At 39.7% G+C, this 72089-nt stretch overlaps 3 protein-coding genes and 1 pseudogene across 3 annotated transcripts; 1 reads left to right on the top strand and 3 right to left on the bottom strand.

The window, feature by feature from the left end:
* The first annotated feature begins 25299 nt into the window (after nucleotides 1–25299).
* On the top strand, nucleotides 25300–36689 carry LOC138932817 (acyl-CoA Delta12-desaturase-like; annotated as a pseudogene).
* Nucleotides 36690–38556: 1867 nt separating this feature from the next.
* LOC138932816 (uncharacterized) lies at nucleotides 38557–39342 on the bottom strand. Its single transcript, XM_070295001.1, has one exon. The coding sequence runs from the start codon at nucleotides 39340–39342 to the stop codon at nucleotides 38557–38559; it is 786 nt and encodes a 261-aa protein (XP_070151102.1).
* A 466-nt stretch (nucleotides 39343–39808) lies between these two features.
* LOC138932815 (uncharacterized) lies at nucleotides 39809–40369 on the bottom strand. Its single transcript, XM_070295000.1, has one exon. It carries the CDS (start codon nucleotides 40367–40369, stop codon nucleotides 39809–39811), a length of 561 nt encoding a protein of 186 aa, XP_070151101.1.
* Nucleotides 40370–51452: 11083 nt separating this feature from the next.
* On the bottom strand, nucleotides 51453–52343 carry LOC138932810 (uncharacterized). The gene has a single exon (XM_070294994.1). The coding sequence runs from the start codon at nucleotides 52341–52343 to the stop codon at nucleotides 51453–51455; it is 891 nt and encodes a 296-aa protein (XP_070151095.1).
* Nucleotides 52344–72089: the final 19746 nt, after the last annotated feature.

Here is a 72089-nt window from a genome sequence, read left to right as displayed (position 1 = left end):
CGTGATACAATACTTTAGCCCAATACTTTGTTTCCGATGAAGGTAGCATTCCATAGCAGTGGGAAATGATATAAACAAATTACCTGGTTTACAACTGTAACTCTTCCATATTGCACATCTTTATTAAAACCTGTATATATCTTCAAACACAATTACGTCTATACCTTTGAAAATTGTACGAAGATCTTTAAATAATATTATATGTATTTAATCTTTAAATAAAATTATATATATTTAATAAAATTATATTATAAAAAACTGTTTGGTAAAACTAATAACAACATTATCTAATAATTTCGTAAATGTTTTGGTAAAATCTTACTCTCTAATTTTGTAAATAACTTACTCTCTAATTTTGTACTCTTTGGTATAAACATTTTGGTAAAATTTTACTAATTTTTTAGTGATCTTATTCTCTAATTTCATATTTTTGAATAATTTGAAGCACCTCAATGATGCATTGGGTTCTATTTTTGTGGGGGACATGTTTTAATCCTTTTTCTATTGCAAATATATACCCATCCTTTTTTTTCTTTATTTGCTGCACTGGCAATTAATGTTGATACGGTACTCATCGCATCAGATATTGCAATACCTGCCTCTACAAGTTGTTCGTCTAAATGGGTATTTTTCATTTTTTTTGCTTTGCGAAATCGTCCATTTCAGGCACAATTTTTTCGGTGTTGGCTTCATATATGAAATCAATACTCTTGAATTTGTGGGAGTTGACAGAAACGAGCTGGAGCTACTGCAACTGGATAGTGGTTTTGTTACGGACTCAGGACGAGATTGAACATTATTATCTGAAATTTTTTTTTATTGTAATAATGTTGTTTCGTGTTTTACGAGTAACAAATTTTTAAAAGATTGTTTTACCAATGATTTGCGATTTATCGTAAGTGTGATCAATTAGTGAAGAACTACACATCTCCTGCGATACTTCTTCTTCCAGAGTATCTTCATACTCTTTTGATGGGTCAAGCTGGGAATAAGCCTGCTGGAAGCGCACTGGCTGGGAGCTCAAATCTTCTGTCGGTTTTCTTAGGAGCAATTCCTGTGTTCTAACAATAAAGTAAAATAGTTTATAACACAAATATGATACAAATATGATACAAAAAATAATTCATTGGTCAATTGTTTACTTTCTGTGAGCAATATGCGATGACAAGAAGAATAGTGGTCGGTACCATTCTTGGTAGGTGCCATTCTTTACTTTCGCTACTACCTGATCCTGATGGTGGCAGTTTTTTTCTCCTTTCTTCGCGGCCAAACATGTTTCGAAGTGCTAACCACCGTTTCTCAACATTTTCAGCTTATATAAAAAGACACGTGGATTGGTATTATTTTATTATATAGACTAATATATTTGATTGAACAGGTTGATTTTGATAATATATATTTATCTGACATGTCCACATTATAAACATCTTTTAATTGAAAAGCAATCATTCTCCATATATCCTTTTTTTATTATTATTCTAATAATGAACGTCCGTTTTATCATAAAGAAATTTATTATTTCGCACAATATTAATAATAACCTCATCTACAGCAGTGCTGGGATTTACTTGCACATTTCGGTCCGATTCCGACGCCTATTGCCCCTCACTCACCACTCATGCATTAGCAACGAGTCGCCAGATACGCGTAACTAAGGAACGCGACGCTTTGTCTCAGGAGTGTCCGTATATAAGAATGCCTAAATATAATAATAAGACAATACTTTTCTATAATTAAAAGTTTTTCTTCAATATTTTATATCAATGAATTATAAAATATTGAAGAAAAACTTTTAATTCTAAGAATTTTCGCGCTGTATTTAGAAAAGTATTGTCTTATTATTATATTTAGGCATTCTTACATATAAACGCTCCTGAGACGAAGCGTCGCGGTCCTTAGTTACGCATATCTAGCGACTCGTTGCTAACGCACGAGCGGTGAATGGGGGGGCAATAGGCGTAAGCCACGGAATCGGGCCGAAATGTGCAAGTAAATCCCAGCATTGCTGTAATGCATACCTAATCACTGATCAAATTTTGTTCCTTATTTTAGCAATCGTGTATATGTGTAGTAACACTACTATTTTTAAGAATCTTGATTCTTAATTTTTTGAAATAGAAAATGCAATACCTTTTTTTTTAACTCCCAGTATTTTAGTAACATGTTAAATGATCTGTCGCAAGAGTTTGATATTAAGTAAATCTTATAATATGAATGTTAGCATGTTGGTATTTTCCCACTGGAAAGTTCCTTTTAGTTTACAATCTCATGTTGATCTTTAGTTTACATAAGCTTGGTTATGATTGCTAGGCCTCTTAGTCGCTTTGTCTATATGTTTTATTTAAAGCTCATTTGTGAGTCCAGTGGTTTGAATCTCTTTAGTCTTTTTTTGTCAGAGCTTTTTTTGAGTGATCTACTCGCTAGTTTATTAAGATGATTGTCTAATCCCAGCAAACACAGATACATAACTGTAAATTGCCATCATGAAACGGAATGTAACAAGTAATATAACATATTTGTTACATGTAACATTCACGTTAGTTGTAATTTCCCACTCATACAAAATTGCAGTTATATAACAGGAATATAACATGTTACTAAAATATTATATGATTGTTACAGTCATGTAATAGTTCAGTGCTCGGATTTAGTTGCACATTTCGGCCCGATTCCGTGGCTCACGCCTATTGCCCCCCACTCACCGCTCGTGCGTTAGCGACGAGACGCCAGATACGCGTCACTAAGGAGCGCGACGCTTTGTCTCAGGAGCGTTCATATGTAAGAATGCCCAAATATAATAAATAAGACAATATTTTTTTAAATGCACCACGAAAATTATCAAAATTCTAAAAGTTTTCTTCAATATTTTATATTTCATTGATATAAAATATTGAAGAAAAACTTTTAATTATAGAGAAGTATTGTCTTATTATTATATTTGGGCATTCTTATATACGGACGCTCCTGAGACAAAGCGTCGCGGTCCTTAGTTACGCATATCTGGCGACTCGATGCTAACGTACGAGCGGTGAGTGGGGGGCAATAGGCGTGAATCACGGAATCGGGCCGAAATGTGCAACTAAATCCGAGCACTGTAATAGTTCATCCAAGTAGCAAACTGACATCACAATGACAATAAATTTTGGTCACAAAATGACCAATTAAACATCCTAAGTTAGATCTCCTGAGATTCGAAAATTACATCAATATGTCACATCCACATCTTTTGATGTTTGTTTGGCAGCAAGACCAATTACAATAGTAATATAACACATATTAATATGATATATATTATAGGTAAATTTAAATATATAATTTAATTTATAAAATTAGACTTTATTTGTATAGAAGTTAATTTCTGTTTTATATTTTAAGCAAATAACAACAAACAATTTTCACTTATTCGGATAGAAATTGTCGGAATAAATTAAAATCGGATATTATTTGTTCGATTTTCCAAGAATCAGTTCAATATTTGAATACGGAATATCTGATCTACGGAAATCGTATCAGAGATTGAATTGATTAAAATAATTACAATGTTATTAGTTGCATTTTGCAGGCTTTATATACACTCATAACAAAAATTTGAATACGGGTATAGATAGCGAATAGCATGCTGCATAGCGGTAAGCAAATGAACTATAATCCCAATATTAGTTACAACAGGACTTTATTTGGACGATCATAGGATGTCTTCAAAATTACGTCTTTAGCTAATCTAAGAAATGAGGTCTTTTAAACATCAATTATTAGTCGCTGACATTATAGACCAAAAATAAATGTCATTATGTCTTTTAACGTTACTCTGTTACTTGGACTGTTACATTATATATTACTCCCATGTTACATAACAGTTATATTTTGGTGTTATATTGCATAAATAAAAGACAGTTATATAATTTCAATATAAATTAGGTATAACAAATGTTACATTAAATGTTACTCCCATGTTACATAGCAGTTATATATTCTGGTGTTATATTGCATAAATAAGAGACAGTTATATAATCCCAATCTAAATTAGGCATAACAACTGTTACATTACATGTTATTCCCATGTTATATAGCAGTTATATTCTGTGTTTGCTGGGATCTATTGATATATGCTTTACAATAGTTCTTTATTTCCTCTTTAATCGTTGGTATATGCAGATCTCTCCTTATGATTTCATTTGTCACGAACCATGGTGCGTCCACTATTATCCATAGTAATTTTGATTGAAATCTCTCTAAGATTTCGATATTGGAGTTTGCGGTTGAATTCCACAATTCGATACGTCCGTATACGATGTTTTCCATACGTCCATATTGGTTTAATTATGGATTTGTATAGTAGTACTTTATTTTCCAGTGAGAGCTTTGATTCAGAAGCTAGTACATTTTATTGAGTTTGTATCCTATTTGTTTTCTCTCGTTCCAGACATGTGTTTTCCATGTCAGTCTGCTGTCCAGGTGCATTCCCAAGTATTTAGCTGTTTTGGATTGTGGTATCTGTTTATTGTTTATTTTTACTGGAGGATATATTTCTCTTTTAAGTGTGAATGTTACATGTATTGATTCTTGTTCATTGGCTTTAACTCTCCAAGTTTTAAGCCATTGTTCTACTTGGTTTAAGTTATCTTGTAGATTTCTTAAAGCTCTTTTTGGATTGGTGTGTGAGGCCATAATAGTTGTGTCATCTGCAAAGTTACTGTTATCGTCTGTCGCGTTGTTGGAAGATCCATAGTGTATATAAGATATAAAACTAAGCCTAGAACGCTTCCCTGTGGTACTCCAGATCTGATGGGCATTAGTTCTGTAAGTTCTTCTCTATTGCCTGCTCTATTGCCGAATGTTGTTCACGAAAGCCGAATTGGTGATCTGGAATAATCTTATTTTTTCCTAGCTCCGGTTTAATTCTTTTTAATAACAGCTTTTCAAATATTTTTGATATTACAGGCAGTAAGCTTATTGGTCTATATGATGTTACTTCTTCTGTATTTTTCCCTGGTTTTGGCAGTAGGATTATTTGTGTTACCTTCCATTGTGTTGGATAATAATTGTTGGGTCTTAATATCGCATTATAAATGATAATCAAAAGTCTTAGTGCTTTGTCCGGCAATTCTTTTAGTATTTTTCTTGTCATATCATGAAGCTTTCTTTGCGTTTAGATCTTTTTGTATTGTGTTATATATTTCTTTGGTACTAATTTTCTTAATTTGCTTAATTTTCTTAATTTTCATTTGTAATGGTGCTTTCAGATAGTGATGAATTTCGTCTTCTTCGTTTTTTGCAGCTTTTTGTGGAAATGGTGTAAAAACTTTCGCAAGATGTTCTGCAAACAGTTTGGCTTTATCTTTACTGCTCCTTACTCATTTTCCGTCTGGTGACCTTATTAGCGGTATCGATTGCTGTGAATTTTTATTTTTTTTGTGGCTTTCCACAAAGAGTAGTCCGTTGCTCCTGTCGCTGTAAGATTTTTTAGATAATCTTCGATACTTTCATTTTTTTTGTTGTATATTAATTATTTTAATTGTTTTGTTGTCTTGTATAATTTTGCTTTATCATGTGGTGAACGTGTTTTTTGCCATTCTTTTCTAAGTTTTCTTTTTTCTGCTATTTTGTTTTTCACGCTTGTTGAGTATACTGTTTGCGCTTTCGGTGTTTCTGTTTCAGGGATTGTCGCCTATGCTGTTTTTTGTATAATTGTATTAAAATTATCTATTGCTATTTCCAATTCTTTGATTGTTTCGAGTGATATATTGCAGGTTATTTGTTCATTAATTGTTTTTCTAAATAAGTTCTAGTTAATTTTGTTGTTGTAAAGAGATTGGTTTATTTTTTAATAATCTGTGTGCTTATTGTAACTATTAGCGGTAAGTGATCAAAAGTCAAGTCTAAACATGGTTCTATCTTTAAATAGTGTTCTGATATGCCTTTTGTTACGCAAAAGCCAATAACATCTGGTATTTTTCTTCGATTTGAGGGCCAATACGTTGGTTCACCTGATGTTATTATCTCTAAATTGTTTTCTAAAATTGTTTGATATAGCTGTCGTCCTTTTGGAGTAGGTATGTTTGATTCTGAGCCCCACCATGGATTTTTCGCATTATAATCCCTTCCAGCGATAATTCTATGGCCAAGGGTTAAAAAAAAATGTGTATATTGTTCCTGCTTGATCATATGCTTCGGAGGACTATATATAGATGTTATTGTTATTGATCCTGTCCAATCCTCTACTGTAATGCTTGTAGATGTTCTTCCTTGTATTCTTTGTTTACGTGATATCTTATTGTTGCTTTTATGATTATGGCTGTTCCTCCATGTGCGGTGCCGTCTGCGTGTTGTGTATCATAAATGTTATATCTTGATATCTTTAAATAACTCTTTTTTGTAAAGTGCGTTTCTGAGATAATCATTATGTCAATGTCATGTTCTATTAGAAATGTGGCGATGAAGAGTCAATCGCACAAACGCGTAATCGGGTAAGCGGCCGCGCCGATAGTACGGGCGCCGCCACTACGCGGCGCGCGCCGAGCTAGCTTGCCCGTAAGCCGAAAGACGCTCAGGCGGCTATATATACGCCGCGTATGTCTAGTACCGGGCATCTCCGCTAGGCGTCACACGTCAGGTATGCTTTTCCGTGGGCCAAAGTCGACCCACGGGAAAGATAAGCAGGCTCCCCGGGGAGTCAGGACGATCAGTAATTAACGCATTTTCGCTACTCCTAAGGATCGACACGGCGTCTAGTCGCCAGGATTATACAACGAAGATACCTTCAGCCGCCAAGACGAGTAGCACGAAGAAGATTTCTCCTCGGAAAGGAGAAATAGGCGTGCGCAAACATACCCGGCCAACGCCTCTACACCTCCTGGCAAGGAGGAAACCGGGCACATCTTCGCCTTCACCTGGCGCTCAGCGCCACAACACCGGCGCATCCTCGCTTTTGCTTGGCGCTCCGCGCCCCAGTTCCGGTGTATCCTCACCTTTGCCTGGCGCAACATGCACCAGCTCCAGCGCATCGTCGCCTTCGCCGGGCACTCTACGCTCCAACTCTGGCGCCACCTCACCTTCGTCGGGCGCCTCGCGCCACCGCACAGGTGCTGCTTCCGCACGGCGTAGCGCACCATCATCTAAGCCGAAGGTCACAAACATCATTTCCGGCCCTCATCTACCTCGGCTCCCGGAAAAGCGACGCAGCTCCAGCACCGGGCGTACTCACCACAAACATCCACGGATAGCCAAGGGAATGGAAACAACGAGGCCACGGAAAAAGGAGACGCGCAGACAGGAGCCGGTGTATGACATCGGGCCAACCTTAGAGCTGCATCCGATTTCGCCGATAACTCTCTCGTCTCCCGACGAGGGCCAAGGGCGGCCAAGAATGCCTCGCCCCAGGGAGCCCTTGCCTGACCGGAAAGTACCGTGGTGGCTGCCAACCTGTATCAAATTTTCAAAATGAGGGTAAGTTAGCTTTTACGCTCATTTTGAAAATTCGATACTTTCACCCCCGCAGGGGTACAAACGAAACGGAAAGCGGTACAAACGATTCCAAAACAGCACCCGTTTACAGATTTCGAATATCTTTAAAAATGGCAAAGTTACCCCTTCGACGATTTTTTAATATTCCGTATTTCCACCCCCGTAGGGGTACAAACGAAATGAAAAGCGGTACAAACGGTTACAAATAATGCTTAATCAAATGGCATTTGGAAGATTACTGTATCTCAAAGTGGGGTGCTGATGATTTTTTAACCCCTTGTAACTTTTACCCCTTTGAGGTACAAACAAAATAAAAAGTGGTACAAACGGGTACAAACCGAGCGTAATCGAATGCATGTACGAAAAATTTTTTTTATTAAAGTCGGGTGCTAAGTTCATATAGGTCTATTTCTCGTCCTTTTTTTATGCTCTACTTTTTGCTATTTTTGTTCACGTTCTTGTTTTTTTGTATTATGTTGGTTATTTTGACTATATTGTTGCTGTAGCGTTTGTGTCTGCGTGTTTGAAATGTTGTCTATTGTTATTTACATTTTTTGTATGGCTTGAGTACAATTTTGGTGATGGTGTTGTTCTTGATGGTTATAGTCGACTTCTTCGGTATGATTTGTATTTATATTTGAATTTGGCGCGTTGTTCATATTGCTGATGTCTGCGCAAGCACTGCGGCAGCGTTTTATGCGCCTGCGTAATTCTGACAGTTTGCCCGTGTGTCAACTGATTTGATGATGTCTCTTTTTAGGTTATAAGAGAACAAATCTCTGAATGGTTGACAATTAATAATAATTTGGTCCCATTCTATAGGATGAGGCCAGTGGATAGCTAGACCAAAATCTGCAAGAAAAATGCTCCCGTAAGGGGCAGATAACGGCAGAGGACAATACTTTAGAACAGAGTGTCACATACGTGTATAATCAGACTCACCGGAGATGACGTATATGATGAAATGTAATATAAAATAGATTATTCATATATTTTGGTAATATAGTCTTCCATTGGAAAAAACTCGCTGGCACTCAGTGCCCCCTTGTTTTCAAGTTTTTTGTTGGGATTACATAAAACTCCATCAGTTCTAGCTAATTTTGCACTCTTAATGGAACATGTCTTTGAATTCAGTTTTAGCGGGAAAGGAGTAATATTTAACAAAAGAGTGACGTTTAACAAAAGTCTGTGCAGTTCTCTTAAGAGGAATAGACTAAAAAATTGTAGATCGAGTTTTGTCAGTCAAGTTACAGCATTCAACTCGATAACCTCATAATTTTTTAAATTTTCCTTTATATATATTTTTACTTATAATGACAGGTGAAAAATGGATTTCAAAGCTGTTTATTTTAAAATAAATGCATTAGAACCAATATGTTGTAAAGTGGACAAAAATATATATTATCGATTGAAACGTAAGTAAATTATTTTTTCTATAATTAATGAAAACATTTGTTGATTAAACACATTTCATAGATTTAAAACTTATTAAATAAATTCAGCAAGAATATATATTTTATAGATATCAATAACTATGCAGTGGATTTTGTTCTTCAATTAGTAGAAAAACAAATATTAAGATTAGAAAAAAATATAGTTTCACTAGCTCAATCTTTTGATGGCACAACATTATATGGTAAGTATCTGAAGCTCTATTAGTTATGATCAAAAGATATGAAAAATTCAAATTAAAAAATTTACTGGATTTCTATTGTGTCTAATATATACAATGTATTTACATTATCTTTAGGTTTGCATTTTTCACCGAACCATTACAATACAAATGTAGCTTTTATTTATTTATTAATTTAAACTTTAAGTTATTTTTGGAATATTTAACTTTACATTAACATTTTTTGTGTATCAACCTGATGAGAATAATAATATTAATAATAATAATATAAAACAATAGTAAAATATGTCTTTATTATTACATGACGGACATCTAATAAGACTTTAATAAATAATAGACGCTCCAGAAAATAGAAATAGAATGAAAGTGAACGGCTTCAGAGATTATACTATATTAAATTGTTTATTCCTTTATTTTTTACAGCATTTCAGTAGTTCTAAACAATGAATTTGGTTTAGCTTCTTCATCAAATACAGAAATTAATGTTCAGAAGGATATTCTTACTCCAAATGGAAATGATGATCATTCACAAAAATTAGAAGATTGCGATGATGATAGTGGTATATACCCAGATAGCAAAATGCTAGCAGCATGCGCGCAGATTGGCAGCAAATTTAATCAGAATTCCATGCCAAAACCATAGCCATCTGTGACCACATTAAGCTCAGGTTATGTCGACAGAGCCTGCTGACAGGCAATGTGAGCAGATTGGCAGCAGAAATCACGCAGAGCCTGCGCGCAATCTGACGGCAGATTGACAGCAAAAATCGAGTAATTTCTAGAAATTTATATAAAATAGTACATTTAAATGGATTTAAACATTTAAAGGGTCTTGAGTCCGAGTAGAAAAATGACAGTAAATTTTGTTCACAAAATAACCAATTAGAGTTAATCCTAAAGTTAGGTCTCATAAGATTCAAAAATGACGTCAATAGTTGATGTCATTTCCTGTCGTTTGTATTAATAACATAAATTTATAATATTAATAATATGTATTAATGTAATATATATATGAAAATTTGAATAATTAATTTATGAAATTAAATCAAAATTAAAATATTTTATTTATATGGAAGTTAATTTCTATTTATATCTTAAATAGATATAATAACGAACGATTTTCACTTATGTGGATAATTTCTTTCCAAATAAGTGAAAATCGGATATTTATCTGTCTGATTTTCTAAAAATCAGTTCAATATCTGAATTCCCGGTACGGGAGTCGTACCAGAAATTAAATTGATAGAAATAATTACGATGTTATTAGCCGTATTTTGCAGGCATTATATATACGCTCGTAACAAAAACTTGAATACGGATATAGAAAGTGAATAGTGCGCCGCATAGCTGTAAGCGAATAAACTATACTATTTCTATAAATTATATGAATGCTAAAAGCTGCAGATTCTGTTTGACTTCTACTGCCGATTTGCCATCAGATTGCGCGCGCGCAGATCTTGCTCGATTTCTGCCGACAACCTGATGTCAAGTCATGTTAGCAGATCCTGCTCGATTTCTGCTACCAATCTGCCGTCAGATTGCGCGCGCGCAGATCCTGCTCGATTTCTGCTATTCTGCTATCAATTTGACATCAAATTGCGTTGTGCAGATCCTGCTCGGTTTCTGCTGGCTATCTGCTATAATAATTCTATGCAAATCCTGCTCGGTTTCTGCTACTGATCTACTGTCAAATTATGTCAGCAGGTTTGTAACATTTCTGCTGACATTCTGCTATCATTATCTGATATAACAGACTTTGTATACAATCTGGAATCTTTCTGCTGACAAAAATTTGTAGCAGACGTTTGGCAAAATCTGTTCGAACAGACTTGGCTATCTGGGTATGTGTTTACTATTATATTTCTAAAATTAGTAAGTTGCTGCTCGATTTCTGCTATTCTGCTATCAATTTGATATCAAATTGCGTTGTGCAGATCCTGCTCGATTTCTGCTATTCTGCTATCAATTTGACATCAAATTGCGTTGTGCAGATCCTGCTCGGTTTCTGCTGGCTATCTGCTATAATAATTCTATGCAAATCCTGCTCGGTTTCTGCTACTGATCTACTGTCAAATTATGTCAGCAGGTTTGTAACATTTCTGCTGACATTCTGCTATCATTATCTGATATAACACACGAAGATTTAGTTAATAGATATCGTCTTTATTTGCCTCGTCGGCAATGGTCGATTTACAATAGTGAGCGCGCGGCGGATGATGCAACGCGCTAGATGCAATGCGCGTTCGTTATTCGGTGCGCGATGTTCGATATATCGAACCGCTTATAATATTCGTAAAACCGTGTTTATTTTGACGGCACGCTAGACGCGCAAGAAATCGGGCGCGGTCGGTCGGCGCGTGTACGGCAAGGCCGTGTTTATTTTGACGGCGCGCGAGACGTGCAAGAAATTGGGCGCGGTCGGTCGGCGCGTATACGGCAAGGCCGTGTTTATTTTGACGGCGCGCGGAATATAATGAAATATCAGGTGATAGGTATTTCGGCGCGATAATTAATATGGTTACGCTAGTATTAATATGGTTTTGATCGTGGTCGCGGGATTAATCGCGTGTTCCCAGTGGTCGGGGAATGCGATCGGAGATCGAGTACCCTCGACCGGGCGGAGAACTCTCCGTCCCTGCTTCCGTTCGCGGAGTTGCGGATAGCGCGGCGGAGTCGAGAAAACTCGACGGGGCAGCGAACTCGCAAACCCACGTTCCGGCTGGCTGGAGTGGTCGGATGAGTGACCGTAAACTAGGAGAGCGGCGAACACTCCGCTCTCGTCGAGTTAGTCGGATTCGTGTCAGGAGTTCGGAGACTGCACGGAAACCGAGAATGCTCGGCGGAGGCTGCGAACACGTCAACCTCACGTTCCGTCGTTGCTGCGAATTTCAGGATCGGTTCTGGTATCTCGGAGCGTACTGCTCGAGCGGATTCAGGAATCGTTCTGGTGCTGAGCTGCCGAAACGCTGTCTTTTTATACCCGAGCGTCTATCGGTAATTGCGTCGTTCGCCCCCGGGTGGGGATAACGACGCGTTGTTTTCGGCGGGTAAATTACGGTAAACGCGTCGCTTCCCCTGGGCGAAACGACGCGGCGTTTCGGCGGGTGAAGCTCGGGATCTTCCGGCAGCGTTCGGCTATGCTCGGTCTTCGGCGTAACGGCGGCCATATAACGGCCGTATGGTTGTTTATCACAACCGCGGTGATTGAAGTATTAAAAAGGGCGCTGGGCGCCTCTGCCACTGCCCGGCTGGTGTTCGCCGGGCGGTAGACTTCCGGCTGGCTACGTGCCGGGTAACGATGGGGGGTGCATCGTTACAACTTCTTACAATAACGATTCTCCTTATCGTAATTTCGATTGGACATTTGGTGGTTGTTATTTAGTAGCACCTTGCGTGCCCTTCCTCCTCGTCTCTTTGTTTATGTCGCCGCGTCGATGCCGGTTTTATGAGGGCTCGTCTGCGTGGCGATGCTCAATTTTATGGGTGTCCTTCGCAGGGGCGAAATAAGCGGTGGAGGGAACCACGGGATCGAAGGCGTGGTACTCCGTGGTCGTCCAATATCTGACGTGATCGGTCGGTCCCTCTTGATTCCCGAGCCGGAATACTCGGTAATAGATTTCGGCGGGCTAGCACCGAATAGCGCCTGAAGCCGGGTCTTGGTCTTCTTCCGCTTCGGTAGCGGGTCTCCTGGAGCCGGTGGTTCATCCCTGGCAGATGGTGGACTGGCGCCGTGGGTCAGATCTATTATGCCCAAAGTATGCAGCGGCAGAGCGCTTGGTGGATCTGGCGATTGTATGCCGGTTGTTCTCGGCGACCGAGCGCCGGATGCTGGAGGCGACTCTTCTCCGTTTGGCCGAGGTGAAGTGCAACGGCGTTGGGCGAGTCTTGCGCCGGATGGTGATTTCGGCCAATGTGGGCAGCGTGCTGGCGCTCTTTATTCGTAGCGTCTTGAATGGTAGTGCGGCGACTAGCGCCGTATCGTTGACCAACGTTTTTAAAGCAACTTGCGCTTAGAAAGTAGGCGACTGGCGCCAAGAACTTTTTTCGTGCTTTTCACCGCACGGGGTCTGACCTATATTCTGGCTGGGCGGCTTTCCACTTCCAGGTTGGTCCGGGCGCCCTGCGCCGCCTAGCGGTGCCGCCGGTAACTACGCGCGGACGCGCTATATGCGCGCCGGTCTGCTTTCCACTTCTGTTGGCCCGAGCGCCTTGCACCGACCAGCGGCGTTTCTCGCACTACGCGCGGATGGGCGAGCGCTTGCGAGAAACGCTAATATTTCGCGAATATCGCGCTGCCGTAATTTTGTGGTTGCCGTAGGCCGCCACAATACCTAATTCTTATGTATTTTTGCCTCCTGAACACAAATATGAAACTTAAAAATGGCGGTCGAACTCGCAAATCGAAGAAAAACGCAAGAATCCAACAAAACGCGAAAATCCAACCCATGTCCGAGGGATGCATTTTAATTAGTAATAATTCACCTCTGTAATACAGGTTTGGGTTAGGTTATATCTTCCAGAAGTGGAGCCCCCTGTAAAGGAGGGGAGAAGGGAGGACGGAACCACTCACTGTGTTCACGCATACACTTTCCCATCTACACTATAATTATGGGGTGAACTTCGCTTCGCATTGTAAAATATATGCGTGGACACAGTGGGTTCCACCCCCCCGCCCCCCTATAGGGTGGGCTTCACTTCTGGAAGATATAACCTAACCCAAACCTATATTCCAGAGGTGAATTATTACTAATAAAAATGCATCCCTCGGACATAGGTTGAATTTTCGCGTTTGGTTGGATTTTTGCGTTTTTCTTCGATTTGCGAGTCCGACCGCCATTTTTAAGTTTCATATTCATATTCAGGAAGCAAAAATACATAAGAATTGAGTATTCTTACCCATTATTTCATATAGGTGGGTTTTCCGTAGGTTTACCGATATTTATTACAAGAAAACAATTTTAAACATTTTTCAACGATATACTATATTTCTTTAAAACTTCGATCAGCAAATGGATGATAAGATATATATTTTATATGTACATATAAATAATAATACTATTTCGTGATGCTTTACAATTTATAATAGTTTTACATATTATAATTTACTCAAGATATATGATCTAAAATATTTCCTTGAAACACAATAAAAGTGCGTGTTGAAATATACTCTTATGAAATATACTCTTTCATCATTGTATCTACTTTGATCTATTTAAATATTCAAAATGCATATATTCTGTAAATTGTGATACCATGTGTAACATGCTAATTTAAATTGAATGAATAATGTATTTTGTATTACATTCTCTATTTCGAATCGTATTTACTTTGATTTATTTAAATATTTAAAATATGTACATCCGATAAACTTTGATACTGCGTGTAATATGCTGATTTAAATGAATGAATAATCTATTTTATATTGCATTTTCTATTTCAAAAAACCAATAATCAGGATTCTTAAAATTAATAGTTTTACTACACATATACACGATTGCTAAAATAAGGAATAAAATTTGATCAGTGATTAGGTATGCATTATAGTAATGGAAAAAAATGTTATTAAATATAAGTAAATCAATGATTAAATTATAGTCTAAAGTCTAAAAACACAAGCTAAATAATATTGGTTATTATTACAGTTCAAAACCAAATGTTTTAAGGCTTGCTTAAAGCCAAAGTAACATCGGTGCAACTGGATCTAAAATGTCTCTTTTCGGCATGCGCTTGTATTCGCGCGAATTGGCTGTTATTTTATAATTAATATCTCTATAATTATTGCAAAAATCGCAGAATAGTACAGAATTTTCTTAGTCGAAATATCCGAGTTGAAGTATACCCGATATACCATAAGGCGTTGTTAAGGTTTCCTTCGGGTCTACCCCAGGTTTGGCTCGAATAAGGCATGAATGGGACCAAATAAACTTTTTTTAGCTAACGAGGTCATTTTAGTTGGGATTTAATAAGAACCTTTTCCCTTATGGTATGCCTTAATGTGAATATGATAGTTCATTAAGGTATTTCAGATGTTATCTCGCATTCTTTTAAAAAAGATAATGTTTTACCATCAAAAAGAGATATTCAAAACTCTGTAATATTCAATAATGTGAAGGATTGTACGTATTAAAAGGTATTACTTTGTTTATGTTTGTTCCGTTTTATTACATTTATGAAATATGTTATATCAATATGCTAGGTTATATAAATATATATAAACTTTATCAAAATTATTTGTATTACATTCTCTTGCGTTATATATATAATTAATAAACTTATACCTCATAATCACCCGATAAGAATCTCGATTAAATAAATTAGATTCCCGATAAGGTCTTCAGATCAATTCCCGATAGGGGCATTGCATTAAAACGCAAACATTCAGATCCTGATCGGATATATTCATCAGAATCCGATCACTAATTAAGGCTTGCCTGATCAGTTCTTAATCGCGGCAAATTATTATTTCCACTCGGGTAATCCGCTTACGTTGATACGGTTATTACCGCGTGCACACTCTGTATGTATATGTATAAATAGATCTATCTTTAAACGCGTTATAAGCTTTTAAATTTTCACATTATTATGATTTTTAAATATTTTTCCTTAAAAATAATTAAAAAACGAGATATTTAAATATATGATAATTTTGAAAAATGTGCAAAACTATTAAAAGCTTTAAATGCAATAAAATTTGTTGCCAAAAATATTATTTAAAAAGTAATTTAATATTTTCAACGCAAAAAAGATTTATTGCATATTTTTTTTATTTTTTTATAATTGCGCATAATAATTTATAATTGAACAAATAATGCATCTTGCATTTGAATATAATTTTCAAAATACTATTTTAACTCGCACGCTTTGTGATTGCGTAACTGCTGAACTTTAACACAATATGTAAAGTGATTTTAATTGAGTGTATAATTGTACTAATTCCTGCCATCTATTTTTTTCCCCGGAAATAAATCTGTTATATATTGAGTAATTATCACACAGTTCATATTTGATTTTACAAATAGTATGGCATGTTTTGCTCAGTGGTATAGGTTGTCATCGTATTAGCCAGTTTTATAAAGTTCTGTTTTTAAGAGAGTTACTGTTAGTTAATAAAGAAAAAGAAATTATTTGGAAATTGAACGTGATGAGTATAAATTTTTTTTGTTTTTTTTTTCATAAATATATTTTTTTTAATTTTTGAGTAAATTATCTTAAAGATTATTTCTGTATGTAACTAAATCATGTGCATAATATAGTGCGCACAATTTGAGCAAACGTGAAATAAAGTTTATAGTTTTATCGGTCTTCTTTTTGCTTTAAATATTCTAAACATCTGTGCTATGTTTTAATTCTGCTAATTTTTTTATTTAAATCTGCTTTTTTATATCTTGAAATTCAAAATTTGGCAATCTTTTTTGTCTCTTAATAATAATGCTACACTTTAATAATCTTTAAAGAATTATTCTTACATAATAATGATACATTTGTATAGTTATAATTTATTTTAGAGAAAGAACTTTTTCTTTATCGGCAAATTCCTAAATAATGATATTAAATTTATAAATAATTAAACCAATCTTGTTATACTACCATTATTAGGTCATTGATTAGAAAAACTTAAAAAACTTTTAGTTTATATATATTTACTTGGAAAACCATAAAAAATTTAAAATTGTACGACTATTCTCTTTTTCTATACTTTTTATGCTAAATTTTCCGTTGTTCCAAAAATAATTTTTAAAATTTCATTTTTTGTCATTCCAAATACATATGTATATATATAGGGTGTCCCAGATCATTTGGGACAATACTCATGTGCAGATAGAATGGACATGGCCTGGTAGTGTGCGCCGCTGCACACTTCACAGCGCGCGGCTCACCGACGTGCGCCTGGCTAAAGATCGGCGTTGATTAGCCAGACTTTACTCAATAATAACTCTTTTATTAAGTGTTATAGAAAAAAATGATACAGGACTTTTCGACTCAGTTTGATCCGCTCTATCTGTACACGAGTTTGTCTCAAATGATCTGGGACACCCTGTCTATATATCCCTAAAAATAAAAAATAAAAACTAAATACAAAATCAATAATTAATTAGTCAAATACTTAAAAGTAATTCAGTTTGTGAGGATTTGTAATTTGAAATAGTATTTGTCATGAAATCAATTTTGGATTTATAGAAATATTATAGTTTCTCTCGTGGAAATTAAAATGTATTTTATTTTTATTAAAAAATTACGCTATTATGTTTACTTATGTTCCCCTCCCAAATAAATATTTTGTATAATATATAAAATAACACTATTTTATTGCGGATTTTATTACAAATAGTAAATCATATATCTACTTAATCCTTACTACAATAATTTTGATCACATTGAGCACTAATTTCAAATTTAAAAATGCCCGTTGACTAATTGATCGATTTGTTTTGAAAGTAATCATAAGCTTTACCAAATAGGCCCGGAACAAAAAGGATTAAGATTGAAGTGGCATACAAGAACTTGGTGTGCCCGATCTGAAATAAAAATTTGCAAAAGATTATCAGAAATCATTATCAATATATTAATAAAAATATATGACTTATAATGCGACCCGGGAACGCCAAGTTTCTGTATGTCACATTAATCTTAATTCTTTTCGTTCCCGGCCTATCTGGTAAAGCTTATAATTAATTTCATAACAAATCGATCAAGTAGACAAAGGGCATTTTGAAATTTGAAATTAGTGCTCGATGTGATCGAAATTATTGCAGTAAAGGTTAAGTAGATATATGATTTACTATTTGTAATAAAATCCGCAATATAATAGTGTTATTTTATAATTTATACAAAATATTTATTTGGGAGGGGAACATAAGTAAACCTACACGGTCGAACAATTAAGTTTCGAGACTGGCTTCGCATTTCCGAACGTTTGATCCGTTTGTGTTGGCATTTTAGGGGATTATTCATAACTCTATACTCCACATGTGATGCAAGTTTTAAATTATTTGGTTCAATAGTTGATGAGATACAGTCATGCAAAGTACTGTTACAAGATTTTATTTAAAAATCGGTGTAAATCGGTAAAATCGGTGTTATTCAAAAATCGGAAAAGAATTGCCGTTTGATAACACGCCAACATTAAATTCTGCATTAAATTAGAAAAGTCTCCACCAAAAACATTACAAATGATTCAACAAGCCTAAGGAGAGTTAACTACGCACAAGGATAACGTTTCGAAGATACAGATGACATAAAAAAAAAACATGAATCAAATTTTGAAAGGGCTTGCTTCAGAGAATTAGGCTTGATGAATCATTTGTAATGTAACATTTCTGTTAGAGACTTTTCTAATTTAATGCAGAATTTAAAGTTGGCACATTGTCAAACGTTCCTTCATTGCACCGATTTTTAAACAAAATTTTGTAACACAACTTTGCGTAACTGTATCTCATTAACTATTGAACCAAATAATTTAAAACTTTTACCACGTGTTGAGTATTAAGTTGTGAATAATTCCCTAAAATGGCAGCACAAACGGGTCAAACTTTCGGAAATGCGAAGCGAGTCTCGAAACTTAATTGTTCGACCGTGTAATAGTGTAATTTTTCAATAAAAATAAAATACATTTTAGATTAGGTTAAATTAGATTAGGTTTCCTAAAATGCATTGGAAAATGCATTTCAATTTCCTCGAGAGAAACAATAATATTTCTATAAATCCAAGATTAATTTTATGACAAATACTATTTCGAATTACAAGTTCTCACAAACTGAATTACTTTTAAATATTTAGCTATTTATTTATTGATTTCATATTTAGTTTTTATTTTTTATTTTTTAGGAGTTTTTTATTTTTTAGAAGAAAATTATTTTATAAGCTATTTTTAATTTTCTAGGGTTTTTTTAAAGCTGTTTTTTAGAAGTAAATAATTTTTTAAGCTTTTTGTTGCGTACGTAAGTTGGGATATTTTTTATGTACTTGGCATATTTTTTTCACCTTTGTCAGTGGAATATCACTGTGTTTTGTAAAAATTTATATTTTCTCTGAAAAATATAAATTACTACATTATACGGTATATACATGGATGTAATTTTTTTAAAGGTTTATTTAAAAGAATGGAAATTTTTTTTGGAAGGAGTTATAAATATACAATATAAACAATATATGTTTTTACAAAGCTTATATTGAATTTGAACGGACACAAACACAACGTGTCTTAATACTCAATCTTTTATTGTGAATCATTCAACAGGTTTGTTTGAGATTGCGTTGATTTACTATGAGTGACTCCACTGTGAATATACTATACTGGAACGCGCACGGCTCTGCTGATTGGCGGCCAAAAATGTGGGACTGCGAGAGTTGTCACTTCTCATACCTGTTCCCGTCTATCTAGCTACGTCGATCACGTGACTAAATATATTATCCATTCTAAAACCATTATCAGAATCTTCTGGATCCTTCGCGAAGGAGACGGTCATATAAAAGTGAGCTGACAACCGGGCCCGGCGCATTCCGCTTAGAGTTATCGATGCGGATACGCTATTCGTGTGATTAAAATTCGATATAGTTGCTTGAAATAGTTTATTTCACTGCCATTGCGTATGACTATCGGAGTAATTCCGAGACACACGATTTTTCGATTTATCCGCCGCGTGCAAACTACGATTGCATTTATATGCATTCGCATGAATTTTCTGTTAATTACCATGTACATAGAATATTTGTCCTAGAATCATCGGTGTCTAACTGCTTTCGCGTTTGCCGATCCGTCGCGTCGGCCGTCTCATTCCGCGCGCAAAGTCTTTCGTGGCATCCTCGCTCGCACATCCGCGCAATATTGCAAACACGATATAATTTTAGCAAGATATAATTTTATTTTTATAGATATAATTTTAATACAGAAGTTAAACTTTATAGGTATTTTATAAATATAATTTTCATATAAATGTTAAACTGTATACAAATTGTATAATCAACAATAATATAAATTATATAACTAAATAAATATCAAAATATAGAAAGCAATAGAAAGGAATCTTTTTTATTACGAAGCGTCATTTAATATGAGTATAAAAGAAATCCATTTATTGAATAAACGTATCCACATAAAAGGTATATAATTCCTTCTATAATGTATTCTAATAAATGATATAACCAGAAGAGATCAAATATTGTTTTGCATTTATTGATTTATTAAATATGCTTATATGTCGCGAAATAGTGTAATACAAGAAGAAAAGTGATAAAGTGATTAATGGTCATTAAGAGTGTCGTGGAATGGTGCAAGGAAGAGAAGTGATTTTTTTAATAGATGTCAGAGATATCTTTTTTTAATAGATATATTGAGCAAAGTTAGATTATATTAGCGAAATTGAACGAATGTTTACATTTTATCAATTTACATTGAATCAATGCATTATCAATTAACATATTTGTGATAAATACATTGTTGGAAAATGATTATGGAATTATTGAAGGAATATTTGAAGATTTTGTATCATGTTTTCGATAAAGATAAACTGGTAATTATGTGTAAACGCGCATATATGTATAATGTTTAATTTATATATTATATATAAATGTAATTAATGCATAATTAATTTTTTTAGTTTAACTTATAAATGATTAAACAATGAGTTTATGTTAATACAACAAAACAAGTCTTGTGGGAATTCCAAAAATTCCTGTCCAAAAATGTCATAAAATAACATTGAATACACATTTTTGACAATTGACTTTATAAAAAATGATGAAAAGAATAAAATAATATCAAAGCATTTCTATAATGTCCACAAACATTTTGTGTATTTGGAATTACTCGTAATTTTTAGTTCTGTGAGTATTTATTTATATTTTATATATAAATGTAATTAATGCATAAGTAATAATCTTAGGTCACTTACAAATGGCTACGCAATGAGTTGTATGTTTATGTTATTATAACAAAACAAATCTTGTGGGAATTGTATTAAAAATATTATATACAATTGAATTGAAAGCATCAGAATTAGAGCTATGAAATAGAAAACATTAGTCAAAGAAGAGAAATATGATAAGAATTTGGTTTATAAATTATATAATAAAAGTTATTTATTTTCTTCCATAATGGGGTTAAACTTATTTTTTTTAAGCAATGAAAAACGTAAACATGGAAATTGATAGTTTATTTGGATTGAGCTACCTTTTCCAATATAATCTTTTCAAAGAGTATATTAGAATATCTGTCATCGACAAATATAATTCAAGTTTGAATCAAAATAAGGAGGAAGAATTAGTTAATAATGCTAAATTGCAGATTTTATTAGAGGATCGTTGTTCGGCGCTCACCACATTGTAAATAGTTTGTAATGATTAATATTTGATTTCTTAGTATTTAGCAGTATCTTTATTAAAAATTATAGTGGTAGAATTGTTGCTTATAATTGTATTTTCGTGAATTGAGATTCAAGTGCATTATTTCGCTTCCTTGCCGATAAAGTCATACATCTTACGGTGACTCGCACGAAACATCGGTAAATCGCGATCGAATCATGATCTACATTTCGCGACTCACTAATCGGTGCTGCCCCCGACCATCCGTCGATGGCACCTTGATCAAGCGAGGAGCAAGTACTTTTTCGAGGTCCGATTTCCAGATTTGGACTCGGGAAGTGCATGAGCTCTCCCTGCAGGCCACGGCCTATTCTGCAATCAGAGCCAGCTTTCTGGCCCGCTACCCCAGCGTAGCTAAGACTGCCGATGATTTCGAGAGCACGCATTTGCGAGTAATTCAGGAGGCCGTAGATTTTGATAGCGAGGATGTTGTTCGTTCGGAGTTTGATAAAATGCATTACGCCGTGCGGGGGTGCTATTGCGCGCTCACGGGCGCACAGCAAGCAACCGCCTCGTCCTCTCCGGCTTCAAGTATCGGTCAAACGTCGGCAATCAGATTACCCAAGATTTCTCTTCCGCAATTCTCAGGAGATCTCTCTCTTTGGCCTTCATTTATCGCGCTTTTTAATACTTCAATTCACGAAAACCGACAGATCTCTCCGATGGAAAAATATCAATATTTATTGGCCTCGTTAACGGGGAAAGCCCTCAACGTCGCTAAAAACTTGCCCCTCTACGCGGAGTATTATCCGATAGTTTATGACACGTTGATCGCGCGATATCAGAATAAAAGAAAGTTAGCGGATCATCATTTAAATTCCATGCTTGACGCTAAATCATTAAACACGGAGTCGGCGGATGCTCTAAGCAGGTTATTAGATACCTTTGAGGAAAATACGCGAGCGTTAAAAATGATGAATTTTCCGACTGATTCGTGGGATTACTTACTGTTCAAATTCTTATTAGATAAACTCCCTCGTTCATTGCGGGAGAGATTTGAATTCGAGCATCAATCAGAGGAGATACCGCGATATACCAAACTTATAAAATTTTTTTCGGAATATAGCAAGGTCCTTGCGTTCATCGCGAGTCCGTCGGAGAGATCGATCAAATCTAAATCGTTATCGTCGAAGAGTTCCGCGTCAGTTTCGACGTTCGTGACGCACACAATGCATTGTTCTGTTTGCAAAGAGCAGCATTATGTGGTGATATGCTCTCGTTTTCTAAAACTTTCGTCGAAGGAGAGACACTTGAAAGCTCGCGCTCTGCAGTTGTGTCTTAACTGCCTTCGCGCGGGGCACAACCTCAATAACTGTTCCTCCGCGTGGACATGTCGGTCCTGCGGACAGAAACATACGCTCTTGCACTTTGAGCCAAGCTCAAATACATCGATTACGGTCGCCGCTGTAGCAGCGTCTCACGCCGCTCAGGATTCCGCGACCACTTCGGGTTCGGAAAAAGATCCTCTCGTGACGATGACTAGTCTCTCTAACAGTGTCGTGTTGTTGTTTACCATTCGAGCAGAGGTATTAGATATTCGCGGCAACGCGTTTTCTGTTCGCGTTTTATTGGATAGCGCAAGCCAAGTTAACTTCATTACTGAAAACTGTTTTCGTAGGGGCGGTTTTAGTCAGACCAAACACCGCGCGCTGGTCTTTGCGGTGAACGAAAGCAAGGCAGCCACCACAAGGGGTCTTATCATGACCAACCATGAGGGGTCTTATAACATCTCCATTGCCTAACAAGAAGGTCGAAGTCAAATCATGGCAACATTTAAAAGGACTGCCGCTCGCGGATCCGGAGTATTATTTGCCCGGTACAATGGATATATTATTGGGGGCAGAATCCTTTGTCTCCGTGATGCGCGATGGCCGTCGTAAGGGTGGCGAGGGGAAATCGGACGCCTTTAATACCGCGTTCGGATGGGTGCTGATGGGCGCGATTTCCCCGTCGTTGCTATTACAACCTCTTCGCCACTGCTCTCGACTCAATCGATGACGCAGTGGGTCGATTCTGGAAACTCGAGGAAGTTCCGGAACACACCTCATGCTCGGAAGAAGATCGTCGCTGTGAGGAGATTTTTGTTAAGACTATCGCGACCATTCGGGTCGTTTTGTCATCTCGTATCCCTTTGCGGCGGAACCTCCTTCATTCTTTGACTCCCATTCAATAGCAGTTAACCGTCTATGCTTACTTGAGCGCCGTTTTAAATCAGACAAAGAATTTCGACTCGACTATAATGACTTTATGCAAGACTATGGTATATTGACAACGGTCATATGGAATTAGTTCGTGAACCATTTCCCTCGGGCGGGCACATCTATTATTTGCCTCATCATGGCGTATTCAAATTAGATAGTACTACTACCAAATTATGGGTAGTATTTAACGTCTCCTCGAAGTGCCCGAACGGGTTATCGCTGAATAGCACGTTGCTTAGCAGTCCGAAATTACAGCAGAACATAATCGCTATTCTGCTCTGATTTCGCGCCGAACCAGTGGCTCTGACTGCGGACGTTAAACAAATGTTCCGCCACATATGGATTAATCCGGAACAGTGTCATTATCAACGCATCGTCTGGCGTTTTTCGGAATTGGATCTTATCGGTGATTACCTTCTTAAGACGGTTACGTTCGGAATAACTTCTTCTCCGTTTCTGGCCATCTATTGTTTGCTCCAGTTGGCGTGAGAATCGTGAAATTTATCCTTTAGCCTTTGACGCATTATCTAAGGCCCTTTATGTGGATGATGTGGTGGTCAGTACTCGAACAGTAGACCAGGCTCGTGCACTTCGTGAATAATTGCTATTGCTGCTCCAAAACGCCGAATTCTTCACTCACGGATCATATTATCGAACACATCCATCGAATCCATTTACATCCGGGTAGATGTGCGATGCAATATCTTCTCGCTCAACGCTTTTGGATCCTCGGTACATATCGCGCGATCAAGCGAGAACTCTCCGGTTGTTATCGATGTTTCCGAGTAAACCTCCGCGCCGTGCAGCCACCCATGGCGAATCTGTCGGCTGAAAGAATTAATCAAGTGAAGCCCTTCTCTGTTACCGGGGTGGACTTTGCGGGACCTTGCTTCGTGACTAATCGGCGAACTCGTGGAACTTCGTCTTTCAAGGTATACGTATGCCTATTCATCTGTGTTGCTATTAAAGCGATCCATCTCGAGATCGCCTTCTCATTGTCGACTGATTCCTTCCTCTCCGCGTTGCGACGCTTCGTGGCTTGACGAAGCCGCTGCTCATTGTTGTTCGGCGACTGCGGCACCAATTTTCAAGGCGCCTCTCGGGAACTTGCGCAATACATGCACCTCGCGGCTGACGAGGAGAGGATAAAATGGTTGTTTAATCTCCCCTCCGCCCCGTTTTTCGGGGGCTTAGGGGAGGCAGAAGTCAAATCATTCAAAACCTTTCTTCGGCGAGTTGTGGGGGAACAAATCCTTTCCATAGAGGAATTTAGCACTGTTCTGGCACAAATAGAGGCCGTGCTGAATTTTAGACCCCTCTGCCCTCAAAGTACTGATCCTTCTAGTCTTGAGATACTTTCTCCTGGCCATTTCCTCACGATGGAGCCTCTCGTATCCATCCCTACTTCTGATGTAACCCAACTCCCGTTGAACCGCTTGAGTCGATGGCAACTTGTTGAAAGGATCCATCACGATTTTTGGAAGCGTTGGCATCATGAATATCTACATGCTCTGCAACACCGCCCCAAGTGATGGAGCCAAGCTAATTCGATGCGCGAAGATTCTTTGGTCCTCATCAAAGACGAAACTCCCCCTCTTCGATGGAGGCGAGGACGCATAGTGAATCTAAAACCGGGTAGCGATGGCATTCCGCGGATCGCCACAGTGAGAGTAGCAGCGGGTTTATTAGTGCGTCCTTTAATGAAGCTCTGTCCGCTGCCGATGGATGCTTCATAGGCGGATTCATCGTAAAACAAAATACAACGTATTTTGGTGGGCGGTATGTTCAGCGCTCACCACATTGTAAATGGTTTGTAATGATTAATATTTGATTTCTTAGTATTTAACTTTATCTTTATTAAAAATTATAGTGGTAGAATTGTTGCTTGTAATTTTATTTTTGTGAATTGAGATTCGCGTGCATTATTTCGCTTCTTTGCCGATAAAGTCATACATCTTACGGTGACTCGCGCGAAACATCAGTAAATCGCGATCGAATCATGATCTACATTTCGCGACTCACTAATCGGTGCTGCCCCCGACCATCCGTCGATGGCATCTTGATCAAGCGAGGAGCAAGTACTTTTTCGAGGTCCGAATTCCAGATTTGAACTGTCGTTTGGAAGGTCCTACCATAGACACGTCTGCCTTGGCTACTTATAATTTAGAAGCACAGTGGAATTCGATGAGTTCACTAGTGGCTACCAGCCTACCTGCTTGCCAGCTCATTGCTTAAAGCTTGCTGCTTGCCTCTGTTGCATCCTGCATGTGAGATTTCCGTGCCGATTCTATCGCCGGGCGGACCGAACGGTGAGTCGCTTCGCAATTCGCTTTTATTCGCTTTCTATTGCTAACAATTTCGCGAATTAAGGGACATTCACACACCCCCTACTAATCGTACAAAAGTTTATAATAATTTGGCATCTGCGATGATTAAAACAAAAGCAATACAGTTTTAGAAAATGTGAAACATGCTTCGAGGTGTCAACCACAGTCTTAAAACACTATTTAGGAAAGATATTGCAAAAATCCCAATCTTCTTTTTATTTACTATATTTAGTCTTCATTTTAATAAGTTGTATATATTCTTGATTTTTATTTTACATATGAAAAATTCAAATATGTGTATATATATATTGTGCATCTCAGTGGAGGGAGAGACACATAGCATAAGTTTTTGCATATTTCCCTTTGTGTCTCAATATTGTTCCTACGATGCGCACAATATATACACATACATGTACTTGTATTGTTCTTACGATACGCACAATATAGAGGATGTCTCGCAACGTGATGTCCACATTAAAACTGTGTATTCTTTGTATCATTTTAAGTCAAAAAGTCTTAATACACATATGCCCTAAAGCCGCTTGTTTCAAAGTTATAGCGAAAAAATGCAAAAGTAGTTATTTCTCACACTAATTCAAGAAAAACACATCTATGACACCTTACCGCACTACAGGAAAGGTGTCACGGTCGACATGAACGATCTCGAGCGAGATCTTCTCGTAGTCTTTAAAAAAAGTATGATAGGCATAGTCTGTTCTTACGGGAGCAAATTAGATACATATTATTTTGTTCGCTTAATTTTATTGATATCGTCTCTTTTATTCACATCTTTTTTAGGTGGTACCCATATTTGGCGTTTTTATCTTTTATCGTGCTAATCATAGCACCTTGGTGGGGATGGGGTGAAAATTTGTGGTAAGCGAGGCATTATACTCTTATCAAATATTGCATAAACTTAAATGTTACTTATGTTACGTCCAGACTCAATGGAAAGAAGAGTCAGCGGAAGGGCGTAACCTACTTACCTCGAAACACACTCTCTCTCCTTTTCGAGACAAGTGTTTCCGAGTCGAACGAACCATACAGGGCCTTAGACAGCCCCTCCGATGGTGCACCACCTTATCGTGGTGGAGGGGCTCCCCTTCCATTCCTGGAAGGGGTCTAAGAGTGCACCAACTCGATCGTCGTGTGATTATATATTATTTTTCTTTATTTTTGGATGAATGTTTATTGGGTTGCATTGGGATATTGTGGGGGGTTATAGGGGGGTTACCGGGGTTATTTTTCTAGGGGTTTGTGTGGGTTGAGGGGGGGTATGTGGGTGTGTGTGGGTATTGGGGATGGGTGGGGAGGGTATTGGGGTTTTGTGGGAAGGGGGGGAGGGGGTGTGTATGAAAAGGGAAGGAGAGATCGAGCGAGGAGGAGAGGTAGGTAACCTCGGTAAAAAATCCCGGGCAGGTCGGGCTCGTCAGGCGCGGTGAAGCCAACCGACCTAGGTGAAGGAAAACACCGAAATTAAACCATCTTTACTTGATACAACATGGAGGGTACAAATAAAGATATACCGATTACTGCCGCAGTGGGCTTCGGACCCCACAGCGACCGGCGGGGGGGGGGATACAGTCCCGGTTCCCCCCTCGTCGTCATCACACGACGGGCCACCAGGGGTATTGCCGACGAGTGCCCCTGGCGAGTTGGCTATCGTTGAGGGTAGAAGAAGGAAGGGGGTCGCACGGGGGATCGACCGACCGGGCCCGGTTTCGTCGAAATCGGGACTCCGGTCGCGCTCGGTCTCGGCCGCTAGGTCGCACCCCTATAGTAGGGACGAGGCGGGTCGAGGCAAGAGCCTCACCCGCTCGAAAGAGAGGGAGGAGGACTCCTCGCGGGGGGGCAACAGCCGCGCCACCCCCGCCCCCTCATCAAGGGCCTCGCTCGCGAGCGAGGACACGGAGGGGTATATGTCCCCCGAGGGGAAGGAGGAGGAGGTGAGGGAGGAGGACCTCCCCAAGAAGCGGGGTCGCGGGCGGCCGCCCACAACGGGCGAATTTGTGGGCCTTCGCGAGAAGCGCGAGGCAGAGGCCGCTCGCAGGAAGGAGAGGGAGAGGGAACAGAGGGCCCAAAAGGCCCTATCGAAGGATGCTCCCCTCCCACCGCCTAGCAGGGAATTGCGGGCCTACGAGGCGAGGTGCGCGGAGGAGGTGGGGCTAGCCCCCACCCCGGACATCGCGGCGCGTAGTCTGGAGCAGGCGGACGCCGTCGACCGGATAGCCGTCTGCTCCGGCAATTTGCAGGGCGGCCTACAGCGGGAGCTGAGGCGGGCCGCGGCCCTGATTAGGGTAGCGTCCGGCACCCTGGCCGAGAGGGCCCAGCGAGTCGAGGGGGAGGGAGAGCTGGCGGCTCTCCGTAGGGACATTAAGTCCCTAGGAGACCGCAACGCGGACCTCCAAGAAGAGGTCCGCGAGCTCCGGGGGGAGTTGGCGGCGGTTCGGGCCGCCAAACCTTCCCTCCAGTTGGCTCTCCCCGGCTCGCCCGGGGGGTCCCCCCGCAAAAGGCGGGGGGCGCCCCGGGTGAAGTCGATGGAGAGGCTGGACGCCCCGGTGAGGGTGGAGCGCCCAGCGGGGCTGAAGGGACAGGGGTCCCCAACGTTGGGGGGGGGAAGGGACCTACGTCCCCAACGTTTTACGGGGGGGGAAAGGGACGTACGTCCCCAACGTTCTTCGGGGGGGGGTAAGGAACAGGGGTCCCCAACGTCCCCCCCGAGGGGGGGAACGGGACTGCGGTCCCCAACGTCGGCGGGTGGCCGGGGATCGGCGGTGATGAGGCCCCCCTTGGGGGGTTCCTCTGCACCGCTCCCCATGAGCTACCCGCCGGGAATAGTCGGCGAGGGTGAGCGGGCCTGGTACGATTGGTACACAGAGCAGATCGCCACCCTCGTCGACATGCGGGCGGCATTAGGCCGTGGCGGGCCCCCTAGGGGTCCCGCTCCGGTGGCCGGTCGCCCGCCCGGGAGAGATTTCCCGCCTCTCCCCCCTGCCGGCGCCTCGCCGCCGGGGCAGGGGAGGAAGAGGAGGAAGCGGAAGAAGTCGCGCGGCGCGGCGGGGGGCGGGGGCACGAGATCCCCGCCGCCCGCGCCTCGCAGCGCACCGGCTACCCCGGGGGGGCGGAGCAGAGCCCCGCCCCCCCTAGCGATCCCAGGCCGGTGGCTAGGGATCGGGGGTTCCCTCCCCTCCCCCCCGCAGTCCCTCGCCAGGACGAATCCTGGTCGAGGGTTGTGGGGCGGAGGGAGAGGACGGCTCGGGGGAGGGCCGCGCAGGCGGCCCAACCCCCGGCCGGAAGAAGAGCCGCAGGAGCGGCACCGTCCACCCAGCGTGCTGGGGGACGGAAGCGGCCGAAGAGGCGCCAGCAAGGCAAAGCCTCGAGGCGCAGAGTGCCCCGATCGGCGGCGGTGACCATCACCTGCGCCGACGGGACGTATCAGACAGCCATGGCCAGGGCCCGGAGGGAGATCGATCTCCCGAAATTGGGAATAGACTCCCTCCGGGTCCGAGAGGCCGCTACGGGGGCCATGGTTGTGGAGCTCGCCGGGTCGGGCGGGGGGGGGCGGACCAACGGCGTCGCAGAGGGCCGACGCCCTCTACGCCGACCTCCGCCGGGTCTTCGCCGGTGACGAGGGGGTCCGTCTCGCCCGCCCGGTAAGGAAGGCAGAGCTCAGGCTCCGGGGCCTCGATCGGTCCATCGTGGCCGCCGACATCGCGGCGGCCATCGCTGGGCTGGGGGCCTGCGAGGCGACAGAGGTGCGGGTTGGGGACATAAAGTTCCCAACCCGCGGCCTGGGCACCGTGTGGGTGCAGTGCCCACTAAAAGCCGCCAATAAGGCGGCAGCAGCCCGGACCATCCAGGTGGGATGGTCCCGGGCTCAAGCGGAGCTGCTGGACAAGCGCCCTCTTCAATGTTACAAATGTTTGGAGAGGGGGCACGTCCAGCAGCATTGCAGCAGCCCCATCGATCGTAGGGGCTGCTGCTACAGATGCGGAGAGACCGGGCACCTGGCGCGTGACTGCGCCGGAAAGGTCAGGTGTCCGGTCTGCGCGGGGCTGGGGCGCCCGGCCGATCACAGGGTGGGGAGCGCACGATGCACCCCCCCCAAGAAGCGGCCGGGCAGGCAGCGGGAGTCCCTCCCGCCGGCGGGCGCCGCGGGGCCGTCTCGGTCGGTCAACTTGGCCGAGATCACCGCGGCGCCCGACACCCGCAAGCGCGGGGCGGAAGACACGGGGACCCCGACAGAGGCCCCCAAGGAGAAGAGGCCCCCTAGGGCCAGGACGACAACCGCCGTCACGCCCCCCGCCTCAATGACGGAGGTGGTGATGGCGGAGCCCAGGGGCACATAAATAAATGTCCCTGGGCATTTTACAGGCCAACCTGAACCACGCCCGCCGGGCGCAGGACCTCTTCCTGCATAGCCTGGCGGAGCGGGGGTTCGGGTTGGGGATCGCGGCGGAGCCCTATCGGGTTCCGGAAGCCAGTCCATGTTGGATTGGCGACCGGACGGGCTCCGTCGCGATCACTTGGAGGCACGACCCCACACTCCCGCCTTGCACACCGGTCGAGGCCGGGGCGGGAGTGGTGGCGGTCAGGTGGGGGCCCATCTCTGTACTGGGAGTGTACATCTCCCCCAACGTGGGCCTCGCCCAGTTCGAGGCGTTTTTGGACGGGGTGTCGGCCTGTTTTCGCCGACAGATGCCCCGTCCAACTATCGTGGCCGGGGACTTCAACGCGAAATCGACGCGTTGGGGTTCCCGGGTCACGGACGCCAGGGGCGAGGCCCTGCAGGATTGGGCGGCGGCACTCGGCCTGTGTTTGCTTAACACGGGGTCGAGGAGCACCCTAGTGCGGCGGCGGGGGGAATCGGTCCCGGACTTGACCTGGGCCACCCCCTCCGCCGCACGCAAGATCGTTAGTTGGCGGGTAGCGGAGTGCGAAACACTCTCGGACCACCTCTATATAGAGGTGGTCCTGCACGCTGCCCGCCACGGGGTGCTCGGCCGCTCCCAAGGCCGGGGAGATGCCCGGCCACGGAGATGGGCCCTCACCAAGATGAGCCCGGACAGGCTGATGGCAGCCGTCCTCGCGGCGGACTGGCCGTGTCCCGGGGGGAAGGGGCGGGGGATCACCGAAGAGGTGAACTGGTTCCGGGGTGCGTTGCGAGACGCGTGTGATTTCGCGATGCCCCGGACCAGCCCCCGCCCGCGACGAGCGGCGTACTGGTGGAGCGCGGGGATCGCCGAACTTCGGCGATGCTCCGTCGCGGCCAGACGTCGCTTCTCCCGGGCTCGGCGTCGGAATGACGCCGAGAGGACGGCTGAGGCGTATGAGGGGTTCCGAGCCGCAAGGAACGCCCTCAGCGCCGAGATCAGAAGGTCCAAGGCCCGAGCGTGGGACGAACTCCTACGCTCGCTGGACGCAGACCCATGGGGGCGCCCATACAAGCTTGTGATGAACAAGCTTAGATCTTGGGCGCCCCCAGTGACGGAGTCCCTGGAGCCCCAGGTCCTCGAGGACGTCTTGGGGGCCCTCTTTCCATCCGAGGGCCCCCCCTTCGACGCGGGTGGCCGCCAGGAGGCGGCCATCCCGTGGTCGGAGGACCTGGAGGTGACAGAGGACGAAATGGCCGGAGTGATCCGTCGATTGAGGCTCAGGGGCAATAAGGCCCCGGGCCCCGACGGGATCCCCGGCCGGGTCTGGGTCCTAGCCTTGGACCACCTGTCCGGGCGCCTGAGGCAGTTGTTCAACAACTGCCTCAGGCAGGGTGTATTCCCCCCAGCGTGGGTGAGGGCCAGGTTGGTCCTCATCCCAAAGGGGAGCAAGCCTGGCAGCGTCCCTTCTGCCTACAGGCCGATATGCCTGTTGGACGAGGCGGGAAAGCTCTTGGAGAGAGTTTTGGCGAACCGCCTCGTCCAACACCTGTCTCGGGATGGCGTGGGCCTCCACCAGGACCAGTATGGGTTCCGCGGGTGGCGATCGACCGTGGACGCGATCTTGCGTGTGCGGTCCCTCGCGGAATCCATGATGAAGGGGGGCGGGGTGGTCGTTGCGGTGTCCTTGGACATCCGCAACGCGTTCAACACCCTGCCCTGGAGTAGGGTAGGGGAGGCCGCCGACAACTTTGGCCTCCCCCCCTACATGGTGGAGGTCCTTAGGAGTTACTTCCGGGACAGGTGGCTGGAGTACCCGGACAACAGGGTACTCCAGTGCAGAAGGGACGTGTACTGCGGGGTTCCACAGGGGTCAGTGTTGGGCCCCACTCTGTGGAACCTCGCGTACAATAGAGTGCTGGGCATTGCTCTCCCCCCCGGCTGCAGGGTCGTCTGCTACGCGGACGACACTCTGCTGTTGGCCGGGGGAAAGAGCTGGGGGGATGCGGTATACACCGCCAATGTAGGGGTAGCGTGCGCTGTCCGCGCTATCCGTGACATGGGCCTGCAGGTGGCGCCTCAAAAGACGGAGGCGCTATTCATGCACGTGGGGGGACGTAGGACACGACCCCCCCCCCCCGAGGCCTATGTCACGGTGGACGACATCTCCGTCCGGGTGGGAGACCATCTGAAGTACCTGGGTCTCTACCTGGACGCGGCCTGGAGCTTTGGCGAGCACTTTCGGCGCCTGGCCCCCAGGGCGGAGTCGGTGGCAATTAGCCTTAGCCGACTCCTGCCCAATCTCGGGGGCCCGGACGGCCGGGTGCGTCGCCTATAGGCGAACACCGTCCGAGCGGTGGCCCTTTACGGGTCGCCAGTGTGGGCGGACGCCCTGATGGCCAATAGGCGCAGCAGGATGCTGCTGCGCCGCGTGTTTAGGAGGGTGGCCATCAGGGTTGTCCGCGGATATAGGACGGTGTCGCACACGGCGGCCACAGTATTGGCCGGGACGCCGCCCGTCGAGCTCTACGCCGAAATGTACGCATTCGTGTACAGGCGTACGCGGGAGCTCGGCGGGCTAGGCGTGACCTTGACCCCCAAGGTCAAGGCCGCCGTGAGGCTTCAGGCTAGGCGACGCGCTCTGGAGAGGTGGGACGAGCACCTCTCCGACCCCCGTGATAACACGGGGAGGCGCGTCGTCGAGGCCATCCGCCCCCACTTGGTCAAGTGGGTCACGAGGGCGGGTGGCGAGATGTCGTACCGTGCGACACAGGTATTTACGGGCCATGGTTGCTTTGGCGCGTACCTGTGTCGCATCGGGAAGGAGGACAGCGCGCGCTGCCATCACTGCGGGGGGGACGAGGACACGGCGCAGCACACGCTGGAGGTGTGCCCAGCGTGGGCGGAAGAGCGCCGTGTCCTCGTCGATTTAATAGGCGTTAATGACTTCTCGCTCTCGAGCATCGTGGGCGTTATGCTCGAGAGCGAGGAGTCCTGGGGGGCGGTCTCCTCCTTCTGCGAGGCAGTAATGCTGCAGAAGGAGGAGGCCGAGAGAGAGCGGGAGCGACTCCCCGGCGGACGCCGGGGAGCTCGCGACCGAGGAGTGGTGGCCGGGGGATCTGGGGGGGGACGCGGGGAGGGCCCACAACGGGCAGGATCCGCGGACCCCCCGCACCCCCTGGTCAGGGGGGCGCGGCACGACATCGCCGCGCCCCACGGACCTCCCGGGGTGGGGCGACGGGGGCCGGGGCCATATCGGCCCCCGGTACCCCCGGAGACCCGCCCCAGACAGGGGGGGGCGCGCGCGGGGGCAGGGGGCCGGGCCACGATCGGGTCCGGCCCCATCGAAGGCCCCCAGCGCTAGCGCAGGGCCCCGACGAAACCGGGGGGCGTCCGCTGACTCGTCGCGGACGTCACCCCCGAGGTCGGGCCCGGTGGTCGGAGCCCAGATGGGGTACCTGGGCCCGGCCACGCCCCCCCCGGGACTCATAACGGGAGGGAGGCGGGAGGGGCGGTGGTCCCCCTCTCGCCTAGATAGGGAAGCCGATGCCCACGTCATTAATGTGGGCACTGGGGGAGGAATAACTGCTCCCCCAGCGGGCTAGGCTTGTGGGCGGGGGGCCTCCCTGAGGTAGTGCACATGCCAATTTCCAGGGAGGCTCCCAGAAACGCCCGAGAAGACCACCCGGAGGGGTTTTAGTGGGTATTCCCCGGCCGTTTGTTTAGGTCGGGGCGAGCCCCACATAACCCCGCCTCGAACCCCATCGAGGCGGGGTATGCGTAAAAGCATTTCCCCTCCGTCACAAAAAAAAAAAAAAGGGCCTTAGACAGGTCAACGACCGGAAAGGTCGCTCTACTCTATCAAAAGGCCGTTCGATCGGTGGTCCCTTTTTTGGTAAAGGAACTGAATCCTTATTACCCAGGATGGCACTCTGTGCGATTTCGGGTAACAGGAAGGAGGTCGGGTTAATAAGTTTTTCGAATTTTAAAATTTAACGTTACATTTATTAAAAAAAAATATAAATTAATGATTTTTTAAAGGATTTAAAAATTAATAAAGAACATTTAGTTCAGTTTATAAAAACTTATATGTAAAATACATTTTCCTAAATTCTAATGTGTAATTGTCAGTATTCGTGTGCGTGAGTGTAGGTAAAGGAAATTATGTTCTCGCGGGTGTTACAATAAATACGGAGGACATCAACCAGAATTAAACGGGGAGAGTAATATTTAAATTCCGGTTGTGGAGATTTACAATATAAAGTCAAATAGTTATAAATTATAGAAATCGAAGGAATATTTATCTAAGTTAAATTTCTTATAGTCTATAGTATAATTAGGGTCCGCGCCCGCCCGAGCTAATTCCTTTCTCAATTGTCGATTCCAACGGTTTCGTGACCATTGATGGTCGCGCACGAAGATTGGTTTAATCTTTCCACTAAGGAAAGGGGGCCGTGATGAGTAATAATAATAAATAAAAAAAATCGAATGTAAAGAAATTCTTAATTCGGGAAACAATTCTTGGAAACTAAATTAACTGAATAATTCTAGATTTCAGATCCGGGTAAAGGTATATTTTTCTTTTTATATCTTTGTATGAAAATTTCCGGACGAACTGGGAGCAGAAAAGATGACAAATGTAATTGAAAGTCGGGTTGTAAAATACGGGTAACTCGGGGTGACTGATAGGAAGTCGAGAGCCGCACTATAAAATACAGGTAATTCGTGGTGACTAAGAAGAAGTCGAGAGTCACACTATAAAATACAGGTAACTTGTGGTGACTAAGGAAAAGTCGAGAGGGAGATTCGAGGTAATGTTTCGAGGGAAGAAGAATGAGGATTAAGAAAGAGACAGTTACACAAGAGACAATCAAGATCTAAGAACGAAGTATCGAAACGAGATATTGATTAATCCAAGAATTATTTCAGAATACGAGACGTAAAATAGTAATAATAATAAAGGGGAGGATAGAAATTGAAATTGTTGAACCCACTTACTACTTGAAGATGCGTTGGTAATTGTAGTAGCTAATTAGCTGCAACTGTTGCTGCAGATCGGAATGGACTCGGGAGTGATGGCTCAGAAACTCGGCCCTGTCGTGTTGCTGGATGACCACGGTTGTTGGCACTTAGCACTAAGTCCTTCACTTTTATTTAAACTTGGTCTCTGTACAGTTCTGAATCGCGAATATCTGGTCTCGGAGCTGATTACTAGTTATGTAGTGAGTCGTTTGAATAGTGAAGACGGAATGAATTTTTGAGAGGAGCTTTCGCATATCTTCGCCTCTTAGCGTCTCCCCACGTACCCTCTCCATTAGGCAGTCAGAATTTCTTTTTTAACAAATCAAATCCTTACTATCTACCCCTCTCATGAGTAGGAGGTGTTACCCTTTCAGAAGAAGGTCCAGAGGTTGCGCCCATTGGTGTAGGCTTTTGTTTTTAGAAATTAACTCCAGCCTCTTGGAGAGTCCGTTAGGATCAGCTAAGTTGACATTTATTATTCCTGTTGGAATTTATTTCAAACAGATATCATAAGAGGGTGGTCTGGCAGGCGAGCACGCGGTGTCAAGTATCGCGAGTTTTGCTTACGGATTCGGGTTTCATCAGTAAACCGTCGTCCGTGTTCCTCTCCTTATTCTTTTGTTCTAAACTCTCTTAAGCCCATCACGCGGCTTTAGAATTGAATGTTTCATCATCTGTCCGCGCGCACATGATCTGAGTGTCCAGCGTTCGAGGGTTTCTTATCTTTGTTTAAAATTCTCAAATTTTGACATGGGCTTTATTTATTGATCCGTCTCATTGAAAAAAGAATCTTATAGTTCTGAAAGATTAGTCTCGCCTGCTAGACATTCCTTTGGTTTATTGTTTATGTCAAGTGCAAAGAGTTCCAGACCGTAAACGTTTAATATTACATGAAAGAAAAGAATCGTGGAGTCCACTAAACGTAACACTTAGTTAGTGAATTCTGTGGCTCACATGTGGGGTGTAAAACTATTTGATAAGTACGTATTTGTACTGTATGCAACTTATTATATGCGAACGTGTGCTTTGTGTCCTTGCTTAGAAATGTTTATTTTATCCTATAGATCAATCACACCCACCGACCGACAATGCTAGTGTCTCTTTCATATCGTTAAACGAAGACTGGCACAACTATCATCAAATCTTCGCTTGGGATTATAAAACAGCAAATTTTGGAAATTATAAGCTCAATGTTATCACAGGTTTTATCGACCTCTGCGCTTATTTAGATTTAGCTTACGATTTAAAAACTGCATTTGCCGATATAATGAAAAAACGTGTTTTTCGAAACAGCGAAATGAGTCACTAACTAACCTAATGTATACAAATCGTATAATCAATAATAGATTTGTAGATATTCACTAGATATCTATTCGATATCTATGTGAGTTATTAGAATATATTTTAGAAAGAATTATATGTATACTATTTAAGTGTATGCTTTTATTCAATAGAATGGACTTATTTCATATTCATATATTAAATATACCATATTAATATGAAATAAATTTATCCACTTCGTAATAAAAAGAATTTTTTTTCTATATTTTAATATTTATTTACTTACGCAATTTATATTATTATTATTAATTATACGTCTTGTATACACACAGTTTAACTTCTGTATTAAAATTGAATCTATAAATATCTATACAGTTTAACTTCTCTCTGTATTAAAATTATATCTATAAAAATAAAATTATATCTTATTAAAATTATTTTGTGTTTTAAAACCTGTTAAGTGATTGATACTAAGAGCACTAAGACACGTTGTGATTGTGTTTGTTGAAATTAAATATAGTATAAGCCTTATAATTCCTATATAATTCCTTCTAAAAAAGAATTTTGTTTCTATTGAATAAATCTTTTAAAAAAACCACATCCGTGTATATAGTGTATAATACAGTAATTTGTATTTCGCAGAAAAAATTTAAATTTTAAATTTTTATAAAAAGCAGTAATATCCTATTTAAAAAAATCTCAAAAAGGTAAAAAAGTACGCCAAGTACATAAAAAATATCCCTTGCACGCGACAAAAAATTTAAAAATATATTTATCTTTAGAAAATAACTTATAAAAAAATGTTTCCCTAAAAAAATGAAAAATTCTTGAAAAATAAAAAATAAAAACTAAATATAAAATCGATAGTTAACTAGCTGTTCAAAATTGAAACATTAAAGTTCGTGTCTAAATTTCAACGGCGAACGATACCGTTATATTCAAACGATTACCTCGAAAAACAAAACACGAGCGAGAACATATAGCGTCGCGATCACCCACTCGGTACATGATAGCGTTATTCTTATAGTGAAAAACACCTAGTTCTAAAACATTCGATGCCGAAAAACACTTGTTATTTCTATCGGCTGAGCACGAGCTTCCGCAATCGATCGATTTAGTCTGCCTGTAACGAAGATTGGAGCCGGTCGACGATCATCGATCTCGATCAATTCTCTTTCTCTATTCTCGCCCGTGTTGGAGTTACAGTGGCTTACTCGCAGGGCCGGCGTGACTTTTTGCGGGGCCGGTTCAAAAATTTTGCTGGGCCTGAATACACATTCAAATCCTACACTTAAATTTTACAACGAGGAATTATTTATTTACAAATGCTGTTACATATTATATATTTTTTATAAGATGAATATTAAATAATAATACACACACACACACAATCCAATAATAATATTAAATAATTTTTCTCGCTTTTTCTCGCTTTTTTTCGACGCCAAATCTTTGATAACATCATCAAAATCGATTGAATTTGCTACTTCACTTTCTATTGACAGAATAGCCAGAAATGAAAATCTCTCTTGGCTTATCGATGATCGCAGATAATTTTTTATTAGTTTCAACCGCGAGAAATTACGTTCTGCTGAAGCCACGGTTACTAGCGTCGTTAACATAATTTGTAATGCGATTAATAAATTAGGATATGCTTCCGAGAGATTGTTCTTTACAAGGTAATTCATCAAATCTAAAGTCGAATAATTGGTTTGAGTTATTGACCGGAATATCTTAATTTCTTCAAACATTTCAGTTCCGTCGAAATCTCCTTCCAAATGTAAGTGAAGATCTTGACAACACTTTAATATATATATATATATATATATATATATATAAATATATTCATCATCTAAATTTCCAATCTCATTCATGTATAGAAAACCAAAAATATTTTAGTGATTCGCATATAATTCGAATCTACTTTTAAAGGATACTAACGCAGTATCTATTATTTTTAAAAAGTAATGTACACGGAAGTATTCTTTGTCGCTGATCGTCGATGATTCATCCTGTCCTTCATAATCGAATAATTTCCGTTTTTTGCCCCTGTATGATGATTTGAAATCTGGTGTTATGTCCATTTCCTTTGCAACTTCATTTGCTGCGATCATAGCTTTGCTAAATGCTTCATTTCTGTATTCCGCAAAGAATACGTTAAAACTTTTCAGATGCTTCGTGGCCAAATCGATTTGCATCTTTTGATTTTGCAATACTTTGCTGACGATGTTAATTTTTGATAATATTTCGTACCAAATGATAAGACTGGCAATAAATTCAAATTCATTTATCTTGCGCACTATAGACAAAATCTCAATTTTCAATTTATTGTCAGATGCGTTGTTGTCAATTTCGATCAAGGCATTTCGAAATTGGCAAACTTGAAATTGAATAGCCTTTACACTATCAAAACGTCCGCGATAGTCGGATATTTTTATTCCCAACTGATCCAGAATGAGCATGATAGTTTCAGATAGTCCTTTTCCTGTTGTATCGTGAACTATTTCAAATTTGATAAAATGTTCCTTGATTTCAACCTCCTCGTCTGTTATGTTGACATAACGAAGAACAACCGATAATTGCTCTTGATGGTTCACATCTGGTGTACAATCCAATAAAATGGAATAATATTTTGCTCTCCTTATTGCATCGATAATTACTTTTTGTACTTTATTCGCCATTGTACTTATTAATTCGTTTTGAATTGAATGCGATAAATAATGATGCCCTTTTATGGCTGTTCTGTTTAAATGATCATTTAGAACAGAATCAAATTTTGCAATTAATTGTATTAAACCTAAAAAATTACCATTGTGCGGTGTGTACAAAGTATCGGAACTTCCTCGGAAAGCTAAATTATGTTGCGCCAAATATAAAATAACAGCAATTATTCTTTGGAAAACTTGTTCGTATCGTGCCGTTTCAAGTCTTAAAAAATGTTCGCACTCTTTATCAAGTAGATTGCCAGTACGAAAATTTCGTTCAGTTTGAAGCCACTTGCTTATAGCTCGTAAATGTACCGCAGATCGTTCGTGCATTTTGATTCGCTGTGTTAAATGAGACCAATCGCAAAATCCGTCTGCCCCCAATGAAATATCAGTAGTGGAAAATAATTTACAAGCGAAACAGTAAACCTTATCTTTAGATTTAGAATAAATTAGCCATCTTCGTGTTGTCCTTTGTCCATTCGTCAGTATTCTTGTAAAATATGTTGCAGAAAAACTCCTTATTTTCGTTCTTAGGGAAGTTAAATTGAGTAACTTGTACAGGACCATGCTGAACTATTAAATTTACTGTTTGTTGTGTTCTGTCAATTGGCCACGTGCTAGGATCTTCAATGTCGAAATTTCTGTTTTCTTCTTTTTGTGCTTCAATTTCTATATTTTCAATATCTTTTTCTTGATGAGTTTCACAATCGCTCGTTTTTCTATTGTTTCCATTTTCGTCCAATTCAGTTTCGTTGGTGTCTTCTTCATTTTCCTTCACAGGTGTATTCAACTCTTGATTTTCCTTTTCCAAAGGGATCTGATTCATTGCCGTATGTTCTTCACCTTCGTTTGGCTGTCTTGAATGACTAGTAGTTTCAATTACATACTTCAAAATGTTGTTTCTTTGCTGTTTAATATAATCGTCTTGCTGCTTCTTCCGTTTCAGTTTTTCAGCCCCACTTAAGTATTTCCGTCTACGATCTCTATCCCTGCTAGCCATAGCGGTTCTTAAAAAAACATATTTCTGTGTATAAAATTTTGTCTGTTACAAAAATGAATAAAATCGCGTGCCAAAAAACATTTACTGCAAGATAGGATAAATTACATATTTCATTAGTTTGTATATAGTTGAAACATTTCTCTGTTCTTGCTCACTTTATCGAAATTTTAACATTTGGGGCGAAATTAATTTAATAATAACGAATTCAAATTCTCGACTAGTTATATGTATTGGATTTCATTTGTATGACTGCCATACGTTTTTTCTGCGACGCGATTTCAGTTAGGGTTGATTTTAACTTAAAAGAGGGGAAATAATTGAAAAAAAATACTTACCAGAAATCAAACGTTTTGAAAATATATGTCACGGTTTATACCACAATATAACTTTGAAAAATATTCGTCGTCTTAAATTTACCGAAACGTAACGATCACAGTCCTTGCCACGCGTCGAGAGATTGACTAACGCTCAGCATCGAAGACCGTAGCAATGCAATAGCCTGATGCATTTTTGTTTAAAACATATGAACCGCAAGACGGCAACTGACACACAACCACTAATAAGTGTCAGGCGTTGCTATGCCCAGTTCCTATGCAAGTTCGTAGGAGCTGCGACTCGTTCACAGACTTCCAAAAATTGGGGAGTCTTATCTCTATTTTTTTAAGCAGTTTTTTAAACAAATCCAAGTAATATTTTTTCGCATCCATAATTCGCTTTCAAGGGGCAAAAAATTCAAAGAAAGTACAAAATCTGTAATCATGTATGACTTTTGCAAAAAACTATTGATGTAGTTTAATTTCTCTAAAAAGTACATTTCTCTGAAAGCGCCTGGATTTTTTTATCTAAAGCAGTTTCCAGGATATGAGGACTTTATGGAGTTACACTGAACTTTGATGATTTTTGTCACTCCTTTAAACTGAATCATCGCTACTAAAAAAATGTCTTGCATCTGTTAATGGTATCATCATTCTGTAAAAAGTTAATCAAAATCGGTGTTTTTTAATTGGGTAATTTTCGTAGACCGCGGGGCCTCTCAAAACGCGGGGCCGGATTCCGGCGAACGCGCTGAACCTGCCTTGCGCCGGCCCTGCTTACTCGTCTCAACATGCTACCGAATTGTCTCGCATCCGATCGCGTTCATATTCTCGCGGCGGTCAATTCGGTTATATCTCATACTGTATTCTTTACTCCGTTAATGCTAAGATATTGTGAATGTATGAAAGTGGGAAGTGCGAGAGCCGACGATCGAGTTAATCGTACCGCGACTGTCCTTTGCCACGCACTTGAGATTTCCGACGGCCGCGTGCAAGATTTCCTTCCGCGCGAGAACCTCTAGCAAGAAGTTGTTTAAGATTTCCGAAACGTGGAAAGGGCAACAACGAAACAGACATATACGAAGATCGTTATCGCGAAATACGCATCGTGGCTCACTCCCAGTATATTGAATAAAGCTTTCATCAAATTAATATATACGTGAGTTTATCATCTCAACCCTTTCCTTCAGCGGATCTACGAATTCGCGCTACACATAGCTTCTCGCTCATCTTTGAGCGTTTCTCGTTAGATTCGGGCGATCTTGGCGAGGTCGACTCCCGAACAAATATAATCTAGAAATGCTTTTATGCACCCATCTAAAATTTGGAAGACTGCTGCAAATATTCCTATTAATTAAAAAAGAAAAAAATTTTTTAAGCTAAAAATTAAGTAGTTAATAATATTATATCATATCATACAAAAATTAAAAATCTTTATCAAATCGTTGCGCTGTAAAAAAATCTAGAAAATGTACTCATTTTTTGAGGTTTCAAACGGGTATGCCCCTTAATATAGAGCTAAAAATGTGTTAATATACATATAAGTTGATGATCGTACGTTGTCAATCCAAGTTTCCAAATTACGAGAATTATACTGTTGATGACAATGTCTATGTCATTTTGTGAAATATAGTTACTAGCATAAGTTACTCGTAATAATCCTTTGCCTCCGAAACAAAAGAGCCCTACAAGACCATTAAAATTATCTATCCATCCTGAAATTGGATCTTTCAACGAAGATGTCACTAACAAACAAAATATATTTTTTGAATCATTATTATTAGATTGTTTTGCGAAGAGATGTTATATAATTACTGTATATAAAAAGCGCGATATATATTTTCTCTTCATGTATATTACCAACAAAACTGAAAAAGAACAATAAAATTGCGAACCCAAAAACCTAACTTTAATTTTTGCTTAATTTAATTTTTAATTATCAGATTGTTGCAGATGAAATGATCATTTTTGAATTTTGAATTTAAACTTTTACTCGACACATTTTGTATATACTGTATCAATCAAAATAATCTCCGTCCACTTCAACATACTTCTTTCAACGTGATACACAGGCGCTTTAATGCCTTTTATGTAGAGATCGAAAAAGCGAGATGCAAGAAATTCGTTGAGAATGCATTTTTTATGTCACTTTTCGTTTGGAATACTTTCTCATTTAAAAAGTTATCCAAGTACTTAAAAAAATGATAGTCTGGCGGAGAAAGCTTAGGAGAATAAGGAGAGCGAGGGAGAACTTCGTATTTTTATTATGCTAATTTATTTACAGTTTGTTTTACAAAATGCGGTCTAACATTATTATGGAGCAATAACACACCGCATCTGAGTAATGCCGACTGTTCAATACGTATCTTTTCTTCTTCCTTATTCAGGAGAATAAGGAAAGGTAAAAATGCGTATTCTTTCGACAGATTACCATTTTTTTAAGCATTTGGATAGCTTTTTAAGTGAGAAAGTATTCCAAATGGAAAATGATATAAACAGTGCGTCCAATTTCTTGCATCTCGCTTTTCTGATTTTTACGTAAAAAGCATTTGTATTACGTTGGGAGAAGTGTGTTGAAGTGGATAGTGACTATTTCGATTGATACGATAGTAGTGTATCTAGGCCGGTTCTAAGCCAAGATCCTCTGTGGGGGGAGGGGGGAGTAGGGGGCGTGGGAAACCGGGTCGGTAATATGACATCACGCGGGGGGAGGAGCAGCGGCCAAACCGGTTGGCGAGGAATCCTTGAAGTGGGGGGAAGAGGAACTGTGGCGAAACTGGTTGACGAGGGGTCTGCGGAGAGGGGAGAGGGTAACCACGGCAAAACCTGTAGCCGTGAGATCCGCGGTAAATGGGAGAGGACCATGGCGAAACCGGTTGGCAAGGGGTCCGCGGGGAAGCGAGAACGCATGCGTGCGCGAGTAGGTGCGAGAGAGATAGTGCGAGGCGTCCGCATAGGGCTAATGATATTGCATGGGAAAAGGATGGCATTCGCATACACGTTGGAGAAAGATAGCGTCTATGGTACATAATCAGTTAAGTAAGAGCGTGTTCGGGTTAATTTGTAGAAAAATTTATTGAACAAAATTTTCAAATACGTGGGTGTATTGTACTCGATCAGAACAAAGATGCAATTGTATTAATAATGTGTCCAGTCACCACCGGCGTCGATAATTGCCTGGCATCTCCGAGGCATGTTTTCAACTAAGTTAACGGCGTATTCATGCGGCAAGGACCTCCAAATGCGACGAATTTCTCTAGTTAACTGCTTCAAAGTGAATACTTTCCTCCCACGAAGCTTGTGCTTGATGTATGCCCACACATTCTCAATTGGATTTGCATCGGCGACTGCGACGACAATCAAGTGTAACGATGTCGGACGGCTCTTTCCATTCAAACCAGAGCTTGCTGCGGTGTTTGGGATCATTGTCCTCCTGCAGTATCCAGTTCTCGTTTTTATTGATGAACCAACGTTAGGCAGCCGGTAACAAAGATTTCTTGTAAATCTCGAGCATTTTCGGAGCATTCAGATTGTAGGTTAACAGATGCAAACCTCCGAAACCCAGTTTTAAGAAGCAGCCCCAAAGATGCACCTTTATTGGGTGTTTAACGATCCGCTGTACCAACCTGTTGATGGAGGTTGACCAGGCTCGTGGGGCGATAACATACTCCCAAACAGAAGCTTCGTCCGTAAAAATTACATTGCTCCAATCTTGGTCGATATTTTCCTTCGCCCAAGCGAGTCGCTTCGTCACGTGTTTTTCACTTAACAAAGGTTTCTTCACTGTACTCCGCCATTTGATATCATCAGCACGAAGATGGTTTGGATAGTTTCGTATGATATATCAAAACCTTTCTGCTTCAATTTTGCTGCTCCTTGACGCAGTGTTAAGTCAAGATTCCGGGAAAACAAGTTCATTATCAGTTTATCGACCTTAGGGGACACTTTGCCTATCGAGCCACGTTCCGGCAAGTCATCGACAGTTTTTGTCTCCTTATATCGCTGCACCCACTTACTGATGAATGATTTCGACTTCCCCATGTACTTAGCAGCCGCTGCATGAGACATTTTCGCACTTTTCGGATGGGTACAGAGGAACACAGTCTCGTAGCGCGACGCGTACGCGTCACTCATGGCACTTTACGTGTTTCTCTGACAAAAATTCAATGTCTACTGAATCTTTCTTGACAATGCATCAAAGGCAAAGGCTCCCTCTATCTACTCACTAAAGAATTAGGGCGATATTTTCTACCAACTGCTAGTTATGCCGAACATACTCTTACTTGACTGACTATATGTTAAAGAGAGAGAGAGAAAAAGAAAGAGAGAGAGAGAAAGAGAGAGAGAGAGAGAGAGAGAGAGAGAGGGATAGCGCGAGACATGCACTTGGGAGAGAGATAGCGTTTGCATGCTAAGTTTTGCAGACTGTGCATATCTATTACATCGTTTTATTCATACGTAAAGGATGGGATAAATAATTAAATTCACAAATAAATAGAAAAATAACTTATTTATTACATGTATCGTAAAAAATATCATTTACAGCACATGTCAATAACTCGCAATCTATGAGTGATTCGCCGTTAAACATATCACTTTCACGTATCACTTTTGCAGCGTCAAATACATTCGTGATATTATTATGTTGTAAATTAGTTACAAATTGTTTGAATTTTTCATTTACAATATGAGTATTTTCGTTTAGCCAGTAATACATATACCATAATTTATGCATTTTTCAAAATCGAATAAATATAATAGAGTTGGTGCTTCATAAAAAATTATTGAATAATCCTATTTTTATAATATTCGAATCAGATATTTTAATCACTTCGAATGTCAAATCTCGAATGCGTAATGGGGTTTCTGTTGATTGTAGAAGTCGTTCACTTTCCGCACATTTCTGCATCAACGATTTCCATGTTTCAAAAGGCAATATTATTTGATTGCCTCAATTGTCGCCAACAGCCAATTCCACGCAAGATGCAGCTCCAACGTTTATTCCAACGTCCAAATATTTGTATAATGTCGGGGTTAAGGCGTATCGTCTTCCAAGTATACGAACTGCATGACAAGGCTCGGAAGAAATGCTAAGGAATAATAAAATATTATTTATAAAAATATTTAAAAAATATAAAAATATTTAAGAGTATAAAATTCTTTAAGTTAATTAAAACTTACTTGTTACATTTCTTCTTCTTACACGGTGAAGTTTCATCACAATCTTGAATCTGAACGTAATACTACATGCGGCTTCCTTCAATAGGATATATTTTTATATGAACATTTCACATAAGTGGTCGATGCAATACTGAACGTATTAAACATATCTAAAATATGTATTAGCGTTGCAAAATGTAGTAGTTGGGCTTAGTGTAGTGGGCAATGTGTAGTGGGGCTTATTGCTGACACGATATTTTTTCTATTCAAGCGGCGATATATGGCTGCTTCGCGATGACATCACTTCCAATTTAACCAAATGCACAAAAATGCAATGTAATATAAAATTTGCAAGCGCTAATTTGCGGCTTCTTCGAGATTATATCACCCATAGATATCAGAATCCAAACGCGCGTGTCAAGACATGACAAATTCGTGAAATATAAGAATAATTATAAAGGTTGAATTGTGCTAATATACAAGTAATTTAATATCTTTGCGATGCATCTAGGCTGAGATGACATCATCACCAGGTGTGAGATTTAGCCAAATGCACAAAAAATGCAATGTAATATAAAATTTTCAAGCGCCCATGTGCGGCTGCTGCGCGATATCATCACTTTTAGATATCAAAATACAAACACGCATGTCAAGACATGAGAAAATCGTGAAATATAAGAATAATTGTCAAGGTTAAATTGCACTAACATACTTGGACATCAGCATGTAATTTGAAATTTTTACGGTGCACCTGGGATTTGACATAATCTCTGGACGACAAAAATGCAATAATCGACATTCAAAATATACGTGACAAACCGCAAAATAAAAATTTAGTTGAAATATGATACACATGATGGAAAGAGACATCAAGATAGAATATAAAAAAAAATCGAGGTAAAGAGGCACACCCTGTCAGTATTTTTGCCAAGAGTTCCGAGACCAAATCTATTAATAAGCGCATTCTGCAAAATTTTTTGGCATAAATTTAGAAATATGGCGGAAAACAGTGCCGAACGAAATCTGCGCGGGCAATCTGCAAGGGTGAATTTGATAAAGGAGTACGTTGCGTGAGAGCAACTATGCGACGAATATATCGAATCGTTGGAAGAGCAAAGTCGAATCAAACATCCACGATTATTGATCGGGATTCGCCAATCGCTGATTGCCCGAATTTCACAAATCGAGGGATTGAAGAACTCGTTACGCAGGCGTTTTGTACATGCGGGTGCAGGATGTAATACGCGACAATACGGATTGATTTGGCGAGAGATCGATACGGCGTTCGACAGCCGCATATTGACTGGTGCGATTATAAATCATAATCACATCGAGCCTCGTCAATTTTTTGAGGATGCCAAAGACATTGCGCTCGAACACGTGCAAAACGTGCTGAAAAAACACTTTAATGTGAAAATTAATACAGTGTTCAATGGCGAATTTGTGACGAGTGATAAACGCGCAAATAAAAGTATCAATACGAGAAACTATGAACTCTTTCGCACATCCGATTTACGCGAATGGTACGTGCGGCTCGTTGTCGAGCCTACTCTAGCATCGCTTAAAGAATTTCAAGAAAGTGATAGCGGGTGAGTATTGTCACGAATATTCAATTTAACTGTAAATATAAATAAATATAATCCTTTGCGCGCGGGATGTCATATAAAATTACCGCGGACGATAATAATGAAGACAGCGGTGATCAACGTGCAATCTAATGACAATGCGTGTTTTGCGTGGTCTATGATTGCCGCTCTATATTTAGCTGAAAGTTATGTTTATCGAGTATCTTCGTATCCTCATTGTACGACAGTGCTGAATCTTCAGGACGTTGAGTTGCCAGTGACTGTGAATCAAATTAAAAAATTCGAACTTCGAAGAAAAGATCATTGTCCCGATAGCGAGCTAAAAAGAGACAAACCCCTGTCAACCTGTTGTTTGTTGGAGACAACAACGTTGGATACTTCGCATGGATCAAAAATCTATCCAGACTCATGAGCTCGCAATTGAACAAAAAAGAGCACAAGAAATATATCTGCGATGGATACGTATATATTTAATAAAATATTATAGAAATAACTGAACAAAAATAAAAAATTATTTCTTTTTACAGATGTTTGCACTACATTGGCTCAAACGACAAGTCACATACGGTAGACTGTCGAGAGATTAACGAGTGCGCTATCCGATTACCGAGCGATAAGGAGTGAGTCTCAATTGCGCACATTACCGATCGGACACGACAATATTTGTCAATCGGACACAGACCCAATCGGCCACAGGCTCGGTCGGACACAGTCCCGATCGGACACAGGCTCGATCGGACACAGACCCAATCGGACACATATGGTTGCAATCGGACACAGGCCCGATCGGACACAGGCCCGATTGGACATAGACCCAATCGGACACAATTCCGATTGGACACATATGGTTGCAATCGGACATAGGCCCGATCGGACACAGGCCCGATCGGACACAAGCTCAATCGGACACAGTTCTTATCGGACACAGCCCTCATCGCAAAGCTAGGTCCATCCTATAATCATTGTGTGGATGAGAAAATGTATGCGTGGACACAGTGGCTTCCGCCCCCCCCCCCCTACGGAGGGACTCCACTATCAGAAAACTAGACACATAGGTTTGCGTTGAATCTCGTTTCGCGTGGAAAGTTGTAAACCTATGTGGAACCTTACTACTCATTAAAAAGTATATGCGTGCAGGCAGTATGTTCCGCCCGCTTTACGGAGGGCTCCACTTCCGGAAGATATAACCTAACCCAAACTTATATATTTCTGATATACTGTGTCCGATCGAGCCTGTGTCCGATCGGGCCTGTGTCCGATTGCAACCATATGTGTCCGATCGGAACTGTGTCCGATTGGATCTGTGTCCGGTCGAGCCTGTGTCCGATCGGGACTGTGTCCGACTGATCCTGTGTCCGATTAGGTCTGTGTCCGATTGAGAAATATTGTCGTGTCCGATCGGTAATGTGCGCAATCGAGAGTCACTCAAAAATACGATCGTTAATCGATGACGACCTTCGAGTCGCGTAAATTCGTTATATTACTTTTGTATTTTTCTAGTGAATATTCGCGTCTAGAATTTGCGTGCACGTTTGGTGCGACTTTTTTTCACGATTATTGAACGAATTGCGTGAGGGTGTGACGCGTTCGCGTATGCTTCTCGCGTTTACCCAGAAGGAAGAATATGCGTGTTTCGCGAGGTGCATGTTATTCATAAGTTGCGTCATAGTTGTTAAGAGGATGCCGGAGCGACAGACGATCTCCAATGAGTTAGCACCCTCATCTAAATGTAACTAAAAGTGTCGGTATATTACCAACGCTTTATAGTTATATTACCGCTTTATAGTTATATATTGTCAAAGAATATTTGCATACTTTGAAAAGAGCAATGTGTTAAATGTGTAGAGACAGAAAATATGATGGATTTCTATTCTATTTCTGTTCTATTGTCTCATAGAAGCAACGACTTTACACAGATATCTGTTTGTGTCGCATACATATTTTGAATGCAAATCTATAATATTGTAATGATGCATCCCTCCACCGTTACCCGGCCGTCGATCCGCCGGAAGTCCGCCGCCCGACAAACACCGGTCGGGCATAATGCGGAGGCGCCGAGCGCCCATTTTTAAGATATAGAGAAAAGCGTTCGAATTTATAACCGCCGTCAAGACGCGTTGTTTACCGGGAATCGTCGCCGCGCTCGGGTAACCGTACCGACCGTTCCCGAAACCACCCGAGTCGCGCGCGGCGGTTCAACATTAAACAATATGCCTTAAAACAGTCAGGCATATTACGCACGCGCACCCGCCGGAAAAAGCGGTATAAATAAGAGCCAATTTTCTATCTCGAGACCAGATCTTCCGCAACCGCCAGAGTCAGTACGACGCCTGGAATCCAGAACGATCCTAAAGCACGCTCAAAGAGAGAGAAAACGGGGTTGGGAGTACCCAGCCTCCGCCGAGAGTTTGCGGCATCTCTAAGAGCGATCCTTTGAAATCTTTGCGACCGAGGAACACGAGGTTGGGCGTACTCAGCCTCCGTCGGGAGTTCTCGACACCTCACACGCATCCGTCCACCTACGTGCAACGGCGATCATCCAGTGGTAGGGAGTTCCCTGCCATTGACGGGTGTTCCCGTCGGCCGTTGCACTCCTGCATTCCACGGGAAAAAACCATCCCCGACGAAACAATACCGCGATATCCGCGAACTCGCAGGGATTCCGCGACCGCCATTACCGCGATCGGACTCGCCATTAATACGGCGCGCTAAGTCCCGCTTAAGGGGGAGGATCTAACACGGCCGCGACATCGATCGACGCAATCAGATCGATACCAACACGTTTAAGGACCGCCCACCGACCCGACCGAAATTACCGCCCGGTAGTTAGCGGCCCCTGCCGAAATCTAAATCCGCTCTCATAATCGATATATTTTCGAATCGCCGAAATCGCGCTCCGCACCGTGCATCCGTGAATCCGTGCATGTAATTCGGATGCACCGCGACCGACACGACCACCCCGCTAAACAATTCCGACACTCACACATACACGAGGGCGTTTTGCTGCATACACACTATCACACCCACATACTTTCGATATATTGTAAATCCCACGTAGATATTACACGTTCGCACACGCACTCGCTCGCTTATCATCTCGCTCACACACCAGCGCACACGCTCACACACATACAGCGCTTATACACATACACTCACTCTGTATACACACATACTTACACGTAATAAATTATATTCTACCTAACATATCTTTCGTTCGTCTCTCGATACCCTTTCACGAGCCCCGGATCCCGACCGAGTTATCCACGACCGCCTCGCGAAAGCGGTTTATTACAATATTGTTCATATTATCTCTTTTGATTTTATCATAATGTACACACACACACACACACACACACACACACACACACACACACACACACGCACGCATGCACGCACGCACGCACGCACGCACGCACGCACGCACACACACAATATATTGTAAGACAGCGAGTCAATTTGTAGTTTGTCAGGAGAATGGCTTTTTCAAAAGATTAATAGTTTAACAGTTGAACCATGAATTATTAAACTGTATATATAAATATTATAGTAAACGTAAAAAAATCGAATAAAGCAATAATTTAAGCACTTATCGAAACACGTTTTTATTGGTCAACTCATAAACTCGAACACAGAATTAATAACGGACTCAGAATATAAATGTGATTAATCAATTAAGCATATCACACGAGAACAACGAGACACGTCCAATCTGATTCACGGTTTTTTGGTCAAAGACCCACAGGCATCCCTCCGATCTCTCCAAAACACACCTGTTGCTATGACAATTCTCTTTTGTTAAAATAAATAGTTTATGTATCTAAGGAAACGCGTTGCTATCATGATTTGAATATAGCGCTTGTATTTATCGATAAAGCGCATGCGCGAGCGCCACTAGTAATTTCTCTGACTATGAGATTGCCAGTATCTTACATCTCGGCCAGCCTGAAACAACATTCGTCTCGAATGATTTGATTCATTACAATAAAAGTAGTTCGGAATTAACACACATATAAATATACAAATTCAAGTTTTTACAACAGGTTTAATATAGGGTTTAATTCTATCCGAAGATAGAATTGAGTTGTAAGGTCTGGATGAAAGGTTGAATCCGGGTATGTCAGTTACAACATATCTATTTTTATTGAAGACCTTTGCTATGAGATATGGGCCTTTGTATTTTGGTTTAAATTTTCTGTTTTCTCCAGATTTCAATAGTGTATCTCTAATAAGAACATAATCACCTATTTTGTAACGAGTTGGTTTTGAATGATGTTTATCATAATATATTTTATTATAATTTTTAATTTTATCTACAGCTTCCAATGCTATTAAACGACTTATTTGTCTAACATTATCAAAATTTAAATCTGTTTTAGATATTTTCTTTAAACAATTAACTAAACTGGAATCTGCATGATTTCTTTGCTCGTATCCAAGGAGCAACTTAGACGGAAATGCTTTCAAAGAGAAATGGAATGTATTATTAATAACATACTGAACTGTTCCAAGACAATCATGCCAATCTTGAGAATCATCGATTAACTTTTGTAAGGATGATTTTAAAAATCTATTCACCCTTTCAACCATTCCATTTGCCCACGGAGCAGCTACAGCAACTAATCTATGGTTAATATTATTTTTCTTTAAAAAATTCTCGAACTCTTGTGAAGTAAATGCAGATCCTCTATCAGGTACTATTATCTCTGGATTCCCAAATATTTGAAATAAGGACATTAAATGTTTTATAATTTCTTTAGTATTTGTAGTTTTTACAGGATACAACCAACTAAATCTTGTAAATGCCTCTACCACGATAAAAATATGTTTAAATTCATGTTCGGAATCAACAATAGGACCAAAATGATCCATATGAATAATTTGGAAGGGGAATGCAGGATTTTCCGTTATTTGCATTTCACCTTCACATGAGTTTGATGCTGAATTCGCCAATAAACATATTATACAATTGTCAATATGAGATCGTACACGCTTACGTAATGAAGGAAACCAATAGTTACATTAAATTCCTTGTAAGGTTTTCTCCATACCACAATGCGCCATTTCATCGTGATAAATACGTATCACATTTGAAACCATTGATTCTGGAACATAAAATCGAGGTTTGTCTGGCCCTTTTCTAAAAACTAATCCATTCATCATTATAAATTTATCATGATCGTTTTTTTTTAATTCTAAAGCAATGCTTTTAATTAAAGGGTCTTTCAGTTGGCGAAATTCTAATTCCATTTCAAGAGGCAATGCGTCAATCAGTGCAACAACACGACTTAATGCATCAACATGAGACATTTTAATTCCCGGTCGATGTATCACTGAAAATGTGTAAGATTGCAATTTTAGAGTCCAACGTGATATTCGTGGATTTAAATGTGCCTTAGTGACTGCATATACTAATGCGTGACAGTCGGTAATTATAGTGAAATGTAAACCATATAAATAAATATGAAATCTTTCAATTGCTTTTACCACGGCTAACATCTCTAATTCAAAACTGTAATAACGAGACTCAGCATTATTAGTCGTCTGACTATAATAAGCAATTGGAGCCCATTTGTTCGCATCCTGTTTTTGTAATAAAATAGCAGCTAAAGCTATCGAACTTGCATCGGTGTGAAGTTGCGTTTCTGTGTTTGGATCATAAATACGAAGAACAGGATATGAGGTTAATGCTAACTTTAAATTATCAATGCTTGTCGACATTCGTCATTAAAAATAAAATCATTTGACTTTCGTAATAGATTATGTAGAGGTTTTGCAATATAAGCGTAATTTTCAATGAACTTGCGAAAATAATTTGTTAGACCAAGGAAACGTTGTAACTCAACTGTTTTTTTAGGATATGGAAAGTTTTTAATGGCATTTGTATGTCGTGAACTCAATGTTATACCGGAAGCCGATACAATATATCCTAAATATTCTATGGTCTTTCGTAAAAACAAACTTTTTTTAAAATTCAATTCAAGTGAATTTTGTTTGAACAAAATGAGAATTTTATATAAAGTTTCAAGATTATCTTCAATTGAAGAGGATGGAATTAAAATATCATCAATATAGACAATAACTTTATCCTCCCGAATTAATGACTGTAAAATCTGTATAATCCTCCGTTGCAATTCAGCAGGAGATTCACAAAAACCAAACGGTAAGCGATTGTACTCAAACTGATCATCAGGAGTTGCAAAAGAAAAATACTTTGTATGGTCAGGATGAATCTTAATATTGTGAAATCCATCATTAAGATCTAAAAGAGTAAAAATCTTTTTATTCGTTAACCGTGCTAGACAATCCTCGATTAAAGGAAAAGGGTATTTTTGTTTAACAACCCGATCGTTTAACGGGCGTAAATCAACACAAAGACGCATTGTTCCATTTTTCTTACGAATTAGTACTACCCGAGCACAGTACGGAGAAACACTAAGTTTGATAATTCCACGTGTTAGCAAATCGTCAGTTATTTCCCGGATTTGAATTCGTTCTGCCCATGCAAAACGTCGCGGCGCATAAACATAGATTGAATTATCTTTTAATGCTACTTTCACATGATGGTCATTATCTGTTAATTCAACTTCCATATTCTCTACTTCATTAATAATCGCTATTACTTCCTGATCAATCTCATTTCCAAAATCTGTTTTAATATCAGAATAAACGGAATTTTCATTCATTGAAAGATCTTCTAATATTTCAGCAGATGCCACTTCATTAAATAACTTTAATCTATCATCTGCTTTTTTATTTGACGGATGAAAATATAAAGTTATATTATTTTCAGCTATAAAGTCTCGTCCTATTATAATATCTACAAAAAAAGAATCATCTTGAAACACAAGAAAATTAACCTTGCCAGTAAAATTCGGAAGACATTCTAAACAAATTTGAATATCAATTGATCTAAGAATAAAAATTAAATTTCCAGAAACAGATTGATAAGAAATCAATGGCTTTTTAAGAACAATATTCGAGTCATTAAAATATTTCCCGTACACAATTGGTGATATGAAAGAAACAGGACTACCTGTGTCTAATAGAGCTTTCAATGTGCACGGAATATTATTCAATGAAACGACCTTAAAAGAAGAATCTTCGGTATCCAGTCGTCTGGTAATTATATCGTTGATAGCAGCTATCGGAGGTGACCTCTCTGGGTTCGTAATAATTTCTGTCGGTGTTGCAGGATCAATGGCGGCTATTGGTGTTGATATCTTAGAAGCCGTAGATTGAAGTTGCTCTTTTCTCTTCAATCTGAAGCAGTTGTCCTTAATGTGACCTCGCGTACGGCAATATACACAATAATTATTTTCCTTAAAATCCTTTTGAAAAGATGACAAAGAATCAGCCTTCGGAGATGATGTAGCATTATCTCGTCCTTTGTGTGATTTAAAGTGAGATGGGTACTCTTTCTTTACATTTCCAAAAGAGAGGGAGACCCTATGCATCTCATTGATGAAGGCATCCAAGGAATCAGCACGAATGACAGAGGCAGCACTACGAATAGAATCATTAGTAATTCCACCTATTAAAAAGTGAATTGCATCATCATCAGGTAATCTTAGTCTTTGCATTAAAGAGAGTTGAAGAGATTCATTAGAAAAAGTCCATTTTCGTGATACGACTTTTTTCATTATAATTTCATAAGGAATCTTTCTTTTAAAATGTTTCAGTAGAGCTTCCTTGAAACTTGGCCAAGTGTCGTTAATTGTTCCTGTGCCAAGCTCAAACCATTTTCGAGCTGATTTTACTAATTTACTAGAACCAGCTAACAACATAATATCGTGAGATGCACCATGAATGCGAGACACTCGTTCAACCTTCTGAATCCAAATTTCTACATCATCATCATCTTTACCACTAAATTAAGGTAATTGTGAAGCTAAAAGATTGACTGTATTTACAGAAATCTTAGTTGAAGTCGATAAACCAGTAAAATAGTTTGATGCACTCGCATTAGTTGATGTCGACGGAACATTAAAATGGTTTGAAGTATCCGAAAACGAGGCATAGGATGATAAAAATTCCATCATTTGTTGCATCATTTGCTGTTGATGCATCATTTGCTGTTGATTTTGCGCAAGAAGAGCACTAATCTTTGGAAGAAATTCTTCCGGCATAGCTCCTATAGTATTACTCATTGAGGGAGAATGGGAAACTGTATGTGCTGTTAGAGCTTCTTCAGGATTTTGAAAAGCTGGTAAAGTTGAAGAAGCTTCTTCCCCGACGAGTGAAGCAGGATGAGAAGGATCATCAATTGATTCAAAATAGACAGTCTTCCGTCGGTCCGATGCTATGAGAGGGTTTGATGTTTCATCCACATAATTGTTCTTCTCAAAATAAGACATCAGTAGATCAATGCATCCATCACGAGAAGGGGATGGCTTGAGACCATATTTCCTTGCTATTGCCTGAAGTTCCTTAAAAGATAACTTCTCCGACGAAAGACGATCCATGGCAACGGAATAAACAACGTGTTTTTCATGCAAGATCCAAGAAGACAATTGAACGTGAATTCAACACGTAATTTATCGAATGGAATCACAAGCGTTACGATAGAGTTTAATGACTCTGCTGTTCTTTATTGTGAGCACATTCACTGAAGATAATGCAAATACTTGTACAGTTCACTAATATTATTCATGTATCGATTTTCACTGTTTTAGTACGGCTTAATAATCGATCAAAAGATCAAGGGAAAGCGCGCACTATCCCCCTTCTAAAAAATTTGCTGTAAGACAGCGAGTCAATTTGTAGTTTGTCAGGAGAATGGCTTTTTCAAAAGGTTAATAGTTTAACAGTTGAACCATGAATTATTAAACTGTATATATAAATATTATAGTGAACGTAAAAAAATCGAATAAAGCAATAATTTAAGCATAAACTCAAACACAGAATTAATAACGGACTCAGAATATAAATGTGATTAATCAATTAAGCATATCACACGAGAACAACGAGACACGTCCAATCTGATTCACGGTTTTTTAGTCAAAGACATCCCTCCGATCTCTCCAAAACACACCTGTTGCTATGAAAATTCTCTTTTGTTAAAATAAATAGTTTATGTATCTAAAGAAACGCGTTGCTATCATCACTTGAATATAGCGCTTGTATTTATCGATAAAGCGCATGCGCGAGCGCCACTAGTAATTTCTCTGACTATGAGACTGCCAGTATCTTACTACATATATATATATATATGTATATATATATATATATATATATATATATATATATATATATATATATATATATACAGGGTGTTTCAGAACAACCTTCCATCTTTAAAATGACGTATTCTTGATACGATTCTAAGACGATTTTTCCTTTACCAAAATTTGAATTGAAGCATAATTTTTGAGTTATAAACAAAAATAGTTAGCAAATCACGCGTCGAGTACAGAAGGCAGGCAGGAGCGGCGCAACGCGCCACAGCTGACCTTCCAACGCGTGACTACCACAGCATGAGTCGCTAACTATTTTATCTTATAACATACAATTATGCTTTAAATAAAATTTTGGTAGAGAAGAAAATGTTTTAAAATTACGTCAGAAATACGTATTTCTTAAAATAACGTCACTTTAGCGAAAGTTGTTCCGGATCGCCGCTCGTCGGATGCTGCGATCAGCTGATTGCTACACGCGATGTGTGCGTAAAAGAAAGGAAGAGACAGATAGAGATAGAGAAAGAGAGAGAGAGAGAGAGAGAGAGAGAGAGAGAGAGAGAGAGAGAGAGAGAAGAGAGAGCGAGAAGGGATGAGGAAGAGAAGGAGGGAATAAGAGAGAGACGTTTATACACACGCACGCACGTACGCATACACTTTTTTTCTCGCTCTCTTTCTCTCTTTTACACAACACTTATACTCTCTCATTTAGTCACTCATTCACGCACTCACTCACTCACCTGCTCACTCACAGTGTAACGAATCTTCATACTACGTATTATCGTTAACTGCTGCACGATTATTATTTAGCAATGGACCGCGGAGACTGCGCGATCACATTGTTACGTTGCCTAGCGATGCGAGAAACGCGACATGTACCGTGCAAGTTGCGACGTGCGTGCGGCGCGTGGCGCGTGGTTGACGCGAGATAAGACGGACGATCTTCTAAAACCTTTGCATTACGAATGCGGTAGAAAACATGAAACGTATAATGACGTACTTAAAAAAATTACTTATTTATCATAATTAATAACTATTTCTAAATAATTATTATTTTAAAAAGCATGTATAATATTATACGTTATTACGTTTTCGAAATTATTGCATTCACGATGCGAAAGTTTCAGTCAATTGCAAGATCTTAAGAATAATGTAATTAATAAATTATACTTGGGAAAATTTATTTTTATTCTGATCAAATCAGATGTTCCAACGTTAAAATATATTGGTCGTATGTATTGATGTATTGTATGATTAAAACGTATGAGAGCTTGCATTAGGGTGGATGGCGGGCATTTCAAGCATCTGTTCTAAAATTTTTTTTTAATCAATCCGTTCTTTTCAGAGCGACTAATACATTTTAACGTTGGAACATCTGATTTGAGCAGAATAAAAATAAATTTTCCCAAGTGTAATTTATTAATTACATTATTCTTGCGATCTTGCGATTGACTGAAACTTTCGCATCGTGAATGCAATAATTTCGAAAACGTAATAACGTATAATATTATACATACTTTTTAAAATAATAATTATTTATTATACTTATAAATAGTTATTAATTATGATAAATAAGTAATTTTTTTAAGTACGTCATTATACGTTTTATGTTTTCTATTGCATTCGTATTAATGCGAAGGTTTTAGAAGATCGTTCGTCTTATTTCGCGTCAACCACGCGCCACGCGCCGCACGCACGTCGCAACTTGCACGGTACATGTCGCGTTTCTCGCATCGCTAGGCAACGTAACAATGTGATCGCGCAGTCTCCGCGGTCCATCGCTAAATAATAATCGTGCAGCAGTTAACGATAATACGTAGTATGAAGATTCGTTACGCTGTGAGTGAGCAGGTGAGTGAGTGAGTGCGTGAATGAGTGACCCAATGAGAGAGTGTATAAGTGTTGTGTAAAAGAGAGAAAGAGAGCGAGGAAAAAAGTGTATGCGTACGTGCGTGCGTGTTTATAAACGTCTCTCCCTTATTCCCCCCTTCCCTTCCTCATCCCTTCTCTCTCTCTCTCTCCTCTCTCTCTATCTATCTGGCTCTTCCTTCCTTTTACGCACACACTCCGCCATACACACATCGCGTGTAGCAATCAGCTGATTGCAGCGTTCGACGAGCGACGATCCGGAACAACTTTCGCTAAAGTGACGTTATTTTAAGAAATACGTATTCCTGATGTAATTCTAAGACAATTTCTTTTTTACCAAAATTTTATTTAAAGCATAATTTTATGTTATAAGATAAAATAATTAGCGACTTATGCGGTGGTAATAACGCGTCGGACGGTCAGCTGCGGCGCGTTGCGTCGCTCCTGCCTGCCTTCTGTACTCGACGCGTGATTTGCTGACTATTTTTACTTATAACTCAAAAATTATGCTTCAATTCAAATTTTGGTAAAGGAAAAATCGTCTTAGAATCGTATCAGGAATACGTCATTTTAAGGATATAAGGTTGTTTTGAAACACCCTGTATATATATATATATATATATGTTTGTATGTATTATAACTGAATGTATATTAATAATCTTTTTCGCAAAAGATTAAACAGCTTATAATGAAATTAAGAAATGGCTTGTATGTGATATAATATGGTTGAATGTCGTCTTGTATTTTTTTTTGACTTTCTTTGTCGATTGTGTTAGTCCGGATCTACAATAGATGTAGTAAGCCCTAAGCCTTAAGAAATTGATTAATTACAGTCAAGTATTCTCCTCATATTTGATTGTGATTGGTTAATTTTTTAAGGCTAAAGGCTTACTACACCTATTGTATCCGGACTTACTAAAGGGATTATCCTTCTGAATTCAGTAGCACTTCTATTTTAGAAAAAATGTATTGATATAACTTGATATATCTTCTTGGCATCAACATGCAACACTTTTCTATATTAGCATTTTTTAATCAATATATACGTCTTAGTTAATATTTTTAATATATTATATCATATACTTTTCCAATATAGAGGCTGTTCGTATAGTACATAATCAAATAACCGATACAGAGATTGTTAGTTCTATATCAAAATGGTTTGCTTTACCTTGAGATGTCAGAGAGAAAAGTATGTATAAATATACATATACATACATACATACATATATATATATATATATATATATATATTTACATTAATACATATATAATTAAAAATTTGGAAGTTATTAGAATATAGAAAATATAATTTAATAGTATGAATTGATTTTAATTCGATTAAATATTTTATTATTTGAATATGATCCTTATCTTTCTTTGTTTTTAAATTTCTAGGCCAACGGAATCAACGTAATGTACATGCAACCAATGTTATATGGGAAACAAATCCGGTTTTTATTTTTATAAAACCACTACGTTTATTTTACATTGACGCCATTTTTACAATTTAATTAAAATTTATTAATATACAATATGTCATGCAATGTATAAATGATTTTACTTACATTATTTTAGAAATATTTTATTTTATAGAAAATATTACATGTGACAAAGAATTTGACTTTTTACTTTATATTATTTTATGTTGAGAAATATATATATATATACAATTGCATAGTAAGAAAAAAATTTATTGGACAATGTCTTATGAGCAATATTTATACTAAAGATGTATAAGATAATTATATAATAAATATGTCATAGCAAATAAAATAAAATAGCGATATTAATTAGAACAGAAAATTGTTTAATAGTTTATTTCATTCCTCTGTAAAAATAAATATTTGGTAAAAAATTGTCTAATATGCAAGATACTTCAAATTTTAAAGATAAACTTTGAGAATATATAAAGACATCCAAAAGAGGTGAGAAAATAATTTGTTGCAATTGCGTAAATTCATGATCTTCTTGCATCCGGATATCCAAATATTTCGGATACAAATTGTGAGCTTATACAATTGCAACGAGTTTTTTCTTATCTCTCTTGGATGTATTGTATTGTATCATTTATTCATCCCCTATGGGGTTAGAAGGCGTTTTTCCGGAACGTATCCAAACCTTTACATTTTCTTACAAATTCCTCTACCATTCTATCCTTTACCCGACCTGGCCCTTTGCGACCTTACATACTTTCCTCCCTCCCCTTCCTCAACCCACCATCACCCTCACTTCCCCTCTCCCCACTTTCCCTTCTCTCCCCCCCTATCTTCCCTCTTTCTCCACACTACATTTCTTCTCTTTCTCCTCCTTTCCCCTTTTGTCTCTCGTCCTCTTTCCTTCTTCCCCCTTCTCCTTTCTCTTGTCCATGCTTTTCCTCTCTTTCTTTCTCCTCTACCTGTCTCGCAATCTTTCTCCGTGTCCCACCAGGCTTTTACTTCCTCCTCCTTCCTCTTCCTTGTCCTCTTCTCTCTCTTATCTCCCTCACTACCTCCTGTCTTCTGCTTATCTCCTTTTCCTTTCCTCTCCTATCTCTCTTCTTTCTCTTCTCCTTTCTCTGCCTTTCTCCTTTATTTCCTCTCTCCTTTTCCTGCTCTCCTCCTCTGTCGTTGTTGTTGACTTTCCTCTCTCTTTTTCTTCTCTCCAAAGTCTTAATTCATTGCTTATTCCCCTTACTTCCTCCACTAGTTCTTTCATCCACTTTTCCATATTTTCCGTCTTTCTTCCTTCCGTCTTTCCTCTCCTTTCATTTCCTTTTGCTCTTCTCACCTTTTTTCACTCACACTCTTACTTCTTCCGTCTCTCTGCACTTTAACCTATCAAACTCTACTGTCCGCTTCCTTTCCCTAACCTAGCTTTCGTCGTACTATTCTTAATTCGCCTGACCTTCCTTTCTCCGTTCCTCTCTTCTCCCTTTGACTCCCGTTTCCGTGTTCAACCGCCATATGTTCGTTCCACTTTCTTTCATCTGCGCCATCTCCTATCATGCGTCTTCCCTCTCAGCTCTTTGCCACTTGTCCTGTTAACCTGCTCTGCCTTATCCGCTTCTACTCTCCTCCTTACCGGCCGTCTTTCCGTCGCTTCCCAAGTGGTTCTCCTCTTCTCTCACTTTCCATCTTCTCTCTCTCTCTTTGCCCGATCTTCCTAACCTCCAAACCGCTCCAAACTTTGCATCCTTCCTCTATCCCGATCCTTCACTCCACATATCTCCCTTCATTCACCTTGCTTCCTCTCCTCCTGCTCCTCACTTTTGTCCCTTCCGATCTCTCTCACTTCTCCCTATCTTGTCTCCTTCTCCTTTTCTCCACAAGCACATTTCCTCCACTAGTTCTTTCATCCACTTTTCCATGTTTTCCCATCTCTCTTGGATGTCTTTATATATTTTCAAGATTTATTTATTAAATTCAAAGCGTTCTGCATATTTGTAGCAACGCGTTTTAATATTACAAATACATTGCACCGTAACATTACTGTAGTCTTACATTATAATATTTCTGAGGGTGGACATTTCAACGTTGCCGCAGGCTTGCAGTAACATTGCAGAAATATTTCGCAACTTCCATGCAATATTACAATGTTTCAATGTAAGATTTATACAACATTTCTGCAATCTTTTGGTGCTATATGGGCAGGCTCTAACGCGGAAATCGTCATGGATCTCAGAATCTGAGTCTATTTTGCGCATGCGCACTACAATTATAAAATAAACTTATTCTGCACGTAATTAAAAAAAAATATTAATTCACAAACATAATATTGATATATTTGTAAATCACAAATGATTTCCTGTCGATTACAGTTATCAGTTATCATAAAATCTGTTTATTACTAAAAAGTATCGGCTGTCATCACGACTAAACAAAAATTGTTAATTACAGAAAACCTAAATTGTTATTCATATAGCACAAAACATTGCAATTACATTGCAGCAATATTATAATCTTGCAAGTTGCAATGTAATAATGTTGAGACATTATTAGAACATCTAATTATAATATTTCATGAGAATGTTACAGCAGCATTCTAAAAACATTACAAAAAACAGTTTTTGATAATCGATAGTTTGTTCATCGCTATGCGGCGCGCATTGCGTTATTAATTCTGCATTTAAATTTTAATCACAGTTATATAAAACTTGCAAAGAGTGGTTAATAAGATTAAAGAATATATAAAGATATCCAAGAGATACTAGAAAAAACTCGTTGTAATTTCGCGTAAATTCACAATTTTGTTTCTTATTTCTCTTGGATGTCTTTACATATTCTCAAAGTTTATCTATTAAATTTGAAGCGTTCTGTATATTTGTAGCAACGCATTTCAATATTATAAATACATTGCATCGTAACATTACTGTAGTCTTACATTGTAATATTTCTAAAGGCGGACATTTCAATGTTGCCGCAGGCTTGCAGTAACATTGCAGAAACATTTCGCAATTTACATGCAATGTTACAATGTTTCAATGTAAGATCTATGCAATGTTTCTGCAATCTTTCGGTACTATATGGGTACAAACGTTAAAAACAGACTCACAATCAATTACAAACGATTTACAAATGAAATACACTTAAAAAAGTTAAAACTAATCATATTTAATAATTCCTGCCGGCAACCTTCATGTGGGTGTTATTAGCCGCATTTTGTACACTTTGTATACGCTCATGACAAGAACTTAAATACGGGTATAGAAAGTAAATAGTGCGCCGCATAGCGGTAAGCGAATAAGCTATACTATTTCAATAAATTATATAAATAGCTAAAAGCTGCAGATTCTGCTCGATTTCTACTGTCAATCTGACATCAAACTACGTTGCGTAAATCTTGTTCTGCTGCTAATCTGCTATGATAATTTTGTGCAAATACTGCTCGGTTTCTGCTACTGATTTGCTGTCAAATTGTATCAGCAGGTTTTGTAATATTTCTGCTGACATTCATATCATTATCTGATATAACTGATTTTGTATACATTCTCTGTAATCTTTCTGGTGACAAAAATTCGTAGCAGACGTTTGACAAAATCTATTCGAACAGACTTTGCTGACTAGGAAAACTTTAAAACCCTTTAATACATAGTTTTACATGGAGAGTAATGCAAGAATTTATAGATAATAATATCACCTAAAAGAAACCTCACACAGGTAAAAAAAAATACACCAAGTATTGTATATAAAAAAATTCCTAATAACTTTTAAAAAAATTTTTGCTCAAAAAATAATTTTTATACAAAATAAAAAACTGAAAAATTATTTTCCTTTAAAAAATAACTCTAAAAAATAACTAAAAAATAAAAACCTTTAAAAAATCAGAACTAAATGAAATCAATATTTAACTAGCCAAGTATTTAGAAGCAATTCAGTTTATAAAGATTTGTAATTTAAAATAGTATTTGTCATAAAATCAATCTTGTATTTATAGAAATGTTATAGACAGATTCACTCACAGGTTCACGGGTTTCTATGAAATTAAAACGCATTTTATTTTTATTAACAGAAACCTGATTTTCAAAATAAGTTCAACAATTTTGAATATTGTATATCACAAATTACACTATTATAGAGTTTATTAAGGGTGTAATATGCTATAATATCTAATAATATTGTTGATGTTAAGGGCGATTAAAATTCCTTTGATTTGCAAATATATAATTCGAAATAAAATTTTTTGTAAACTCAAAGTCGCATAAAACAAACTTACACCAAAGCAAAGTATAAAAACTTGGCGTTCCCCGGGTCGCATTAAGACGTGTACATATTATAAATATTTAAAATTATTTTAATGTTTCTAAAAATATATGTGCAATAATTTTCATATAACACGAAATATTGTATGAACGATACAAATCTGGGACCATATATTTTAATATGACCCGGGCACGCCAAGTTTTTATACTAAGTTTTTATGCTTTTTGCAAAAATCTATATTTTTTTCTGCAAAAAATGTATATGCATTTTTAGCATTTCGAGGCCAACTGCACTTTGGTACTTTTGTAATATAATATCAGGCATTTATTTTTAATATGTAATGTTCAACAATAATATAGTTATATATAATTTAATAATATGATAGTTTTTTATTCGTGTAGAATATCTAAATAATAACTTTCTTAATAATAACAAATAAATCACAATAATAAAGTTTTATTGTAAAATTGGCATTCGTTAATTTTATTTTTAGTATATAATGTTCAACAATAATATATATATATATATATATATATATATATATATATATATATATATATATATATGCTTATATTATATTATCTTACAATAATACAGTACATTTTTTGTCATATATGAATCAGATCCTATAGCGGAGTCTTGGAAGTCAGCTTTTTAAGACGAGATAACGAATTATACTCAGTCATTATAGACACGGCGTCTGCTCATTTGGAATAATAATATTAAAAGAAATAATTTTAAAAAGAGAAGGAAAGTGCATTTCGCATGAGTGAAGTTTGGACATATGATGTGCATGGGAGCAAACTGTAATAATACTAAATAGGATTTAATAAAATTAACAAATGCCAATTCTACATAAATACAACTGTACTGTATTATTGAGATAATATAATGTAAGCATATATATATTATTGTTGAACATTATATACTAAAAATAAAATTAACAAATGCCAATTCTATATAAATAAACTATTATTGTGAGATAATATAAATAAAAAATACTTAAAAGAAAATACTTAAAATAAAAAATACTTTGTCTTCTTTGGTATCTTCTATATGGCACTTTATTTATCTTCTTTGCCATCCTTTGTGGCACTTTATGTTATATTATTTCACAATAATACAGTTTTATTTATGTAGAATTGTCATTTGTTAATTTTATTGAATCCTACATAGGCAATAAAATATTGTGTAAAGTAGTTCAATTTAACTATAGCTATAAATTAATTCTTTTTTGTATTACTGTAACATCATACAGTTGAAGAATGGTCTACATTGGAGTATGATATTACAGTAATACAAAAGTGAAAATTTATAGGTGTATTTAAATTGAGATTATATTATATATAACTATATTATTGTTGAACATTATATATTAAAAATAAAACGAATGCCTGGCATTTAACGAATGCCAATTCTATATAAATAAAACTATTATTGTAAAATAATATTTAAAAAAAATTAAAAAATATTTTAAAAAATACTTAAAAAAAATACTTTGGCATCTTCTATTATGGCACTTCATTTATCTTCTTTGGCATCCTCTATGGCACTTTATAAGCTGCAAAATTAATTTGTTCCACTAAAATAAATGTATACGAATAAAAGATTACAAAATTATATTTTTTTGTATAAATGCATGCAAGATAATTTCTACTAATTGAGTTCTCTTACCGTCCCTTTCTTCATGCTCTTGTTCTGGTGCCCTTGTATGCAAAGGACGTCTGATTTAAAAAGCGAACAAAATGTTCTTATATCTCACAATAATACAATATAGTTTTATTTATGTATAATGGTGCCCCTGTATGCGAAGGACATCTAATATAAAAATATACGAAGGACATCTGATATAAAAAGCGAACAAAATATTCTTATATCTCACAATAATACAGTATAGTTTTATTTATATAGAATTGACATCGTTAATTTTATTGAATCCTATATAGGTAATAAAATATTGTGTAAAGTAGCTCAATTTAACTATACCTATAAATTCATTCACTTTTATATTACTGTAACATTATACAGTTGAAGAATAGCTTACATTAAAGTATGATATTACAGTAACAATACAAAAGTGAATGAATTTATAGGTATAGTTAAATTGATACCCAGCAAACACAGATATATAACAATTAAATTGCCATGATATAACGGAATGTAACACTTAATATAACGTGTACGTTACAAGTATCATACATGTGTTAGTTGTAATTTCCCACTCACAGAAAATTATAATTATATAACATAAATATAAAATGTAATCGAAATATTATATAATCATAAGAGAAGTTATGAAAATGTTATATAATCGTAATGCAACTTAGCGAAAAGTTATAAAACTGAAACGTATATTGTTGAACAGTTATATACAAGTTATTTTATTAGTTATAAAATAATAATATAATTATTATATTAATATTCTTAAACAAATGCGACTTTCACAAATAATAGATCATTGAATTAATTCTAAGCAAAACTAAACAAAATTATATTACGTATAATAAAATTTTGTTTAGTTTTGCTTGGAATTAATTCAACGATCTTTTATTCCTGTAAGTCATCACATTTAAAAAAAAACATGTAATAAAAGATAATGTAAATAAGCAACAAAATGTATCGCACATATTATTGTATATACACACACACACACACACACACACACACACACACAAATGTATCACATATATTTTATCTATCACATACATTTTACATATAATAAATATAATATAATAATAAGAAATAAAGGTTTGTTTCATTATCAACTAAAAAAGTATTTTAATTATATAAGTTTTACATATCACATTATAGTAATATTATATATATAAGTTTTTTTTATAAAAATCTTATCGCAAATAAAAAATTTGATATTATATCATATAAAACTTTACAATAGTGATACTAAGCCGGTTCTAACTTAGGTCCTTTGAGGAGGGGTGAGGGGTGAGGGGAAACCGTCGCGGGGGGTATGATGTCACGCGGGAGGACCGCGGCAAAACCGGTAGACGAGGAATCCGCGGTGAGGGAGGAGGGGCACCGCGGCCTAACCGGTAGGCGAGGGGCCGCGGAGAGGGGGAAGAGGGACCGCGGCGAATTCGGTCCGCGAGTGGTCTGCGGAGAGGGGGAGGGGGCCGCGGCGAATTCGGTAGGCGAGGGTCCGCGGGGAAGAGGGAACGCACACGTCCGCGAGTAGATGCGAGAGAGATAGCGCGAGGCGTCCGCAATGTGTTGGAGAGGGATAGCGCTAATGATATTCTATGGGCGTGGGAGAAGGATAGCGCGAGCCGTTTGCAATGTGTGAGAAAAGGATAGCGCTAATGATATTCTATGGGCACGGGAGAAAGATAGCGCGAGGCGTTCATATGAGCGTAAGACAAGGCGTTTGCATGCACGTGGAAAAAGGATGACGTTCACGAGAGAAAGAGATAAAGAGAGAGATAGCGCGAGGCATGCACGCGTGTAGGAGAAGGATAGCGCATAAGTAGGAAAAGGATGATGTTCGCGAGAGAAAGAGATAAAGAGAGAGATAGCGCAAGGCATGCATGCATGCGTAGGAAAAAGAAAGAAGGAAACACATAAATAAATTTTAATTATAATAATAATAAGTTTATTCAAGTGTGTATATAATACAAATGTGTGTGTGTGTGTGTGTGTGTGTGTGTGTATGTGCTATGTATATATTAAAAAAATAATAAAAATAATAATAATAATAATAATAATAATAATAATAATAATGATATTAAAAATATAAAAATACAAAAATATAATAATAATAATAATGATATTAAAAATATAAAAATACAAAAATATAATAATAATAATAATAATGATAATAATAATGGCACGATTACGATAACTGTGGCCCCCTATTTGAAAGGTCGTTTCTGAAGACATTTTTTACGAGGAACACGGGAAAAACAGTAAAAAAATTTCCGACCAACAGTTTTCGAGATGTATCACTTTAAAGTATTGGACATGATAATAAAACGTTACAAAACGGACCCAATGACTTTGACCTTAACATATGTTGTGAAGATCACTTTGTTAAAATTTGTTTAATTTTTTTATTTATTTTAATTTCCTCGCTTCGCATTGTAAAGTATATGCGTGGACGCAATGGGTTCCGCCCCCCCCCCCTACGGGGGGGGTCCACTTCCGGAAGATATAACCTAACCCAAACCTATTTCTGATTTAAAACTAAAATTTGGTTTGGGTTACGTTATATGACCCAAACCAAATTTTCGTTTCGAATTAAACTTTAACTTTAAATATCTCAAAAATTATAAAAGACCGCCGATTAAGTTATAAGAAAAAGTTACTCAGGATCATGATCTTGACAACATATACCATATCAAGGTCAACATCGTTGGGTCCGTTTTTATAAAGTTTTATTATCATGTCCAATACTTTAAAGTGATATATCTCGAAAACTATTGGTCGAAAATTTTTTTTACTATTTTTCCCGTGTTCCTCGTCACAAATGTCTTCAGAAACGACCTTTCAAATAGGGGGCCACAGTAATCACCCTATAATAATAATAAGACGGCGCTCCATCTGAAACAGAAAAGAAATTTTATTAATAAATTAATTTAAATATTATAATATTTTTTTAAATAGATACAATTAATTCTTTGAGTATTTCAATGTGGTTCTCATTCATAACGAGTTCGCTGTGTTTTATATATCAAAATCTCAATCCTTAGACATCATTATATAATGATCTCGCAGACAATGATCCAAATCTATTGTACAAGATTTTTTCAAGCCGATTGCTTGACCTTGCATCATTTGTACAAATGAAGTAACAGGAGTGTTTGTCGATAACGCCGGGACACGGATATCTATAGGTTTGTAATGCTTGCGTAACGAATGTCTTAAACTTTCAAGTCGCGCGATTCGGCTAGCCAGCGATTGAATTCCATGCCTCTATTGTAACATCTCGAGTCGGTACTGTTCTTCCAATCATTTGAGACATTTAAGGCACGTTCTTTCCCATAACTCGCATGCACACACCGAGTTCACCTGTATGAAATTCTCCCATAGAAATTGTTCTAATTCCGCAAAATGTTCGGAGTCCCTCATATTTCCTATTTAAGTCTTTTCACAACACAAGTTTTTGTCCAGCTTGTAATGATGCATCCCTCCATCGTTACCCGGCCGTCGATCCGCCGGAAGTCCGCTGCCCGACAAACACCGGTCAGGTATAATGCGGAGGCGCCGAGCGCACATTTTTAAGAACATAAAAAACGCGCCGATTTATAACCGCCGTTTGAACGCGCGTTTATCCGGAACCGTTGCCGCGCTCGGGTAACCGTACCGACCGTTCCCGAAACCACCCGAGTCGCGCGCGGCGGTTCACCGATTAAACAATATGCCTTAAACATTAAGGCATATTACGCGCACCCGTCAAAAAGCGGTATAAATAGGGCACGTTTTGACATCTCGAGACCAGATCTTTCACAATCGCCAGAGTCTGTAAGACGCCTGGAAATCCAAAACGATCCTGAAACACGCTCAAAGAGAGAGAAAATGGGGTTGGGAGTTCCCAGCCTTCGCCGAGAGTTTGCGGCATCTCCGAGAGCGATCCTTCCGATCTTATACGAAAAGAGGAAAACGGGGTTGGGCGTACTCAACCTCCGTCGAGAGTTCTCGACACCTCGAATAACTCCGTCCACCTGCGTGCAACGACGATCAACAAGTGGTAGGGAGTTCCCTGCCATTTACGGGTGTTCCCGTCGGCCGTTGCACTCCTGAATTCCATCCCGGATGAAACAATAACGCGCTATCCGCGAACCGGCAGTAATTCCGCGAGCGCCATTTCCGCGATCGGACTCGCCATTAATACGGTGCGCTAAGTCCCGCTTAGGGGGAGGATCTGTATCCTGCCGCGACACCGATCGACGTACACGAATCGATACAGGCGCGTTTAAGGACCGCCCACCGGCCCGACCGGAATTACCGCCCGATAACTGGCGGCCTCTGCCGAAATCACGATCCGCGAGCGTAATCGATATTATATCGAACCGCCGAAATCGCGCTCCACGCCGCGCATACGTGCATTGATTCGGTTGCACCGCACCCGACACGACCGCACCGCTATCCGATTCCGCATCTTACACCCACTCGTTTGCATTATTGTAACACACCGATCGTCATTCGCATTACATTTATACTATCGCTATTCTGCTAATTTATATTATACATTCGCGCAGGCACTCACTCGCCTCTCGTCTCACACGCACACAACTACACACGCCCACACACACACACACCGTTTATACACATATACTCACGTTGTACACACACACATTTATACGCAATAAATTACATTCTACCTCACAATACTTTCGTTCGTCTCTCGATACCCTTTCACGAGCCCCGGATCCCGATTGAGTTATCCGCAACCGCCTCGCGAAAGCGGTTTATTACAAGCTTATACCGTGCAAAATGGGCACATATTGCAGGGCATTATCTGATACAGCGGTTTTCTACACTCTCCGCAAAACGATCCCAGGATTAAGTCATAAATTGCACTTTCATGCTGTCGCACAACACGAATATTCGTAAACAAGTCTGAAATATGCATAAAACAGCATGTGCAAATTTTTTCATTGTCTTCACTTTTATAATAAAAGTATACCATATACAGCACATTTTCACAGCACCTAAACTATTTATTTCAACTCGGTTTAAAGTACGTTGATTTATGTCCGTAATAACACTACTGCAATCACTATTATAATCGGAATCCTGCGAAAGTATGCGGTTTTCGTCTGATGAATCGTCCGACAAATTCTCAATTTCCATCAAGTTGTCATCTTCGAGAATGACATCTTCATCTTCAATAACCATAACTTCTGCATCAGCCATAACACATATTGTTAAGATCATCGTAACGGCGAAGACGGTATTGCGTACTAGTAGTGATACTAAGAGAGTTCTAATTCAGGTCTTTTAGGTGAGGAGTGGTGAGGGGCGAGGGGAAACCTGCGCAGGCGGGTATGACGTTACGCGGGGGGGGGGGGGCACGAGTCGTCGAGATCGCCTGGGAGATGGCGCTCGGCCCGATCGGGGGTCGCGGTTCCTTCCCGGCGCGACTCGACCTTTCGGGGGCCGCGGTTCCTCCCCGGCGCGACTCGTTCTTTAGGGACTCGCGCCGCTTCTGGCGCGCGATCCGCTATCGCGATTCTTTAGGGACGCACGCCGCTTCTAGCGCGCGATCCGCGAGCGGACGCCGGGTATCCGGCGTCAAGAGAGACGGGGATCTGGAAGATTTCGCGATAATCCGCAAAATGGAAATTATGGAAAATATCGCGCGGACTGAACGCGACCTGTTGGAGCTGTCGCACCGAGTCGCTACCTTGGGCGAGTATTTCGCGTGGGCGCAGCAATGCGAGGAATTTATCGAACAGCTCGGGGAACGCAGCCGCGTCAAGCGTCCGCGATTCTCGATCGGAGTTCGACGATCTCTGGTGGCCAGAATCGCGCGACTCGAGGGTGCGAAGACTCGATTAGAGAGACGGTTTATACATAGCGGTGGTGATTATAGTGGTGACAACAACGCGGAAAGACTCATTTGGCGAGAGATCGATACCGCGTTCGAAAACCGTATACTGACCGGTGCGGTGATTAATGCGGACTATATCGAACCGCGACAATTTCTCGAGAACGCCAAAGGCATTGTGCTCGAACGCGTGCAAAAAGTTATGGGAAGATGTAATAACGTTAAAGTGAACACCATGTTCAATGGTGAGTTTGTGTCGGGTGATAAACGCGCCAATAAGAGTATCAATACCAGAAACTATGAACTCTTTCGCAGGTCCGATCTACACGAATGGTACGAGCGACGCGTCGTCGAGCCCACCCTTGCCTCGCTCGAAGAATTTCAAGAACGCGATAGCGATAGGTGGGTATTGTCGCGAATCCTCGATTTAATT

This window comes from Polyergus mexicanus, unplaced genomic scaffold, assembly GCF_030449975.1.
Source record: "Polyergus mexicanus isolate NDT 795.1 unplaced genomic scaffold, iyPolMexi1.0 SCAF_4, whole genome shotgun sequence".
Taxonomy (NCBI): Eukaryota; Metazoa; Arthropoda; class Insecta; order Hymenoptera; family Formicidae; genus Polyergus; species Polyergus mexicanus.
Note: the sequence above shows the minus strand (reverse complement) of the source record. Positions and strands in the feature narration are given on the sequence as shown.

Coding starts and splice junctions, on each gene's coding strand:
- LOC138932816 (XM_070295001.1), bottom strand. CDS start 39,342: ATGGCGAATAAAGTACAAAAAGTAATTATCGATGCAATAAGGAGAGCA.
- LOC138932815 (XM_070295000.1), bottom strand. CDS start 40,369: ATGGCTAGCAGGGATAGAGATCGTAGACGGAAATACTTAAGTGGGGCT.
- LOC138932810 (XM_070294994.1), bottom strand. CDS start 52,343: ATGCAAATAACGGAAAATCCTGCATTCCCCTTCCAAATTATTCATATG.